Source organism: Bos taurus, chromosome 3 (assembly GCF_002263795.3).
Source record: "Bos taurus isolate L1 Dominette 01449 registration number 42190680 breed Hereford chromosome 3, ARS-UCD2.0, whole genome shotgun sequence".
Classification (NCBI taxonomy): domain Eukaryota; kingdom Metazoa; phylum Chordata; class Mammalia; order Artiodactyla; family Bovidae; genus Bos; species Bos taurus.
In genome coordinates this window covers 8,954,674-9,026,762 of record NC_037330.1, presented here as the reverse complement: position 1 = coordinate 9,026,762, position 72,089 = coordinate 8,954,674, and the positions used below count along the sequence as shown (strand labels likewise).

Sequence of the window (72,089 nt, the reverse complement as noted above, 5' to 3'; positions counted from 1 at the left end):
ATCTGGGAAGATCCCACATGCCATGGAGCAACTAAGTCCATGCACCACAACTACCGAGCCTGTGATTTAGAGCCTGAGAGCTGAAACTACTGAATCTATGTGCCACAACTATTGAAGCTTGTGCACCCTAAAGTCCGGGCTCTGAAACAAGAGAAACCCCTGCAGTGAGAAGCCTGCAAACTGCAACTAGAGTGTGGGCCCCACTCTCTGAAACTAGAAAAAAGCCTGCACAGCAACACTCAGTGCAGCCAAAAATAAAAATAAATAAATAAAAATTATTTTTTAAAAAGAGTGTTCTATGTTTTCCTTTAAGAATTTTGTAGTATCTAGCCTTACATTTAAGCCCTTAATCCATTTTGAATTTAGGGCGTGTTCTAATTTCATTCTTTTACTTGTAGCTGTCCAGTTTTCCCAGCACCACTTATTAAAGAGACTGTCTTTCCTCCATTATATTTTCTTACCTCTTTTGTCATAGGTTAGGTGACCATAGATGCTTGGGTTTATCTCTGTGCTTTCTAACCTGTTCCATTGAACTCAATCAACAGAGGAATAGATAAAGAAGATATGGTACATATATACAATGGAATATTCAGTTCAGTTCAGTCACTCAGTCGTGTCCAACTCTTTGCGACCCCATGAATTGCAGCACGCCAGGCCTCCCTGTCCATCACCAACTCCCAGAGTTCACTCAAACTTACGTCCATTGAGTCGGTGATGCTATCCAGCCATCTCATCCTCTGTCGTCCCCTTCTCCTCCTGCCCTCAATCCCTCCCAGCATCAGAGTCTTTTCCAATGAGTCAACTCTTCGCATGAGGTGGCCAAAGTACTGGAGCTTCAGCTTTAGCATCAGTCCTTCCAAAGAACACCCAGGACTGATCTCCTTCAGAATGGACTGGTTGGATCTCCTTGCAGTCCAAGGGACTCTCAAGAGTCTTCTTCAACACCACAGTTCAAAACATCAATTCTTCGGCGCCCAGCTTTCTTCACAGTCCAACTCTCACATCCATACATGACTACTGGAAAAATAGCCTTGACTAGATGGACCTTTGTTGGCAAAGTAATGTCTCTGCTTTTCAATATGCTATCTAGGTTGGTCATAACTTTCCTTCTCAGTCGTAAAAAGAACAAAATAATACCATTTGCAGCAATGTGGTTGGACCTAGAGATTGTTAAACTGAGTGAAGTAAGTCAGACACAGAAAGACAAATATCAGATAGTATCACTTATATGTGGATTGAAAAAAAAAAAAAAAGAGTACAAATGAACTTATCTACAAAACAGAAGTGATATAGTTGTAGATAGTAAACTTATGGTTACCAGGAGATTAGGAGAAGGGAGTGATAAATTGGAAGATTGTGACTGATATAACCACACTACTCTATATAAAATGCATAACTAATAAGAACCTACTGAATAGCACAGGAAACTACTCAATACTCTGTAATGGGGGGGGGGGGAGTCCTAAGATGGCAGAGGACTAGGACAGGGAGACCACTTTCTACCCTACAAATTCATTGAAAGAGTATTTGAACGCTGAGCAAACTCCACAAAACAACTTCTGAACACTGGCAGGGGACATGAGGCACCCAGAAAAGCAGCCCATCATCTTCGAAAGGAGGTAGAACAAAATGTAAAAGATAAAAAGAGAGACAAAGAGTTAGGGATGGAGATCCGTCCACGCACGCCGTGAGCGGGGGCAAACCCAGTCTGGCTGAGACACTGCGAGCACTCCCCACACACGCCAGTGATATTTTTTTGCAGTGTTCCTCCCTCCCCACAGCACGACTGAACAAGTGAGCCTAAACAAGAGACCACCTCCGCCCCCTTGTGTCAGGGCGGAAATTAGACACTGAAGACTCCTGCAAACAGAAGACGCTGAATAAACAGAGGGAACCGCTTTGGAAGTGACAGGTGCAACAGATTAAAACCCTGTAGTTAACACCGACTACATCGGAAGGGGCCTATAGATCTTGAGAAGTATAAGCTGAAACAAGAACTATCTGAAACTGAACTGACCCCACACTGCCTGCAATAGCACCAGAGCAATTCCTAGATATATTTTTACTATTATCATTTTTTTTAATTTTTAATTTTTTTTCTTTTTTTAAGCCCTCAATTACTCCTTTAATTTTCATTTTTATAACCTACTGCTAAGTTGCTTCAGTCGTGTTTGACTCTGTGCGAACACATAGATGGCAGCCCACCGGGCTCCCCCATCCCTGGGAGTCTCCAGGCAAGAACAGTGGAGTGGGTTGCCATTTCCTTCCCCAATGCATGAAAGTGAAAAGTGAAAGGGAAGGCGCTCAGTCATATCTGACTCTTAGCGACCCCATGGACTGCAGCTGACCAGGCTCCTCCATCCATGGGATTTTCCAGGCAAGAGTACTGGAGTGGGGTGCCATTGCCTTCTTCGTATAACTATTACCTTGCAAAAAAAATAAGACCTTATTTTTAAAGCAAACTTCATATATATTTCTTATACTTTTTGTGATTTTTTTTAATATTGTATTTTTGAGAGTCTAACTTCTGCTCTAGATTTTTAATCTTTGCTTTATAGTATTTGTTATCAGTTTTGTATATTTAAGAATCCAATCTTCAGTACCCATTTTTACTTAGGAGTGTGATTACTGGCTGATTACTCTCTCCCCCTTTTGACTCTCCTTTTTCTCCCCCAGGTTACCTCTGTCTCCTCCCTCCCCCTTCTCTTCTCAACCCAACTCTGTGAATCTCTGCGGGTGTTCTGGGCTGCAGAGAACACTTAGGGAACAGAGCACTGACTAGATCTATCTCTCTCCTTTTGATTCTTCCTTTGCTCCTCCTCCTCACCTCTATCTCCTTCTTCCCTCTTCTCTTCTTTATGTAACTCCGTGAACCTCTCTGAGGGTTCCAGACTGTGGAGAGCACATAGGGAATTGTTTACTGGCTAGATTGCTCTCCCCCTTTTTGATTCCCCCTCTTCTCCTCCTGGTCACCTCTATCACCCATGTCCCTCTCCTCTTCTTCATGTAACTCTGTGAACCTCTCTGGGTGTCCCTCACTGTGGAGAATCTTTTCACCCTTAACATAGAAGTTTGATTATCAGGGCTATATGAATGGAGAAGTCTTGAGGCTACTCTAAGAATAAGACTGAAAACCAGAGGTAGGAGGCTTAAGCCCCAAACCTGAGAACACCAGAGAACTCCTGACTCCAGGGACCATTAATCAACAAGAGCTCATCCAAAAGCCTCCATACCTACACTGAAACCAAGCACCACCCAAGAGCCAATAAGTTCCAGAGCAAGACATACCATGTAAATCCTCCAGCAATGCAGGAACATAGCCCTGAGCTTCAATATACAGGCTGCCCAAAGTCACACCAAACCTATAAACATCTCAAAACTCACTACTGGACACTTTATTTCACTCCAGAGAGAAGAAATCCAGCTCCACCCAGCAGAACACCGATGCAAGCTCCGCTAACCAGGAAACCTTGACAAGCCACTCGTCCAACCCCACCCACAGGGAGGAGCCTCCACAATAAAGAGGAACCACAAACTACCATAATACAGAAAGGCCACGCCAAACACAGCAATCTAAATAAGATGAAAAGGCAGAGAAATACTCAGCAGGTAAAGGAACATGATAAATGCCCACCAAACCAAACAAAAGAGGAGGAGATAGGGAGTCTACCTGAAAAAGAATTCAGAATAATGATAATAAAAATGATCCCAAACCTTGAAAACAAAATGGAGTTACAGATAAATAGCCTGGAGAAAAGGATTGAGAAGATGCAAGAAATGTTTAACAAGAACCTACAAGAAATAAAAAAGAGTCAATCAATAATGAATAATGCAATAAATGAGATTAAAAAAAACACTCTGGAGGGAACCAACAGTAGAATAATGGAGGCAGAAGATAGGATAAGTGAGGTAGAAGATAGAATGGTGGAAATAAATGAAGCAGAGAGGAAAAAAGAAAAAAGAATTGAAAGAAATGAGGACAACCTCAGGGACCTCTGGGACAATGTTAAACGCCCCAACATTTGAATCACAGGAGTCCCAGAAGAAGAAGACAAAAAGAAAGACCATGAGAAAATACTCGAGGAGATAATAGTTGAAAACTTTCCTAAAATGGGGAAGGAAATAGTCACACAAGTGCAAGAAACCCAGAGAGTCCAAAACAGGAGAAACCCAAGGTGAAACACCCGAAGACACATATTAATCAAATTAACAAAGATCAAACACAAAGAACAAATATTAAAAGCATCAAGGAAAAAACAACAAATAACACACAAAGGGATTCCCATAAGGATGACAGCTGATCTTTCAATAGAAACGCTTCAGGCCAGAAGGGAATGGCAAGACATATTTAAAGTTATGAAAGAGAAAAACCTACAACCCAGATTACTGTACCTAGCAAGGATCTCATTCAGATATGAAGGAAAATTCAAAAGCTTCACAGACAAGCAAAAGCTTAGAGACCTCAGCACCACCAAACCAGCTCTTCAACAAATGCTAAAGGATCTTCTCTAGACAGGAAACACAGAAAGGGTGTATTAACTTGAACTCAAAACAACAAAGTAGGTGGCAACAGGACCATACTTATCAATAATTACCTTAAATGTAAATGGGTTGAATGCCCCAACCAAAAGACAAAGACTAGCTGAATGGATACAAAAACAAGACCCCAATATATGCTGTCTACAAGAGACCCACCTCAAAACAGGGGACACATACAGACTGAAAGTGAAGGGCTGCAAAAAGATATTTCATGCAAATGGAAACCAAAAAAAAGCAGGAGTAGCAATACTCATATCAGATAAAATAGACTTTAAAACAAAGGCTGTGAAAAGAGACAAAGAAAGACACTAGATAATAATCAAAGGATCAATCCAAGAAGAAGATATAACAATTATAAATATATATGCACCCAACATAGGAGCACTGCAATATGTAAGGCAAATGCTAACAAGCATGAAAGGGAAAATTAACAATAATACAATAATAGTGGGAGACTTTAATACCCCGCTCACACCTATGGATAGATCAACTAAACATAAAATCAACAGGGAAACAAAAACTGTAAATGACACAATGGACCAGCTAGGCCTAATTGGTATCTATAGGACACTTCACCCCAAAACAATTTTCTTTTCCTGAAGAATTTCACCTTTTTCTGAAGTGCACATGGAACCTTCTCCAGGATATATCACATCCTGGGCCATAAATCTAGCTTTGGTAAATTAAAAAAAAATTGAAATTATTCCAATCAACTTTTCTGACCACAATGCAGTAAGATTAGATCTCAATTACAGGAAAAAAAACTGTTAAAAATTCCAACATATGGAGGCTAAACAACATGCTTCTGAAAAACCAACAAATCATAGAAGAAATCAAAAAAGAAATCAAAATATGCACAGAAATGAATGAAAATGAAAACACAATGACTCCAAACTTACGGAACACTGTAAAAGCAGTGCTAAGGGGAGGGTTCATAATAATACAGGCTTACCTCAAGAAACAAGAAAAAAGTCAAATAAATAACCTAACTCTACACATAAAACAAATAGAAAAGGGAGAAATGAAGAACCCCAGGGTTAGTAGAAGGAAAGAAATCTTAAAAATTAGGGCAGAGATAAATCCAAAAGAAACAAAAGAGACCATAGCGAAAATCAACAACGCTAAAAGCTTGTTCTTTGAGAAGATAAAGAAAATTGATAAACCATTAGCCAGACTCATCAAGAAACAAAGGGATTTATTTATTTAATAAAAATTTTAAAAAAAATTAAAAAAAGAAACAAAGGGAGAAGAATCAAATCAACAAAATTAGAAATGAAAATGGAGAAATCACAAATCACAACAGATAACACAGAAATACAAAAGATCATAAGAGACTACTATCAGCAATTATATGCCAATAAAATAGACAACTTGGAAGAAATGGACAAATTCTTAGAAAAGTACAAGTTTCCAAAACTGGACCAGGAATAAATAGAAAATCTTAACAGATCTATCACAAGCATGGAAATTGAAACTGTAATCAAAAATCTTCCAGCAAACAAAAGCCCAGGACCATACGGCTTCACAGCTGAATTCTAGCAACAATTTAGAGAAGAGCTAACACCTATCCTACTCAAACTCTTCCAGAAAATTTCAGAGGAAGGTAAACTTCCAAACTCATTCTATGAGGCCACCATCACCCTAATACCAAAACCAGACAATGATGCCACAAAAAAAAAAAGAAAACTACAGGCCAATATCACTGATGAACATAGATGCAAAAACCCTTAATAAAATTCTAGCAAACAGAATATAACGATATGTTTAAAGATCATACATCATGACCAAGTGGGCTTTATCCCAGGGATGCAAGCATTCTTCAATAGCTGCAAATCAATCAACATAATACACCACACTAAAAATTGAAAGATAAAAAACCATTTTATTATCTCAATAGATTCAGAGAAAGCCTTTGACAAAATTCAACATCCATTTATGATTTTTAAAAACCCTCCAGAAAGCAGGAATAGAAGGAACATACTTCAACATAATAAAAGCTATATATGACAAACACACAACAAACATTATCCTCAATGGTGAAAAATGGAAAGCATTTTCCCTAAAGTCAGGAACAAGATAAGGGTGCCAATTCTCACCACTACTATTCAACATAGTTTTGGAAGTTTTGGCCACAGCAATCAGAGCAGAAAAGGAAATGAAAGAAATCCAGATTGGAAAAGAAGAAGTAAAACTCTCACTGTTTGCAGATGACATGATCCTCTACATAGAAAACCCTAAAGACTCCACCAGAAAATTACTAGAGCTAATCAATGAATATAGTAAAGTTGCAGGATATACAATTAACACACAGAAATCCCCTGCATTCCTATACACTAACAGTGAGGAAACATAAAGAGAAATTAAGAAAACAATTCCATTCACTATTACAATGAAAAGAATAAAATACTTAGGAATATATCTACCTAAAGAAACAAAAGACCTATATATAGAAAACTATAAAACAATGGTGAAAGAAATCAAAGATGACACTAATAGATGGAGAAATATACCTTGTTCATGGGTTGGAAGAATCAATATAGTGAAAATGAGTATACTACCCAAAGCAATCTATAGATTCAATGCAATCCCTATCAAGCTACCAACAGTATTTTTCAGAGAACTAAAACAAATAATTTCACAATTTGTATGGAAATACAAAAAACCTTGAATAGCCAAAGCTATCTTGAGAAAGAAGAATGGAACTGGAGGAATCAACCTGTGTGACTTCAGGCTCTACTACAAAGCCACAGTTATCAAGACAGTATGGTACCAGCACAAAGACAGAAATATAGATCAGTGGAACAAAACAGAAAGCCCAGAGATAAATCCATGCACCTATGGACACCTTATCTTTGACAAAGAAGGCAAGAATATACAATGGAGAAAAGACAATCTCTTTAACAAGTGGTGCTGGGAAAACCAGTCAACCACTTGTAAAAGAATGAAACCAGAACACTTTCTAACACCATACACAAAAATAAACTCAAAATGGATTAAAGATCTAAATATAAGACCAGAAACTATAAAATTCCTAGAGGAAAACATAGGCAAAACACTCTCTGACATAAATCACAGCAGGATCCTCTATGACCCACCTCCCAGAATATTGGGAATAAAAGCAAAAATAAACAAATGGGACCTAATTAAAATTAAAAGCTTTTGCACAACAAAGGAAACTATAAGCAAGGTGAAAAGACAGCCTTCAGAATGGGAGAAAATAATAGCAAACGAAGCAACTGACAGAGAATTAATCTCAAGAATATACAAGCAACTCCTGTAGCTCAATTCCAGAAAAATAAATGATCCAATCAAAAAATGGGCCAAAGAACTAAACAGACAGTTCTCCAAAGAAGACATACAGATGGTTATCAAACACATGAAAAGATGCTCAACATCACTCATTATCAGAGAAATTCAATTCAAAACCACAATGAGGTACCATTTCATGCCTATCAGAATGGCTGCTATCCAAAAATCTACAAAGAATAAAGGCTGCAAAGGGTATGGAGAAAAGGGAACCCTCTTACACTGTTGATGGGGATGCAAACTAGTACAGCCAATATGGAGAACAGTGTGGAGATTCCTTAAAAAACTGGAAATAGAACTGCCATATGACCCAGCAATCCCATTGCTGGGCATACACACTGAGGAAACCAGAAGGGAAAGAGACACATGTACCCCAATGTTCATCACAGCACTGTTTATAATAGCCAGGACATGGAAACAACCTAGATGTCCATCAGCAGATGAATGGATAAGAAAGCTGTGGTACATACACACAATGGAATATTACTCAGCCATTAAAAACAATACATTTGAATCAGCTCTAATGAGATGGATGAAACTGGAGCCTATTATACGGAGTGAAGTAAGCCAGAAAGAAAAACACCAATTCAGTATACTAACACATATATATGGAATTTAGAAAGAATGTAATGATAATCCTATATTCAAGACAGCAAAAGAGACACAGATATATAGAATAGTCTTTTGGACTCTGTGGAAGAAGGCAAGGGTGGGATGATCTGAGAGAATGGCATTGAAACATGTATATTATCATATGTGAAACAGATCGCCAGTCCCGGTTCAATGCATGAGACAGGGTGCTCAGGGCTGGTGCACTGGGATGACCCTGAAGGATGGGATGGGGAGGGAGGTGGGAAGGGGGGTTCAGGATGGGAACACATGTACACCCACAGCTGATTCATGTCAGTGTATGGCAAAAACCACCACAATATTGTAAAGTAATTAGCCTCCAACTAAAATAACAAATTTTTTTAGAAAAGAAAAAAAATGTAATGGCCTATATGGGGAGAGAATCTAAAAAAGAGTGGATATATGTGTATGTTTAACGGCTTCACTTTGTTATATATCTGACACTAACACCACATTGTAAATCAACTATAATCAAAAAGTGAAAATGTATAAATACATCAAAATTGTTTTACACTTTGTGAAAGACACTATTCACAGTGTTAAAAGACAGGTGCATGTATGTAACCAGCTGAGACTGAATATCCTGAATAAATAGGAATAACCTGAATATTATCAAGAACAGAATATCTCATGGGAAAATGAGTCAATAATATGCATATGAAATTCATTAAAGTGAAAACTAGAAAAGCAAGCAAACATATGGAGAGAAGCAGAATCCTTTAATAGGAATCAGAGGAGTGAACCTTAAAACAACTATGTTAGATCCCATACTTGACTGGCCAAAAACAAAACAAAATCCAGATACTATCAAGTACTGTTGAGGAAGTGGGGAAGGAGAAACTTTGTATACCCTCAGTATGAAAAGGCAAATGATAGGATACTTAAAGAGGAACTCTCCAGGTCAGTAGGTGCCCAATATGCTACTAGAGATCAGTGGAGAAATAACTCCAGAAAGAATGAAGGGATGAAGCCAAAGCAAAAACAATACCCAGCTGTGCATGTGACTGGTGATAGAAGCAAGGTCCAATGCTGTAAAGAGCAATATTGCATAGGAACCTGGAATGTCAGGTCCATGAATCAAGGCAAGTTGGAAGTGGTCAAACAGGAGATGGCAAGAGTGAACATCGACATTCTAGGAATCAGCGAACTAAAATGGACTGGAATGGGTGAATTTAACTCAGATGACCATTATATCTACTACTGTGGGCAAAAATCCCTTAGAAGAGATGGAGTAGCCATCATGGTCAACAAAAGAGTCTGAAATGCAGTACTTGGATGCAATCTCAAAAACAACAGAATGATCTCTGTTCATTTCCAAGGCAAACCATTCAGTATTACAGTAATCCAAGTCTATGCCCCAACCAGTAATGCTGAAGAAGCTGAAGTTGAACAGTTCTATGAATACCTACAAGACCTTCTAGAACTAACACCCAAAAAGATGTCCATTTCATTATAGGGGACTGGAATGCGAAAGTAGGAAGTCAAGAAACACCTGGGGTAACAGGAAAATTTGGCCTTGGAGTATGGAATTAAGGAGGGCAAAGGCTAACAGAGTTTTGCAAAGAGGGGTTTAGCAAACACCCTCTTCCAACAACACAAGAGAAGACTCTACACATGGACATCACCAGATGGTCAACACCAAAATCAGACTGATTATATTCTTTGCAGCCAAAAATGGAGAAGCTCTATACAGTCAGCAGAAACAAGACCAGGAGCTGACTGTGGCTCAGATCATGAACTCCTTATTGTCAAATTCAGACTTAAATGGAAGAAAGTAGGGAAAACCAGTAGACCATTCAGCTATGACCTAAATCAAATTCCTTATGATTATAACGTAGAAGTGAGAAATAGATTTAAGGGACTAGATCTGATAGATAGAGTACCTGATGAACTATGGATGGAGGTTCGTGACATTGTACAGAAGACAGGGATCAAGACCATCCCCATGGAAAATAAATGCAAAAAAGAAAAATGGCTGTCTGAGGAGGCCTTACAAATAGCTGTGAAAGGAAGAGAAGTGAAAAGCAAAGGAGAAAAGGAAAGATATAAGCATCTGAATGCAGAGTTCCAAAGAATAGCAAGAAGAGATAAGAAAGCCTTCCTCAGCAATCAATGCAAAGAAATAGAGGAAAACAACAGAAGGGGAAAGACTAGAGATCTCTTCAAGAAAATTAGAAATACCAAGGGAACATTTCATGCAAAGATGGGCTCGATAAAGAACAGAAATGGTAGGGACCTAACAGAAGCAGAAGATATTAAGAAGAGGTGGCAAGAATACACAGAAGAACTGTACAAAAAAGATCTTCATGGCCCAGATAATCATGATGGTGTGATCACTCACCTAGAGGCAGACATCCTGGAATGTGAAGTCAAGTGGGCCTTGGAAAACATCACTACAAACAAAGCTAGTGGAGGTGATGGAATTCTAGTTGAGCTATTTCAAATCCTGGAAGATGATGCTGTGAAAGTGCTGCACTCAATATGCCAGAAAATTTGGAAAACTCAGCAGTGGCCACAGGACTGGAAAAGGGCAGTTTTCATTCCAAAGAACCGCAACGCCAAAGAATGTTCAAACTGCCACACAATTGCACTCGTCTCACATGGTAGTAACGTAATGCTCAAAATTCGTCAAGCCAGGCTTCAGCAATACATGAACCGTGAACTTCCAGATGTTCAAGCTGGTTTTAGAAAAAGCAGAGGAACCAGAGATCAAATTGCCAACATCCGCTGGATCATGGAAAAAGCAAGAGAGTTCCAGAAAAACACCTATTTCTGCTTTATTGACTATGCCAAAGGCTTTGACTGTGTGGATCACAATAAACTGTGGAAAATTCTGAAAGAGATGGGAATACCAGACCACCTGACCTGCCTCTTGAGAAACCTGTATGCAGGTCAGGAAGCAACAGTTCGAACTGGACATGGAACAACAGACTGGTTCCAAATAGGAAAAGGAGTCCATCAAGGCTGTATATTGTCACCCTGCTTATTTAACTTATATGCAGTGTATATCATGAGAAACGCTGGGCTGGAAGAAGCACAAGCTGAAATCTAGATTGCCCAGAGAAATATCAATAACCTCAGATATGTAGATGACACCACCCTTATGGCATAAAGTGAAGAGGAACTAAAAAGCCTCTTGATGAAAGTGAGAGGAGAGTGGAAAAGTTGGCTTAAAGCTCAACATTCAGAAAATGAAGATCATGGCATGTGGTCCCATCACTTCATGGGAAATAGATGGGGAAACAGTGGAAACAGTGTCAGATTTTATTTTGGGGGGCTCCAAAATCACTGCAGATGGTGATTGCTGCCATGAAATTAAAAGACGCTTACTCCTTGGAAGGAAAGTTGTGACCAACCTAGATAGCATATTCAAAAGCAGAGACATTACTTTGCCAACAAAGGTTCGTCTAGTCAAGGCTATGTTTGTCCAGTGGTCATGTATGGATGTGAGAGTTGGACTGTGAAGAAAACTGGGCACCGAAGAATTAATGCTTTTGAACTGTGGTGTTGGAAGACTCTTGAGAGTCCCTTGGACTGCAAGGAGATCCAACCAGTCCATTCTAAAAGAGATCAGTCCTGGGTGTTCTTTGGAAGGACTGATGCTAAAGCTGAAACTCCAGTACTTTGGCCACTTTATGCAAAGAGTTGACTCATTGGAAAAAGACCCTTATGCTGGGAGGGATTGAGGGCAGGAGGAGAAGAGGACGACAGAGGATGAGATGGCTGTATGGCATCACTGACTCTATGCACATGAGTTTGTGTGAACTCTGGGAGTTGGTGATGGACAGGGAGGCCTGGCGTGCTGCAATTCTTGGGGTTGCAAAGAGTCGGATATGACTGAACGACTGAACTGAACTGAACTGAACTGAGAACAATTGCATATATCTAGAGAGGTGAATACTCTTGCCTGGAAAATCCCATGGATGGAGGAGCCTGGTAGGCTGCAGTCCATGGGGTCACTAAGAGTCGGACATGACTGAGCGACTTCACTTTGACTTTTAACTTTCATGCATTGGAGAAGGCAATGGAAACCCACTCCAGTATTCTTGCCTGGAGAATCCCAGGGATGGGGGAGCCTGGTGGGCTGTCATCTTTGGCGTCGCACAGAGTTGGACACGACCGAAGCGACTTAGCAGCAGCAGCAGCAGCAGCAGCAGCAGCAGAGAGGTAAGTATTTACATAATTTATTACCCAGAAATTGCACTCCTTGTACTACCCAGAGAATCACTTACATGAGTGACAAGAGATATAAAAGAATGGGAATAAGGTTGTTTATCATGGCATTATTTATAATAACAGAGAGTTAGAAAAACTTCAATGTCTATCAAAAGGGAATTAGACAGATGAAATGTAGCATGTCTGAAGGATGTAACACTAGACATTATTCAAAAAGATGGAACTAAATCTTCCTGTTTCAGCCTAAAAGGATCTAAAAATCACAACATTGAGTGAGAAAATGAAAATGGAGCTGAGAAACAGAATGAGATGTCTGTATTTATGTAACTCAAAAACAATTCTAGATATCCACATACGATTGCAAACACACACATAAATATATAGAAAATGGTCTAAGAGGGCCCATATTAGATAGATTCTATTCAGGGGCATGAAGGCGGGAAAGAGAACAGGGTCATGGTATGAAGGGGGAAAATAAGAAAAAAATTAAAACAAGATATAAGAGATGCAGTACCTGGACCACTGATGATTATCCACCATGAACTGAGGAATATGCTTGATCATATTCATCCATTTCTGTAGACTTGCATCTAACTTAAAAGCCAAAATGATTGTATATTGCTCCTATCACGGAAGATAACAATTCTTAGTCTACACTGGTATATTTACATCTGAAACAGAGTTCAATTTTGAGCAGCAAATTTTGAGAGCATTGACAAATCAGACTGTGTTCAGGAGACCAGTCAGAACAATGGGAAGGGCATGTCAAAGGCTTGTGTCATGTAACAGGTAATCGAAGAGACAGAGACTTAGATAATAGACTTTTAGGACAAGGAGACCTTTATTTTCATTGTTACTTAAAACTTTTAAACTAAAAGAAGTTTACTCTCCTCACTCCTGAAGTCTGAGATTTGGGCATCTCCTCTGTACTCACTGTACATTCCTTACCCTCTCTGTCATTAGGGTGACTCCAGATTCTAATTTGCCTAGCCATTGCCACAGTATAATTATTAATAGCACTTCCTTTAACTTTCAAGTGGTCCCAGTAGATCAGGCGGTTGTCTACCTATGGCAGTATTTTATTCACTTATTTTAATTTTATTGGAGTATAGTTGGTTTGCATTGTTGGTTTCAGGTGTACAGTGAAGTGATTCAGATATACATATATTTATTCTTTTTTAGATTATTTTCTCATATAGGTTATCACAGAATATTGAGTAGAGTTCCCTGTGCTATACTGTAGGTCCTTGTTGATTATCAATCTTATAAGGTAGTAGTCATACCAAGCTTCCAATTTATCCCTCCTCCTTACAATGTTTCCCTTTTGGTAATCATTAAGTTTGTTTTCAATATTTGTAAGTCTATTTCTATTTTGTAAATAAATTCATTTGCATCTTTTTAAAATATTCAATTCCACTTATGAGTGATATCATATGACATTTGTCTTTCTCTGTCTGACTTACTTAGTATGAAAACCTCTAGGTCCACATTGCGACAAATGGCATTATTTCATTCTTTTTTTATGGCTGAGTAATATTCCACTGTATATATGTACCACAGAGGCTTCCCCAGTGGCTCAGAGGTAAAGAATCCACCTGCAATGCAGGAGATGCGGGTTCAACCCCTGGGTCAGGAAGATCCTCTGGAGAAGGAAATGACAATTCCCTCTAGTATTCTTGCCTGGAAAATCTTGTGGTCAGAGGAACTTGGTGGGCAGCAGTCCATAGCGTTGCAAAGAGTCGGAGTGACTGAGCACACACCCACTGGATGACAATCCCTAACACTTAGTAGAAACTTAATAGCTATTTTTTGTGTGTGTGTTTTTATTAACTTATTTTTGGCTGTGCTGGGTCTTTGTTGCTGCACAGGCTTTCTGTCTAGCTGCGGTGAGCAGGCTCAACTCTCTAGTTGTAGTACATGGGTTTCTCACTGTGGTGGCTTCTCCTGTTGCAGAGCACAGGCTCCAGAGCATGCAGGCTTCAGCAGTCGCAGCACTTGGCTTAGTGGTTGTGGCTCCCAGGCTCTAGAACACAGGTTCAGAAGTTGTGGGATCTTCCCAGACCAGGGATGGAACCATGTCTCCAGAATTGGCAGGCAGGTAGATTCTTTGCCACTGAGCCACCAGGGAAGCCCAAAAACTATTTGTTGAATGAGTATGCCACTGAGTAGAATTAGGAGTTCTGTGAAATAAAGTTTTGCAGTCAACTTTGATTAAAGTCTGTTACAAACCCACATTGGACCTCATTAGCTCTAAGGGAAGGGATCAACTCTCCCTCCAGCATGTAAATGCTGTGAACTGGTGAGAATTTAGCCACAATTTCAGCCAGTCCATGATCACGTCCTTCAAATACTGGCAAAGTGGTGCTGAGGATGCTGGTGTAGGGTGGACTGAATTGCTATATCGCCCTCTAGTGGTTGCTATGTGGAACTCTTCACAGAGTCCTGTCTGGCTACAATCATAGCCTCTAAGTTGCTGTTTCTATAGATCTTCACCCAGACATCGTTCAGATTTGAGGTAGGGTTTGGGCAAAGAGCTCGAATATAGATAACCTTCATAATATTGGTAGATGCGGGCCATTCTTAAGTGACTAGGTGGCCACTCTCAAAATATGATTTTTTTACATTTTATTTTCTTATTGAAGGATAATTGCTTTATAGAGTTTTGCTGTTTTCTGTCAAACCTCAACATGAATCAGCCATAGGTATACATATATCCCCTCCCTTATGAACCTCCCTCCTGTCTCCCGCCCCATCGCACCCCTCTAGGTTGATACAGAACCCCTGTCTGAGTTTCCTGAGCCACACAGCCTTCTTTGCCTTTCCTACTGCTCTTTTCCCCTTGTAGTTAATCTTTAATGTATATAGAAAATACGATTTTTGATAGATCCACTTCTTGGTATATTCATGTATATTTAGTCTATGCAAAGATGACTAGGTGGCCAGTATGTTTCTAGATCAGTTTGGGGGTTCTCAATTTGGGGGTTCTCAGTCAGTAGGAAGATTTTGCCCTGCAAAAATATCTGGTAATGTCAGGAAGCATCTTTGATTGTCATGACCAGGGACAGGGGATGTGCTACTGGCATCTAATGGGCAGAGGCCAGGGATGCTGCTAAACATCATATGATATATAGAACAGCCCACCATGTCAAGCAGTTATCTGGACCAAAATATCAATACTGCTGCTGCAGTTGAGAAACACAGTCTAGATTTGCTCCACAGGGGGAAGCTGAAGAAATTCAGGGAAGGCAATAACTTTGGCAGTGACAAAAATTAATCCTTTAAAAATTGTTGCTTCTCGGTGTGGAGTGTGACTCCTGACCTTTCCCCTAGGAAAAGGACAACCTCGCAGTTCATCAAATCAAATCAGCCACCTTCAGGGCTTTACGACTAGCTATAGAGACACAAGGTCACGAAACCTGTTTTGCCACACTGCTATATCACGTATTCTCTGGGTAACAAAGACAAAAGTACAATTTCTTGGGTGGGCTGTCTGTATTTTACTCTTTCCAGAAGGTAGAAACAAAATCTCGAGGAAGAGAAGTAACTTACTGTAGTCAATGGTTTCACAGTCAGCGGTTTCACAGTCAGCATACGGACTCTTTATCAATCAGATCCTGGTTGTGTGACTAGAGTAAGTGACCTAAGGAAGCTTAAGGTTACGCCCAGTTTATTTCAGAACCCCAGCCCCTTAAAACTGAGAATGGGTCTGTTCCTCCTGAGTTCTCCAGAATTCAGATATGCTCAGTCAAAAGAAAACAGCAGAGAAACTTGGGGAAACCAGATTCTAAAATATCAGTTTAATTTTTTTTTTTTTTTTTTAAGACTGAGGAAAAAGAAAGCTCCAGCTCACCCACAATGTCTTAGGGGAAAACTGGGAAGCAGTAAAAGGGTGATCTGAAGGGTTCTCTGATTTTCGACTTGAATCTGGGACCTGGTGATGTAAAACGTACACTGAATGTTATTTCAAGGGTAGCCAAAAAGATTCCAAGATGCAGCCATTCTCCCAGTGAGTTCACGAGCCTTGGTAAGGGAATTTTGAAGGGATAGCCTTTTCTTTCCCTCATTTGTTTCTGCCCTTCCATCCGGTAGAATTCAGCCACAGGAAAAACCCAACTGCTGGGAACTGAGCTGCTAAAAAGTCTGAGTTATAGTAAACAAGTGATTGCTCATCGCCCTGGGGTTTGCAAATCCTGGTTTTTTGAGTATAGGCAACTGATGAGCTTAAGACTACACAAAAGTGGTATAGTGGGAAGTGTGTGTGTGTCTGTCTGTCTGTGTGCGTGCGTGCGTGTGTGCATGCCCAGCATGGAATCCCAGTCGTTGTGTTTGTGGAAGACCCAGCCACCACTATGAAAGTGGAAAATGCCAGAAGTTCAATTCCCAACCTCCCTTGGAAGTAGAACATGGACGTATGACCTGGGATTGGTCGCTTGATCTTAGCTTCTGATTTAGAAACTAGAGAAGAAAAGATGAAGAATGGACCCTGGAGAAGTCACTTTGGTACAGAAGGTACAACAGCAATTTGGGGTCCAGGTCTAGCTGAGGCAGGGAGGGAGTGGTGGAGTCTGAGTCTAGTGCTGGGAGGACAACAGGAATACAACTGGTAGCCAGTGTTGTCGTCCCTGGGCTGTACTCCTAGCCGCAGCCAAAGTTTCCCCTCTTCTTGCTCATTTTCAAACCATCATCTTACAGAACCTCCCAGTAGTTATTGGGACTAACCAGCATCTTTTTAGGAGATTCCTTTTCTACATAAACAATTCAGTGTCCGTTTCTGTTCATCACAAATTGGAATACACCTGGAATTGGTTCTAAGAAATGAGATGCACTGAACAACAGAACTAAAATGTGAATTGATTGACTAGAGAGGGTAAAGTATAAGGCTATGAGGACCTCAGAGTTTTGAGCTGGGAAGTTAGTGACTCTTGTTATATGGTTGTAAGACTGTTGGCAGTTTCCTTAAGTGTTTGCTGAGGTCATACAAGACCCTATCAGAAAGAAGAAGTGCTGAAATTCAAGAAGGCCTGTCTGAAAGCAGAGAATAGACGGGAAATAGGACTTCACTGGAAGAGGCTCTTTCTGTCTGCAGCCTATAATTTAAACTATGAAGTATTCAATTAGTTGAAACTGTTGGGCCAAAATATGTTAATTTTCTACTTCAGGATAGATTTAGTGGTGAGGAGAGGTATGCAAAGATTAAGACATGTTTGATAGAGACCCTGAAGACATGAGGCCATGGATGTAAAATGGTCTCACAATCAGTTTGCAGTCTTAGTTGAGGCTCCAGGTTCGTTGCTCAATGGAGTAAATAGAGAACTAGGATTTAAAAATCATTTTGGGAAGTGAAAGTCAAGTTCCTTTGTAATAACAAACACTGGCCAATTTTCTTTAAATCTGACTGCCATTTCCACAGAACAGTACTCTTAAGAATCTTAGGTTTTTTTCATTCCGTTATTCAGAGCTCAGAGACCTCAAAATCATGTTTTCAGTTTATTGACTCTTTAGCTTCCAGGTTTTACAAATAAAATACTTTATTAGCTTCTTTGATAGAATAATGTCAGAGTGTTTTACATACAATGAGGAGTTCGTCCTTCACTGTCTATTCAGAGAGAGAAACTGAGGCACAGAGCCTTGATCAAGTCTACTTGGTGATCGGGAGCAGCTCCCAGACTGCGTACAGGCAGCCAAGGTGTAAGCGGTTCCAGACTCCATGGTCAGCTGTCTGAGATAGGTCCTAGATGTCCTGTGCTGGCTTTCTGCCTTTAGCTTTCATCATCAAGTTGCGGCAAGACTTGATGGTTGCCTGAAGGTCCAGACTCACTGGACCAGCATTATCCATTTCATCGGCTACACTCCGGAGATGTAAAGCTGTATCAACTAGCTCTCTGCTCTGAGCCTGGGCCATGTGCAGAGCAGGCTAAGTGCTTGGGAAGCCTCACTTCCGTATCCATTTCACAGGTATATGTGGAAGCAACGTCACCAGGGAGCCGAACCGAGAAGAATGCAGATGTGCAGATGTCACGAAATGCTTGGGATCCGGGACCAAGTTCAGTGTTTATTTTGGCTCTTCTATATTCCTTCGGAAAGTCCTTTCACTAAGTCTGTGATGTCAGCTCTCTGGAAGCGTCACACTGGCATAGACCGTGAAGGAACCTGATTCCTGGGGGAAAAACAGAACAAGTCTGTGAGGGGAGGGACCAGCACTAGGTTTACAGGCTATAAATGGAAAGTGTGATGCTTAGGAAAAGGAAAGGTTCTCAAGAATCAGGAAGCATTGCAACTTGCTCAGCGTCTGTCACAGCTGGGTTTGTCAAGATTGTTTTGCTGTGAATCATTTTTAAAGTCTCTGTTGAGTTTGTTACAATATTGCTTCTGTTATATGTTTTGGTTTTGGGGCCATGAGGCATGTGGGATCTTAGCTCCCCAACCAGGGATCAAATCCACATCCCCTGCATTGGAAGGCAAAGTGCTAACCACAAGACCTCTGAAACTGTAGAGCTAGAGGCAGCACTCAGGTCCGCAGACTGTCTGCCTGCCCACAGATGGGCTACAGTCTCCTTCAAGCATATGCAAGCCATCAGGGAGACTAGGACAACTGACCCAGTCATCTGAGGACAAGCACTCAATTTAGAGCAGCCAAGAAAGTTCTAAATTACCAAGTTTAAAAAAAGGGAAGATCAGTGAGACCTAAAGGGACAAGGAAGAAGCAGTTCAGGTGGGAGAGGGATGGGGAGGAGATGAAGACTGAGAAGAGAATTCTCATAAGGAGAGGAGATTCAAGAGTCAGAGACACAAAGAGACAAGAGTGGGGGAATTCAGGTGGTTTTGCTGCAAAATGTGAATATATGCCAAGTGCTGTGTTTCTTCCCCAAGAAAGCATCATTAAAAATCTACATGATTTTTTAAACCTTTTAAAGTCAGATTTATGTTTTTACTTCCCTTTGGATAGGAGTGTTCTGTAACTAAACCTCAAAATGAAGACAAGGCATCCTTCCAGGCATTGCTGGGTATGTGTACAGTAGGCTTGAGGAAAATAGGTAAAAGTAGGTATTTCTGTGGTCTTTTGATCCTCCATTATCTCCTAAAATGCTTTATTTTATAAAGCCCAACTGGAGCCAAGACTTCAGCACAGAATTTACTTCTGTTCATTTAGTAAAAGGAAGATTTTTTTTCAAGTAAACTTACTCCATTCTGATCTTGCAATGGGATAAAACAGGTGGGCTAGGCGACATATTCTTTACACGTTTGCAGAGCTCTACTCCTAAATATTCTGATAAATAGGGCTGAATGGAAACTAGGCATGGATATTTTTACAAAGCTCCCCTGGCTATATGCAGCTGGACTTGAGAAGTCCTGGACTCAAGATGCAATTCCTGAACTTAAGCATGCATCAGGATCACTTGGAAGGTGTTTTTTAATGTGCAGATGCCTGGTGACCTGTTATAGACATTCTGATTGAGCAGATCTTAGAGAGAAGTTCCCAGAATCTTTATTTTTAAGAAATATCCCAGCTGATTCTGCTGTGGTCCTTAGACAGCTCTCAGAGAAACACCAGTGAAGAGAAAGCGAGCAGGTGAGAAGCCATGAGGGTTTTCCCAGAAGCCCTGCAATCGAGGCTGCAGATGCTCCTTGCTGCCTGCTTGCCAGGACCTGCGTTCTCCATTTCAGCTCCACACAGGTTCCACCCTTTCCCGGCCTCCACCGATTCCCTCTCTACAGAGAGGAAGCACAGAGTGACACCTCACCTGGATGGGCTCTGGGACAGGCTCTGTGGCAGCGACGTAAATGGTGGTGCAGGGGTCCTGTGCTGGCAGGGGGTCAGGTTTCTTCTGAACAGACTACAAGGGAAACAAAGTAAATAAGCCATTAGTTGAGCAGCAAGTTATTTCCCATCTAATTCTCCTCATGGAGAAGCGCAGAGTCAAGACGTTAGGAGCTGAAAAGTTCTTTGGAGTCATTTGGTCCTTTTCAGGTGAAAGTTTTCCCCCAGATCCCCTGGAACTCAACTCCCTGGGCTTTGCTTAAGACTCCTCGAGTGACATCTTAGAGCTTACAGCCTTGTGAGGCAGCCTGACTTACCATTACCACTTCCTAGCTGTGTTAAAAGTCTTCCTCATAGTGAACTGAAATTGGTGTGGCTCTTACATGGATAGTTGATGAGAATGAGACTTACATAGTATTTTAGTCTCACTCATATCACCTACATAGGGCTTCTCTGACACTCAGACTGTAAAGAATCTGCCCCCAATGTAAGAGACCCAAGTTTGACCCCTGGGTTGGGAAGATCCCCTGGAGAAGGGAATGGCAACACACTCCAGTATTCTTGCCTGGGAAATCCCATGAACAGAGGAGCCTGGTGGGCTATAGTCCATGTGGTTGCAAAGAGTCGGACACGACTGAGTGACACACACATAACACACACACACACACACACACACACACACACACATCACTCACAACATGCAGAGGTCCTGCTATTCCTCACTATCATGGCTTCTCATCAGTTCTCTTTCCTATCTAAATATCGAAGTTAATAATAACCATACATATGCAAGTGTTTTAAGTGTACAAAGTTCTTCACATATATCTTCCCATTTGTCTCACAACCACTCTATATGTTAAATACTATTGTTACTCACATTTCATAGATGAAGATGCTAAAGTCCAGAAAGATTTAGTGCTTTCTTTATGGCACATACAAGAAGTATCAAAGCCAGGATTTTAACGTAAAGCACATGTACTTTCCATCATGCTATTCTTCTTTGGTTACCCCAACTTATAATGACCTCTCCTTTACTTAAATTCCTTAGGTACTTAAAGTCTAATTCTCACATTATGGCACTGTATACAAGACACTCTGATATATTTATACATTGCTTCTCCAAACAAACCATCATTTCCTTGACAAATAGCCTATATATATATATATATATATATATTTTTTTTTTTTTTTTGCATTCCCTACAAAGCAGTGCTGGGCCCACAAGAACCTTCAGTCGATGTTTGTTAATGTTACTAAGAATGAATTAAAATCCATGATACCAGGACAAAATCAGTGTAGGTGTCAACTGAGACCACATCTCTCTAAGATGGAGATGACATATCTGATGCCTAGAAAGTCATCCTTTCAACATACATAGCGGCCCTGATGTAGAATAATATTATACTCTCCCTTTCCTGAACATAGAGAAAGACTTAACGATGAAGCCCATGGGTTTTAATGGGAGAACACTTGGAATCTTGTCATCTGATAGAAGAGATAAGAAATTGGAAAAGTTTACTAGAGGAAAGAAGATTCAAGGTGTGACATGATCTTTCTTTTCATATGTCTGATGAATTGCCACGTAGAAGAGGAATTACATTTGTTCTATAAAATACTTTAGCTTTAAACCAAGGTTGGAAGCTTTAGGGTAAGATTTTGGTTCAGTATAATGAAGATCTTTCTAATAGCAAAAGAAAAGAAAGAAAATGTTTGTCCTTCAGTTATGTCCGACTCTCTGCAACCCCGTGCACTGTAGCCCTCCAAGCTTCTCTGTCCATGATATTCTCCAGGCAAGAGTACTGGAGTGGGTTTCCATTCCCTTCTCCAGAGGAGCTTCCTGACCCAGGGATTGAACCCAGGTCTCTTGCATTGCAGGCAGATTCTACCATCTGAGCCACCAGGGAAGTAAGAGGTGCTCAAATGTGGGATGAATTGTCTTGCTGCTGCGGCTAAGTCACTTCAGTCGTGTCCAACTCTGTGCAACCCCATAGACGAGAGCCCACTAGGCTCCCCCATCCCTGGGATTCTCAAGGCAAGAACACTGGAGTGGGTTGCCATTTCCTTCTCCAATGCATGAAAGTGAAACGTGAAAGTGAAGTCACTTAGTCGTGTCCGACTCTTAGCGACCCCATGGACTGTAGCCCTCCAGGCTCCTCCATCCATGTGATTTTCCAGGCAAGAGTACTGGAGAGAGGCAGTGAATTACCCACTACTGGAAGTGGTTGGGGTACGGCAGGAATTCTCACACTTTAATGTGCATAAGAATTTCCTAAGGATCTTGTTAGAAGTTTGGTTCTATTTCAGAAGATCTGAGGTGGGAACTTTCTGCATTTCTAATTAGGTCCCAGGTAATGCTTTTAGTAAAAGATTGTTTTAGTAAAAATGAGCTAGCCAGCACTTTGGAAGTAATGTTGTAGAAGATAATTCAAGCAGTAACTGGGTGAAATTAAAGAAGATCTAAATAAAGGAAAGGACATAACATTTTGTGAATTTAAAATTCAGTATTAAAACATACATGATCTTCTCAAGTCGATCACTGCAGTTCTAATTAAAATTCCAGCAAAATTTTAAGGGTCTTGAAAATTGAATCTAAAATATATAGATGAAAATTCAAAGGACTAACATGAGTTTGAGTGAACTTCGGGAGATGGTGATGGACAGGGAGGCCTGGCGTGCTGCGATTCATGGGGTCGCAAAGAGTCGGACACGACTGACCGACTGAACTGAACTGAACTGAAAAATGGCCAAGAACTTGAAGGAGAACAAGTGAAAAGAAAGAAAGTGTTAGTCACTCAGTCGTGTCTGACTCTGCAACCTCACAAACTGTAGCTCGCCAGGCTCTTCTGTCCATAGGATTCTCTGGGCAAGAATACTGGAGTGGGTTGCCATTCCCTTCTCCAGGGGATCTTCTTGACCCAGGGATGGAACCTGGCTCTCCTGCATTGCAGGTAGGTTCTTTACCATGTGAACCACAGATTTATAATGAATCTGTAAGCACAGGTTTGTAAAGACAGTATGGTACTGGTACAAGTGTAAATAACTAGAACAGTGGAGCAGAATAGAGAACTTCAAAATAGATCCACACATATACGGACCCTTGATTTATAATGATGTGGCACTGCAGTGGGTCAAGAACAGTCTTTTAAATATAGTCAATAAGATATACATATGGAAAAATATAAAACAACCCATCTCATACCATACTCAGAAAATCATTTTCAGATACATAACAGACATAACTTTAAAAGATAAACCACACTGTTTGTAGAAGACTGTAGAAGAATATCTTCTAATATTCTTAACTGGAATATCTTCAAAATTTCTTAACCAGAATACAAAAAGTTTTATCTACAAAGGAAGAGATTACTAAATTGTTCTATGGAAAAATTGAGAATATTCCTTTATCAAAATGTATCTGAGAAATTTCAGAGGCAAACCATAAGATGGGTGAAGGTATCTGCTAACATACAACTGCCAAAAAGCCAAAAATATTTAAGTATCTTATGATAATCCCACCCCGAATAGACTGAGACTCAAAGGAAAAATGGGTAAGGGATTTAACAGCCACTTTAAGAAAGAGGATATTAATACGGCAATAAACAATATGAAAAATTGTTCAATTGCTTAATAATTAGTGGAATGCAAAATAAAACTATAAAAAGGTATCCAGCAGAATGACTAAAATTTAAAAGGCTAATAAATAAGAAAGACTTCTTAAGTGAACAATGCAAAGAAATAGAGGAAAGCAATAGAATGGGAAAGACTAGAAGTCTCTTTAAGGAAACTGGAGATATCAAGGAAACATTTCATGAAAGGATGGGCACAAGAGAGGGCAGAAATGCCAAGGACTTAACAGAGACTAAGAAGAGGTGGCAAGAATACACAGAATTATACAAAAGAAGTCTTAATGACTTGGATAATTATGATGGTGTGGTCACTCACCCAGAGCCAGGCATCCTGGAGTGTGAAGTCAAGTGGGCCTTAGGAAACACTACTATGAACAGAGTTAGTGGAGGTGATGGAATTCCAGGTGAGCTCTTTCAAATCCTAAAAAGTGATGCTGTTAAACTGCTGCACTCAATACATCAGCAAATTTGGAAAACTCAGCAGTGGTCACAGAACTGGAAAAGGTCAGTTTTCATTCCAATCCCAAAGAAAGGCAATGCCAAAGAATGTTCAAATTACCACACAGTTGCACTCATTTCATATGCTAGCAAGGTGAAACCTGCTAGAGAATGTCCAGATGTACAAGCTGGGTTTAGAAAGGCAGAAGAACTAGAGATCAAATTGCCAACACTAGAGAAAGCAAGGGGATTCCAGAAAAGCATCTACTTCTGCTTCACTGATGATGTTAGAGCCTTTGACAATGTGAATCACAACAAACTGTGGAAAATTCTTAAAGAGATGGGAATACCAGACTACCTTATCTGTCTGCTGAGAAACCTGTATGCAGATCAAGAAGCAACAGTTAGAACTGGACATGGAACAATGGACTGGCTCCAAATTGGGAAAGGAGTACATCAAAGCTATATATTGTCACCCTACTTATTTAACTTATATGCAGAGTACATCATGAGAAATGCTGAGCTAGATGAATCACAAGCTGGAATCAAGATTGCTAGGAGAAATATGAACAACCTCAGATATGCAGATAGCAACACTCTAATGGCAGAAAGAGAAGAGGAACTAAAGAGCCTCTTGATGAAGGTGAAAGAGAAGAGTGAAAAAAGCTGGCTTAAAACTCAACATTCAAAAAGCTAAGATCATGGCATCCAGGCCCATCACTTCATGGCAAATAGTAGGGAAAAGTGGAAACAGTGACAGATTTTATTTTCTTAGGCTCCAAAATCACTGCAGATGGTGACTGCAGCCATGAAATTAAAAGACACTCGCTCCGTGGAAGGAAAGCTATGACAAACCTAGACAATGTATTAAAAAGCAGAGACATCACTTTGCCAACAAAGGTCCATATAGTCAAAGCTATGGTTTTTCCATGTATGGATGAGAGAGTTGGACTATAAAGAAGGCTGAGCACTAAAGAATTCATGCTTTTAAATTGTGGTGCCAGAGAAGACTCTTGAGAGTTTCTTGGGCTGCAAAGAATCAAACCAGTCAATCCTAAAGGAAATCAATCCTGAATATTCATTGGAAGGACTGATGCTGAAGCTGAAGCTCCAATACTTTGGCCAACTAATGCAAAGAGCCAACTCATTGGAAAAGACCCTGATGCTGGGAAAAACTGAAGGCAAAAGGAGAAGGGGGTGCAGAGGATAAGATGGTTAGATAGCATCACTGACTCAGTGGACATGAATTTCAACAAACACCAGGATATAGCAAAGGACAAGGAAGCCTGGCATGCTATAGTCCATGGTATTGCAAAGTGTCAGACACAGCTTAGTGACTGAACAACACCGCCATCAAGTTTTGATTAGAATGTATAACAGCTGAAACTCTGGTATACAGGTGCAAAAAAGTAAATTGATATGCATATTTTGAAATACAGCTTGGCCTTGTCTAGTCAATTTGAAGACATGTATACTGTATGACTTAGCAATTCTACGTCTAGACACATCCCCCCCAAAATATGTACACATATCTACCAAGAAGCACACATACGAATACGAATAGCTGTAGTTTTCATAATCCCTCAGACTAGAAATAAAGTAAATGTCCATCAATAGTTCATTGGAAAAATAAACTCTAGTATATGCATATATCGATATACCATAAAGCAATGACTATGAATGCATTGTATCTAAGCTCAAAGACATGGATGCATCTTATTAAGGTAATATTAAGCAAAAGCAACCAGACATAGGAGGAAAAATACTGTAGGATTCCATTTTTATAAAGTCAAAAAAAAGAGTAAACTTTATTTCTAGGAAGTAAGGATAAGGAATCTTTGAGGAGGAGAGAGAAGAGAGTGATTAGGAGACATACAAGAGGGTCTTCTAGGGGTCCGGATGATGTTCTGTTCCTTGATCTAGGGGTTAGTTTTATGGTCCTAAAAGACTCAACACTGAGAGATATAATTTCTCCTCAAATATAATAGATGTGCCGATTCAGTGCAATCCTAATAGGACTTTTCCTCTTTTTGTGATGCTTGAGAAGCTGATTCTAAAATACATATGAAAGTAGAAAGGGACAAGGATAGTCAAAACTCTTGAAGGAAAACAAGATGAGAAGGCTTTATTGGATATGAAGATAGGATACCTCATTGAGGTGACATTTACAGATTGTGCACTGTCTAGTATGCATGTTATGCTGTTAATCACTCAGTTGTGTCTGACTCTTTGCGACCCCATGGACTGTAACCTGCCAGGCTCATCTGTCCATGAAATTCTCCAGGCAAGAATGCTGGAGTGGGTTGACATTTCCCCCTCCCAGAGATCTTCTGAACCCGGGGATTGAACCCAGGTCTCCTGCATTGCAGGCAGATTCTTTACCATCTGAGCCACCAGGGAGTAAAAAGAGATGCTAACAACATGGGATCGAATAGATAGGGAAGGCACTGTGGTAAACTTGAACCTGATTACCTAAAAGTATAAATGCAAAAGAGGTTCTCTTGGGACTCATATATTTAAATGGAGTTTGGTTCTCAATGGTAGTCATGGCCTGTGAAACAAATCCTCCAGGCCTCTAGGGGACAGCAGAAAGAAGATTTTTGTCCAAGAGTTAATCTCTGGCTTACAGAAATGCATTTACTGTCATCTGATGCAATTTCCCAAGGTGTTAATCAAAACTGTATTTACCTTCACATCTTTTACTCAAGAATTTGCCTTCCCCTATAGCCTAAAGGTCAGATTCTGGCCTATACATCACTTAGAATTGCTTTCAGTTCTGAAAAACTATAATATCTTCATCAGTTCAGTTCAGCCACTCAGTTGTGTCCTTCTTTTTGCAACCCCATGCCCTGCATCACGTGAGGCTTCCCTGTCCCTCACCAACTCCCAGAGATGTACTATCTTCATATTTAACCATTATCCTTTAGCCACCCTCTTACTTCTAACATATCTGCTCCTCAACTTTATCTTGACTCTTTTTTAAAATCCAGCTCTTCCATTTCAATCCAACCATCACTCCATCACAGTTCTGCTTTCATCTCCTGCCTACATACCCTCTTCCATCTCACCAACCACTCTCTAGGCAGAATCCTCAAGATCCTCCTTCTTTATCTCTTTGATGTTTGCAAACTCTTAAACTTGGATCAAACCAACATGGCACACAATAGCCTTTCTCAACCATTCCCTCTCTCTTTAAGCTGCATCCTTTTCCTTAGAGAAGGAAAGAGTTTGATAACATGGAACTGTAAACTCCTAAAATGCCAGAGAGGGAAGGAGCCATACATTACATGTTTCTAGTGTCCTCATTTTTTTCCTATGAAGAAACAGATGGCTAGAAAAGTACCCAGTGTTTCCCACATTTCAAATAATAAATCATCCCATCTGACACTGAAGTTTAATGCCCTTTTAGAGAGCTCTTGTTCTTGCCTTCTGCTTTCCAAATTTCTTCTGCCTCATAACTCATGTACAACAACAAATGTCAGGCATGCAAAGTGAACTGACTGGCCAGGGAGTCCATGGGAAACATGACAGGTCCACCCCAGACAAAGAAAGTATAGAACTTACACCTGATGTCTGGACTTGGGCATAGATAGTAAGGCTTTTTGCTTCCGTTGTTGGCTGGTAATTGTCTGTTTTACCTGGGGAAAAGAAACCATAATTGTTATGTCTCTCTCTCTGGTTTCCAGCATGAACTCTGCTCAGACTTCTCTGGTCTTTGCACCTTGATGCATACCACCTACCCCAGGAGTACCATAGAGAAAAGCATCGAGTCCCAAATCCCGTGCACATTTGTCCTATGGCATTAGGTTAGTCACTTGATCTCTCTGGGCCTAATGTCCTTATCTGTAAAATGAAATGGAAATACCTGCCTCTCAGGGCTGTTGTGATGATTACATGACATATTACCTGTAAAGTGTATAGGACGGTGCCTGGCACATAGTGTTACATGTAATTGTTAAGTGTAATTGATATGCCATTTGATTAATTTGATCTCTCTATTGTTTGATGTGCATATCTAGTCTCCTATTAGAATTTCAAGTTTTTTAAGGGTATGGAAAGTTATTTATACCTCTTTTGTATTCTTCAGTTCATAGAGGTTCATTCACAGCTTTCTCAACTCCTAGTTTCTGGGGAACAGGTAGATGTGTAGTGGGAGGGGTGTAAGAGGGATGATCGGCCAGGGACTATTTGGAATAAAGCCGCCATGTCATTCTAATGCCTACCATCTTTTTTTTTCCCCCCCTCAAAGTCCAGGGTCTCTGAAAATTAATATGCTGCAGAACATTTAAATTTTTAAATAGTTTTAAACTTTTTTCTTTTTAAATCTATAGAAATAATTCATTGCTACAAAAACTTAAATAGTAGAGAGCAAAAAGTACTTCCTCCTTCCTCCTTCCTCCTTCACTCAGTAACCAGTATGATTTCATTCTCAGAAGTAATAGTTTTCAACAGTTTGATGTATCTCTTCCAGATGAACTCTGTACAATAGAACTTCATCTTTGATGATGGAAATATTCCCTGTCAGCAATTTAAGTAGCCGCAAGTCTCACGTGACTACTGAGCACTTGAGCTGAGGCTAATGCAACTGAGGAATTGAACCTTCAGTTCAACTCAGTTCAATTTTAAATTGCTTTCAGTACTATTAAAAAGAATATACATAAATGCATAATTTAATCACTGTGCTGTGCAGCAGAAATTAACACAACATTATAAATCAACTATACTTCAAATTTTTTTTTAAAACAATTGCATTTAATTCTAATTAATTTAAATTTAAATAGCCACATGTGGCTGGTGACCACCAGTGTGGTTCTGGACACTTGTATAGACTTTTTTAATGCAAATATGGTCATTCCATACACACTTCTCTGTAACACGACCTTCTCCCTTACCATATATTGAGGACATTTTCCTTGCTAAGGCAGTAGATCAATCTCATTCTTTCTGATGTTTCATGGTATTCCTTGCATGCATCATGTAGCAGTGAGAATGATGGAGGGAAAAAACAGAAGCAAGGATGCCTGTTTTGGGGACTATTGCAAAGTCCAAGCAAAAGCAATGGGGCTTAACACAGAGGAAATCACAGTCTTCAGGGTAGACTTATTTTAACACCAGTTAATTTATTCTCTTAAAAAACTAGACATGTCTCTGAGGAAATAGCACTTAGGAGAGGTATATTTTTATTTGGAAGGAAAAGGCCTTGTGTGTATGTTCGCGATAAAGGTGGTGGAACGTGCTGCTTGAGGGTGTGACCCTTGGGGAGGAAATGATGGGCAGCCCCAGGAGAAGCTCAGAGAATTCAAAGAAACCAAAATATGGTTTTCCTGTGTGGGTGTGGGCATGGAGTGCTTACCTTCCTGGTGGTTGCAACTTCTCTTTTTTGGTCTGAGTGGATAATTGGCTGAGGAGTGTGCATATATTTGGATACGGGAATGGAGAATAGAGGTTGGAGTGATCAGAGGAGATAACAGAAGGATTGCAAGTTAGTTCTGTGAAATACATCCTTTCAGTTCAAATCTGGAGTGTCTGCACAGTTATAACCCTCACTCAGCACTATCCTTGGTGTTGTAGGGGAGCAGAGACGGTACAGAATAAATTCTGGCCCTTAAGGACTTGCAGTCTTTCAGGTCAGCTCAAGCTGAAAATTACAATAGAGGGGACAGTCTTAAACGGTCAGAGGATGCAAAAGGCTGTATGTTGCTTCTCAAAAAGACTGCTGGATCAAGATAATTCAGTCTCATGCATTTTTCCCTCAATGCAGGGACAAGTTTTCATGAGCCAGCTCAACTCTAGTCACTGAGACCTTAAGATCTAATGAAAAAGTTCTTGGCCTTAGAATTGGGGCATCTACCTTCTAGTCCTCAGTGGTTGTGTGGCATTAGATAACGCATGTCATCTCAATGGATCTCTTCTACCATCACTGTAAAATAAAGCAGTGGACTGTCTACTATTCTTTTTCTTTTTTTAATTTCATTTTATTTTTAAACTTTACAATATTGTATTGGTTTTGCCAAACATCGAAATGAATCCACCACAGGTATACTTGTGTTCCCCATCCTGAACCCTCCTCCCTCCTCCCTCCCCATACCATCCCTCTGGGTCGTCCCAGTGCACCAGCCCCAAGCATCCAGTATCGTGCATCGAACCTGGACTGGCGTTAAGTTGTCTCATGCTACCCTAACCTCAAGTATTGATACTTTAAATCCGCTCTCTGTGCCCGTCCCAGAGCCTTCCAGTGCTGCCCTCTGCTGGCAACAGGATTTAAATAGTAATGCCTGGAGAATCCCAGGGACAGCGGAGCCTGGTGGGCTGCAGTCTTTGGGGTCGCACAGAGTTGGACACGACTGAAGCGACTTAGCAGCAGCAGCAGCCTGCGTTAAACACTGTTTATTTGTGTATGTTATGTATCGATGCATCTATTTATCCATCATCCATCACTTATCAGTGCTTTCTGGTATTGACTCTTGAATCCCCACAAAAACGCCATGAAGTATGTATTATTATCCCCATTTTGCAGAGGAGAAGTTAGATTATCTGTTTGATCACAGAACTCATAAGTGGCAAAGTTTGCATTTGAAGGCTAAAATCTCTGTTCTTACCCAATGTACCTCCCGAGCCCGGAATTTCCAGAGAGTCCATTTGAAAAGCTTCACATGGACTGCATTCTGGAAATGACGCTGGTAGAAGTTGCCAATAAAATCTCTTGAACAAAGTCTTATGGGGTTACGATAATTGAGCATAGGTTTTAACCACAGATTTAAAGCAAGATTTTTGCGTGTTCCTGGCTTACAAAGAACACACAGTGATCAGAAACAAGGATGGGTATGTGTGTTGGGAAAAGTGATAGAGAATTATTGCGGGGTGGGGAGTACTAGTCCCTTCAGAGGCAACCACGTGATAGCAGCATGTAGCGGAGGAAAGAGTGTGGGTTAGGATCCCAGAGCCTTCGCCAGCAGGGTTAATGCAGATACGTTAATCTCAGTTTTCTCGTTGCTAGTATTTCAGTGCTGCTTCATCGTCTTAGCCAACAGTGGCTACCCTGCCTCATCCCCATAAGCTTTCATCGTGATGTCTGTCTGAATCGCCCCACCCCCTCCCAGTTCCTCCCCAGCTACCTCTTAGATGGAGGAAATGAGACAATGTAGGTGGCCTGCTATGACCTAGATTATTTAATATAAGCAAAACCAACATCAGAGTGCTGAGGTAGGGCTTTTCCAAGAAGGTTGTATGTGGAGAACATTAATCTGCTTGAGAATGAGATTGGCCATCAGATCTGTGGTGTGAAGATCAAGTTCCATCTTCCCCGTGGGCGGACCAACTCGGGGACCTGTCCCGATTGTGGAGCAGGAGCTTCTGCTGCTAGCGTGGGTGGGTGGTGGGTAGTGTGGCCAAGGAGAGCACATGGCCTTGAGATATTGAATCAGAGGACAGCGAGGAGGCCAGGAGATACTAGCTTGGCATTGAAACCTCAAGGGAATCATTGGACCTTAATTGTTTCAGTCCACCCTGGGTGACTTTCCATAACTATTTAGTTTGGCTTTAAGTGACCTCATGGATTGCACGCTTGACCAAGGTGAGTCAGAACATGTGCTAAATCGTAGTAAACTGTGTTCCCTCTGCTGTGTTCTGATGACCTGTGGGCCTTCCCAGAGGAACATACTCTGGGAGTTGGAACACATGTTTGCAGTTCTGATTCCCTCACCAACCAGCTGGGTGACCTTGCAGGAGTCACTTAGCCTCTCTGTGCCTTGGTTACCCCACTGCAACTTACTATAAGGTTCTTTTTATCAGTCAGTAGATATAGCTTCCCTTGAACAAGATCCAAGACTCCTCTGAATTCTGCTCCTAGTTTAAGCCTCTTATCTGGCCCCTTTCAGCATCCTATACACACTTCAGATGCAGTGCTAGTTATACTGAATTTAAATTATCTGTGTAATGTCTCCTGTGTTAGATATCTGTGGTTCATCTTTCCTTTCATCCCTATAGACTAGCGTGGTGGGGGGGGCGGGGGTGGATCAAGCAAGACATGTTGAATGAGACTGAATTAAACAAAGTCTCAGGATATGTTTATTTAGTGTTTTTGCAAAGGTGCTTGCTCCCTGCAGAAAGCCAAAGTGGTGAGAGCAAGTGCTCATGGGGAGAGGTCCCTTGCTTACCACGGGGAGTCTGATAAGAATCTCTTTGTTGTCAGGCACCTACCTCTTCTTCTCAACAGTAGTATCACCACTTGGAGAATCATGATAATGCCAACGATGCCCCCTAAGAAGAGCCCAGCATATAGTCCCCATTGTCTTGATTCTGGAAAAAAAAAAAGTTAAAGGGCAAACTCAAAAGTGCTGTGAGTTTAAAAACATCCCACGCAGAAGTGGGGAGACCTAGCCTCATGTTTTCTGCCTATGTTTTTTCTCAAGGGAGACATTAATTCTCATAGCTTTAGAGATCAAATTTAGCCCACTGAAGAGTTCCAGATCTGTTTCCTTATCCTGATTTCCGTCGCTATACTTGACTTCCATACACCTAGTTTCTGTAAAGACTCTTCTACTCAGATGTTTTATTTTTCACTTCACTTGAGACATTTTACCACATGACTAAAGCTAAACTTATCTTTGTTTTTTCCTAAGTCCATCTCTCTGCTAGGTTTCTCTGTTTGTAAATTTCTAATGTGTCCTGTATCCATTTTGGTAAAAAGAACACAATGGCTCCACATGCTGCCCCCACACTCCCACACAGTTCTCATGAGACACCACGAGGAAGGAGGATCTACTTTACTTTTAAAATAAACACAGTAGTGCTATTATTGTCCTTCCATGCAAATAATTGTATTGAACTAACTAGACCTGAACTGAAAGAAAAGCATGTAGTTTTCCTCTGAATCATTCCCGCATTTAATATTAGCACTAGACCACCAGTCACTAAGTTAAAAATCAGAGAGCCAGTTTTCATTGTTTTCTCTCCTCTCCCTCCTTTACCAAATCCTTCTGAACCAGGAGCAGCATTTTAATAAATAAGACATTTAGCTCAAAAAGATAATAATAGATAATTACTGAGCATTTACAATGGACCAAGCATTTTTTAGTGCATTGTCTATTAATGCATTTAATCCTCAAAGCAATCCTATGAGGTAGATACTCATTACTCCCATTTTGTGGATAAGGAAGAGGGCACAGAGATCCTTGAGAACTATAGGTTGGTCTAAGAGTAGAAACATGGCTGAATATTGAAGACAGACTTCTTGGAGACTCAGGGAGATGTATGGGCTTGGGGTTAAGTTACATCAGGGTAATGAACAGTGGCTGACAACCCAAAGCACTAGGTTTCTAAGTGAAGTAATAGCATTCACATTCTAAATAGAAAGACATCAGGAGGTACTGTTACATTAATGAGTAAGGGTAACTTGTAAAGATGATTGTGAAATCAGGCTGATTGTTGTTAAACCTGTGATAGATTTGTTGGGAAGTAACTGAAAGAAAGGAATAAGTAGAGGACAGAAGGGCAGGGTACTTACAGACACAATTCAGACATTTACAGAGTTGGCCAGAGATATAGCCTGAAGTTGCAACAAACTGATAAAATGCATCCTGCCAAGATCCAACTGCGCCTGATAGATGAGCAGAAGTTGCCTCCAGGATTTGAAAAGATTTTTTTCTTTCTAGGTCTTTAACACATCAAGTCATCCCAGGGAGTCCCACCGAACTGGGGTTTTGTAAGCATCTTGATTATAGAGTTTCTTCCCAGAACTTAACATATTTTAACTCAGCCAGATAACAATTTTAGCAGTCTCATGACCCCCAGTCAAAAAGCAAGGGTGCAGAGTTGTAAGAAGGCTACTAAATTTACATAAAGCCTGAAATGTGAGTACAGAGTCACTGCGGAAGCTGGAGTTGCCCTATGAACAGCTCTAGCCTGAATGGCTGAGGGCTGCTGAGAGCCCACTTCACGTGTGTGTATGTGTGTGTGTGTGTATCTGAGGAACAGTGACAGATTGATTATTTAGTGCTTATGTTGCCAACACCAGAAAACTCATAGAGAAACCTTTCAAATCCTAAGATAAAGAAGCAGGGCCCGCAGCCTAAGTACCGCCAGGTTTCTTCAACCCATGGGATGGACCCAGTAAACGGTTATAGTAGCATGTAGTATTTCAAGACTATTTACTCTTTTTCTTCCCTCGTGTATTTTGAGATCTTCTAAAACAACAGGACAAGCACTGCAACTACATAAGTGAATTTAAAAAATAGCATTTCTTTCAAATTTCTTTTATATAAAAATAAAACCAATAAGGTGGTGTACCTAAAACTAGAAAATAGCAAGATAGCTAAATAAATTAAAGTAAAACTAGAAAATAGAAGATGACATAAGTGCATTAGTCACAGCTGCCAAATGAGAGTTTCTTGTGTTGTGACAGCCCAGCCACCTACCTACTCACATAAACTAAAAATAACTGGGGCATATTATGGCCCAGAGGACATAATAGCAAGTGCTCTCTCTTTCTTTTCAGGGTCTCAGGAAGATGAAAGCCATCTGATCCTCTTGTCCTATGACATACATGACCCACTTCTGCCAGGTCTGCCACATCGGAAAGGCAACCTGGTCACAGTCCTGAAAGACATTTCATAAGCCCTAATTTCCCCCTTAATCTTTGGATACAAATTAATATGAATCTATTGGAGGATGTAAGTTATAGGACCACAGACTTTTTTTTTTTAACTTTAAAGGAATTACAGAGCTTATCGGGCTCAGCTCACTGGTTTGATGTTGAGAAAACAGAGACCCAGGCAAGCATACCTAGAGTCACAGAAGAAGGCAGTGGCCAAAACGGGTGAGAAGAGACCTGAAGGCTTCACAGTTTGTTTTAGCCTATGGAGGTGAGGCCTCTTACAATGAGAGCAGCAGAAGGGTAGGACGCCTGGCAGATGTTCTGAGTCAAAAGCTCTCTGAGGTCCCAGCTCACCCCTCACCAACCTTCATCCCACATCTGCAGGTGTCTCTCCTCTGCTTCCTCCCACTGCACCTTCACCAGTCCCATCGCCTGCCTAGCCCTGGCCCCAGGCCAAGCTTAACTCCTCTGTGTAACTCTTCCCTCCACTCCAGCTCCCATTCTTCCATCTCCTTTGGACTCTGAAGCCCCTTGATTTATGTCCTACATCTGAAAATTATCTTTGCTGTGGAGACTGTCTTCAGGGAGGGCACCTGGAGCCAGACAGATGGACTCAAATTCTGGGTCTACCACTTGATAGCTCTGTGACCTCCAGAGGCCTCATACCCTCTGGGGTCCCTGTTTCCTCAATGTCAGAACAAACATAAAAATATTCAGTTCGCAGAGTTGTTCTGATGAACCAATGAAATAACATATGGAAAGTGCTTAGAGTAATGCCTAGAATCTAGCATGTGGTGCGTGCATGATAAATCACTTCCGATTTATCACAACAGAGAGTTGTGTCCGACTCTTTGTGGCCCTAAGAACTGTAGCCCACCAGGCTCCTCTGTCCATGAGATTCTCCATCCCATGGATATTCTCCAGGTAAGAATACTGGAGTAGGTCACCATGCCCTCATTCCAAGGGATCTTCCTGACCCAGGGATCAAACCTGCATCTCCTGCATTGGCAGACGGGTTCTTTACCATTAGTACCACCTGGGACTCCCAAGGCAAGTGGAATTGATGTTTATTCACCACACGCTTCCCAGGTGTAGCTTCTACACTTGGTGTTCACCTTTTTGGTGCTCTTATTCAATTATGATATGCATATGGAAACTAAATGTCACGGACTGCCTTTGGCAATTTAAATAAATATGGACAACAAAAAGCTACTTCTACAGCTTGTGGGGGTCAGGATGCCCACAATCTCTTTAATTTCTCTCCTGCAGCCCTCTAGTCTGAGCTGTCCTGAGTGCAAGGTTCAGTGCCTTCACCCATTTCCACACACACAAAAAATAAAACCAAAAAACCTATACTAAGAATTTTGTTGGGGGACTTCCCTGGTGATCCAGTGGTTAAGACTCTATGCTTCCACTTCAAGGGGCATGAGCTCAGTAGCTGGTCTGGGAATTCAGATCCTGCATGCTGTGTGGTGTAGCAAAAACAAACAAAGAGACTGTCATGGGTTCGAATCCTCTACTGCAGATTTGAAAGTTCACAAGGAGCAGATTCCATCGTGAAAAGGGAAGCTTTCTAACACATGAGAGGCTCAGACCCTATCTTTCTCTTTCTATACCTACACAAGCAACACCTTCCCCCATTATAACACAGAAGTATTTAACCTACAGCTGGATTCTTTGGGGGAGGGAGGTCTTATCTTCTGCTCTCCATAAAGAGCAGCTTACACTCTTCATAAAGCATTTATGAAGCTCTTTATCCTAAAGAAGCTCTGTTCCCTCCCAAAGAGGAATTCTAATAGTGGTTTCTTTAATATGATCATGTTTTTCTAACCCAGTAAGGTGTAGGAGTCCTATCTAGATGGTAAACTCCTTGAAGGTAGACCCTGTACCTTATACTTCACATGCCTTTCCCTTTCCACATGACACAGTATAGGGCAGGGGGCACTCAATATGCACATGATGGACAAGTGATTTAAGTTAAATTAAATTAGGAGCCATAGAATGAAGTTTGGAGAAGACTATCATATACCCTTTGGCTAAGAATTATCAGAACTCTAAGTTCAGTGGTAAAGAATCCACCTTCCAGTGCAGGAGACACAGCAGATACAGGTTTGATCCCTGAGTCGGGAAGATCCCCTGAGGGAGGAAATGACAACCCACTCTAGTATTGTTGCTGGGAAATTCCATGGACAGAGGAGCCTGGAGGGCCACAGTCTGTGGGGTTGCAAAGAGTCAGACATGACTGAGCATACATGCATATACACAAAAGTATAAGAAGGTCTCAGAAGGAATGCAGGGTCACCTTCTGAATGGCTCAAGGCAGGAGTAGATGGGAACAATCAATGACCTACTTGGCAGTGCTTTATTATAGCCAAATGGAACCAGGAAGAAGGTGTGCATCTGTGCTCTCAGCACCATCTGTGTTCCCATTTTCAAACCACCACTTCCTGTAGCAGAGACTCTGGCTCTTTTTGCTCTCCCTCTTTTCGCTCAGTCATATAGTGAGGCCCCTCAGGATGACGATGCTCAGAAATCAGACCAACATTTTTCTGGGGTCCACAGGTCCCATTCTTCGTCCAAAAAGAATCCTTATCTGAACAGTCTTCTTTTTAAAAAAATTAAAAAATCATTAAAAAAACTATTGAATTTGTTACAACATTGTTTCTGTTCTTTGTTTTGGTTTTTTGGCCAAAGGCACATGGGATCTTAGCTCTCCAACCAAGGATCAAACCCACACTCCGTGTATTGGAAGGCAAAGTCTTAACCACTGCCAGGGAAGTCCCTGAACATTCTTAAAGAGGAGACTTAGGACTTTCCCCCTCCGTGGAACCTCTTAGAGACAGCTGAGCAGGCTGGTTGAGAACTCCAGTGCCATTTATGAAGAGTTCTTTGCATGAGTTTCCATCCTTTGGTCTTCTATTTGATTGGCTGTGGTTTAAACCTGATAACTTGGCAGGTAGCCACACTTCTAAGGAAAAGGCTGAAGGGCCTTTTTCATGTATCTCTGAAAGTCTGCTGCCACAGAAACACAAAAGTCTCTCTCAAGTCCCCAGACTCTAATTGTTTAGGGAGATAAAGAAGAAAATAAAAAGAATCTGAGAAACAAATGTAGCTCACCCGAGGAGATACCGAGATGCTAATATAACGGTCTGAGAGTGCCATATCTCTTTCCTGCCTTTCATGTGGTTCTGTCAGTAAGGCCTTCTGCCTGAAGCACATCAACTTGAAGAAGTCAATCGTCTTCAAGAGACACTTTTTGTTGGTGGCAGTTTCCTCTCAGAATTGGGAGTGGGGGAAGGGTGGTCCCAAACCATACACTAATTTAAGATATGGCACCACCCAAGTAAAGATTATTACACAGAGTTCTCAGCTTCCAGAAAAATCCCTCACACTTGCCTATACCACCCAGCATCATGTTGCAGGGACTACTGGGTGTAACCCATTTTCATCCTTCCCCGACAAAGCAAGTCTTGTCCAGTCACATGACTGCACAGCTAAGGACTACATTTCTCAGCTTCCTCTGTAGCAGGTGTGGCCACGTGACAGGGCTCTGGTCCGTGAGAGGGGACAGGTTTCATCCTTCCAGGATTGTTGCCACACTTCCTGGGTTGGGAGTACCAGGGAGAGGGACTTGCCTATACACAGAACAGCTAGATGACGCAGTAACAGTGGGAGCTCCCTTTTGATGAGATGGCCTTGTTAGAAAGGGGGAGCCCCCGGAGCTCACTGGCAGGCGTCAGATTTTCCTTCCACGGAGCTAACCTAGACTTGCTGAGCCAACCTTTTGCTAATCTACTGAAAGGGGTCCTCTTTTCAAAATGAGCTCCCAGGGGCATTCCCTCTGAGTTCAACTGTTTAAGGTTCAGTATTACTCATTACTGCACAGACAGAACTGTTTCAGATCACGGTCATGAAGGATGGCAGCAAGTCACTGACAGCCCAGAACTGGCCCACATTGACATGACCTAGGAGAAGGCTTGGTAGCACCCCTGGATTTGTTTTTGTTGTTGTTGTTTAGTTGCTAAATCATGTCCAGCTCTTTGGGACCCTGTATACTGTAGCCTGCCAGGCTTTTCTGTCCATGGATTTCCCAGGCAAGAATACTGGAATGGGTTGCCATTTTCTTCTCCTGGGAACCTTCTTGACACAGAGATTGAACCTGCATCTCCTGTATTGGCAGGTGGATTTTTTTTTTTTTCACCACTGAGCCACTAAGAAAGTACTTTGTAGTAAAGAGGCTTCATAACAATAGATATGAAGGTATTTCTTGCTGTAAAACAGTGAGATAACAATTGGAATAAAGATGAATATATGATGGAGAGCCTGGACAATTGTTAGGAAAAAAGATCTTGAGAAACAAATATGTTCTTGTGTGGTTTAGTCTGAGTCCTGATGGGAACCAGTGCTGACATCATAACACATTTGCTTTCATCACATCATTACCATTTGAATTTTTCATTAACGAAAGTGAAATATGTCTCAAGATCACTGTCCTTATTATAGATGACAAACAGACCTCTAGTAAATCCTCATACCCCACCACATCATCCCAAGACTGGGATTTCCCTCCCTTGAATGGGATCTTTGTTAAAGGAACAGCCAGTGCTCTGGCTCAGGACTCATCATCTCTTGATGGGTGACTGCAATAATGGGCCCTCCCCACAGCTAGTTTCTTTTCCTTCTGCTTCTTCCCCACCACAGTCTACTGTCCACACCACTGAAAATTCTCTCTGAAATGCAAAACTAATCACATTACTCCTCTATCTAAAACTATCTATTAGTTCCCATCAGAATACCATAGGACAATACAGAACAAGGCCCAGTTATATCTGCTGTTCTCTCTGCCTTGAGTGTCTTTCTCTTATCTGCTTGGGTAATTTCTATTTATTCTTAAAAACCTAGTTTGTGTCACATTCTCCGTGATGCTGTTTCTGATTCCCTGAAACAGTGTCAATCATTCCGTCCTCTGGGTTCACTTGCACATATTTCTGTTTTGCCCCTATCGTACTACTTAACCTGGAATAATAGTTACTTATAGAGCTATTCCCTTTCTTAAGAGCAAAGAGTGTGTCTTTTTTTTGTCTTTGTGTTCTCAGCACCTAGCACACCTTTGGAACATAGCAGAATCTCAGTAATATTTTGTTTGTTGAACCAAGCATGGTATTTTAAAAATTAGTGATATTCCTTTGCAAACCCAAATCAACGAAATAATAAAATTCTGTTTTCCATATTTAGGCAATCTGGTGTACTGAAAATGGCATGCCACAGTCTAGCTGTGTGATTTGGTTCTCGAATGCTGTGGTTCCCCATCCCTGGAGGCAGGGCAGGGGATCTCTATTTGTGTTATGGGTTGACTGTGTTTCCCCAAAAATTCATATGTTGAAGTCCTTAGAATGTGACCTTATTTGGAGACTGGGTCTTTACAGAGGTAATCAAGTTAACATGAGGTCATTAGGGTGAATCTGAATCTAATCTTACTAATGTCCTTGTAAGAGGAAATCTGGACATACAAAGAGTCACTGGGGATGAGCATGCAGAGACCACATGAAGATACAGCAAGAAGACAGCCATCTACTGCCAAGGAGAGAGGCCTCAGAGAAAAAATCAACCCTTCCAACACTTTGATCTTGGACTTCTAGCCTCCTTTCTCCTGTGAAAAAGTAAATTTCTGTTATTTAAGCCACCTCACCTGTGGTGTTTTTGTTACGGCAACCCTAGCAAAGTAATTACTGCTGCTGCTGCTGCTAAGTCACTTCAGTTGTGTCCGACTCTGTGCAACCCCATAGACGGCAGCCTACCAGGCTCCCCCGTCCCTGGGATTCTCCAGGCAAGAACACTGGAGTGGGTTGCCATTTCCTTCTCCAATGCATGAAAGTGAAAAGTGAAAGGGAAGTCGCTCAGTCGTGTCCAACTCCCAGCGACCCCATGGACTGCAGCCCACCAGGCTTCTCCATCCATGGGATTTTCCAGGCAAGAGTACTGGAGTGGGGTGCCGTCGCCTTCTCTGAAAGTAATTACAGGTGGGTCCTAATCCAACATGACTGGTGTCATTTTAATAAGGGGAAATTAGGACAGATATACGCAGAGAGGGAAGACAATGTGAAGAGACAAAAGGAGAAGACAGCTATCTCCAAGCCAAGGAGAGAAGCATGGAACGGCTCCTTCCCTCATGGCCTTCAGAAGAAACTTAACACTACTGACACTTTGATTTTGAACTTCTAGCCTCCAGAACTGTGAAACAATAGATTTTGGTTATGTAAGTCACTCAGTTTACAGCACCTTTTTACAACACCCCTAGCAAATATATACCTTGGTAATCCTTCATTAGCATTTCTTATCAATGTACATACAAATGGACTTATAGACTATTTACTCTGGAAAGAACTTCAGGAGTTCACCCTTTTCAGTTTACATATAATGAAACAGAGGTCCAAGAAAGTGTAATGGCTGCTGAGTAGTTGCCTTAATGCCTGAGTTGAGGTCCTGACAGGGTTTTCCCATGGTTCCATGTTTCTGCTGCTTCTTGACCTCCCCCATCTCATGAAGGCCTGCTCCATATCCAGTAAATCTGGTCACACTAGTGCATACTCAGTCCTCAAAGTGGTTTAGATGGACCACTCAAGCATCTTTACATGTTTCTTTTTTCTTTCCTTTTTAAAAATTTTATATTCAATTTTTATTTTATTTTTTGTCCATGTCATGTGCCATGTGTGATCTTAGTTCCCTAGAAAGAAAGAAAGTGATGTCGCTCGGTCATGTCCGACTGTTTGCAACCCCATGGACTATAGCCTACCAGGCTTATCTGTCCATGGGATTGTCTAGGCAAGAGTACTGCAGTGGGTTTCCATTTCCTTCTCCAGGGCATCTTCCTGACCCAGGGATCAAACCCGGGTCTCCTGCATTGTAGGCAGATGCTTTATCCTCTGAGCTACATGTCTTCTGCAGTGGAAGTGCAGTCTTAACTACTGGACCACCAGGGAAGTCCCTTTATATTTTTTTTTAAGAATGTCCTGAGCTAAGTGCTTCTAGCAGAAGCTTTATGGCCAAGACTTTGAGATACTTTAAGTAAATTCTTGTTAAAGCATACTGAGGAACATGAAGAGAATTATTCTTCTTTTCTGAGATGGGTCAGGGTAAAACATTTGGTGCCCTAAGAGGGTTGCTATGACCAGAGAAGGCTGTGCTGAGGTGAGGGCTACCACTTTCTCAGCCACAAAGGAAAAACACACATATTTATTATGATTTATAAGGCATTTTAAAAGTGTATCATCTATTCTGATATTACCCATGAGGATTTCAGGATCAGACAACTCAACTCTGGCACTTGCTCAGTGTGTGACTTTTGCATATCTTTGTTTCCTCATCTGTAAGGTGGGGATATTAATACTATTTGGTTGCTGTGAGGATTAAATGAGAGTCCACATAATTGATACATAGTCAAGAAAAATTTTCAGGCATTATTTTAGATGAAGAATCTGAGTCTTAGGATAAGCAGCTTATCTTTGTAAGTAACAAGGGTAACACCGGATCTAGAGTTTACATTCTGTGTCTTTTTGTTGGAGCATTTAATCCATTTACATTTAAAGTAGTTATTGACATATATGTTCCTATTGCTATTTTCTTAATTGTGGTTGATTTGTAGATCTTTTTCCTTCCCTTGTATTTCTTGACTATATAAGTCCCTTTAACATTTGTTGTAAAGCTGGTTTGGTGGTACTGAATTCTCTTAACTTTTGCTTGTCTGAAAAGCTTTTTATTTCTCCATCAATTTTGAATAAGATCCTTGCCAGGTACAGTAAACTTGGTTGTAGATTTTTCCCTTTCAGTACTTTAAATATATCCTGCCATTCCCTTCTGGCCTGCAGAGTTTCTGTTGAAAGATCAGCTGTTAAGTGTATGGGGTTTCCCTTGTATGTTACCTGTTGCTTCTCCCTCATTGCTTTTAATATTCTTTCTTTGTGTTTAGTCTTTGTTAGTTTGATTAGTATGTGTCTTGGCATGTTTCTCCTTGGGTTTATCCTGTATGGGACTCTTTGTGCCTCTTGAACTTGATTGACTATTTTCTTTTCCATGTTGGGGAAATTTCAACTATAATCTCTTCAAAAATTTTCTCATACCCTTTCTTTTTCTCTTCCTCTTCTGGGACCCGTATAATTTAAATGTTGGTGTGTTTGATATTGTCCCAGAGGTCTCTGAGACTGTCCTCAGTTCTTTTCATTCTTTTTACTTTATTCTGCTCTTCAGAAGTTATTTCTACCATTTTATCTTCCAGCTCACTGATTCATTCTTCTGCTTCAGATATTCTGCTACTGATTCCTTCCAGAGTATTTTTAATTTCAGTAACTGTGTTGTTTGTCTTTGTAGGTTTATTCCTTAATTCTTCTAGGTCTTTGTGAATTGATTCTTGCATTTTCTCCATTTTGTTTTCAAGGTTTTTAATCAACTTTACTATCATTATTCTGAATTCTTTTTCAGGTAGTTTGTCTATTTCCTCTTCATTTATTTGGACTTCTGTGTTTCTAGTTTGTTGCTTCATTTGTGTAGTATTTCTCTGCCTTTTCATTATTTTCTTTTAACTTACTGTGTTTGAGGTTTTCTTTTCCCAGGCTTCAAGTAAAGTTGAATTCTTTCCTTGAAGAAGGTTGAATTCTTTCTTCCTTTTGATTTCTGCCCTCATAAGCTTGGTCCAGTGGTTTGTGTAAGCTTCACATAGGGTGAGATTTGTGCTGAGTTTTTGTTTGTTTTTCCTCTGATGGGCAAGGCTGAGTGAGGCAGTAATCTTGTTTTCTGATGATTGGGTTTGTATTTTTGTTTTGTTTGTTCTTTAGATGAGGTGTCCTGCACAGGGTGCTACTGGTGGCTGGGTGATGCTGGGTCTTGTATTCAAGTGGTTTCCTTTTGTGAGTTCTCACTATTTGATACTCCCTAGGGTTAGTTCTCTGGCCTAGGGTCTTAGAGAATATGCTCCCACTCCAAAGGCTCAGGATTTGATCTCTGCTATATATCGGGCTTGGTCTGTGACATCTGAGATCCAGTAGTAATCCAAACAGAAAACAATGCTCCTCATGGTACTGTTTTCAAGGGTTAGTTCTGACCGCTGGTAGAGAACCGACTGCAGGGGCCCAAGGGTGGCAGCAGGGAGACCAGGAAGAAGGCTATTGTAGAAAGCCAGGCGAAAGAGGACAGTAGCTGGAGTCAGGGTGGTAGCTCTGTGATGGCACACTTTGGTATCCCCCTCAGCGTGGGCGCAGTGTCTGTGGGGACTCTGAGTGGAGTCGCAGGGTGCAGGCACCTGAGATCAGGGTCAGGCAGGGATGAAGGGTCTGTGATCCCCTAGAGTTTACATTCTGTAAACTCTACACTCATGAAAGACTGCTGTCTTGATCCCACCAGCACGTTCTGAATAGCTGTGGGCAGGGAGAGAGGTCTGAACCGGGGGAGAACCTCTGAATGTGGTTCATGCGCAAGGTAGGCAAGCAGCCAGACACCTCATGTGAGTGGACAGGTGGCCAACTCTGCCATGAGTGGCTGGGGGAGGTAACATGCAGTGGGCGAGGCTCACCAAGGAGCTCTTAGATGCAGAAGGCAGGTGGATTTCCCCAGCAGTCCATCTGGAATACCTCAGGGGAGTTGCTGACTGGATATGCTATGCTGAAGGGCATGACCTGGCTGGATTCCCCTGTCCCTAGATCCTTAGTTATCTGGAAAAGCCTTCCAAATATACATCAAGGCTACTGTGGGCAAGAGTCTGCTTGGAATGATTCCTGTTTACCCTCAGTGGATGCAGAAGGAAGAATATCAGGGCACAGGTAATGACTGGCAGGGCCAGCACACTGGTTCTTCTGCCCCTGAACCTACCTGAGGCACGGATGCAAGATCTTAGTGAAAAGGCTCAGTGGTCTGTTTCCAGTCTCAAGTGGTGAGATGGGCTTACTTAATCAGCCCTTCCTTCCTTTTGATAACAGAATAATAATGCTTTATCTTTCCAGAAAAAGATTAGTCAGAAGATCTAGGTTTAGGTTCTGACTACCATTTATAAGCTGAAAAAACTTGAGAAGGGTTCTTACAGGCTATGAGCTTCAAGTTCCTAATCTGTAATAAAATGAGGATGATGACAACAGCTATCTGATAAGGCCATTGTGAGGAACAAGAGAGATCATACAATTGAAATGCTGTCTCAACAATAAAGTGCTCTATGACTTACCACTTTCCTAAGCTTCACAGTCCAGGTCTTAGTCAGAGATCTGACTCCCCTGACCCTCTGACCTGCTGCGGGAGTCACAGTCCATTTCATAAAATGTTTCCCTTTGTTACATCTTGCTTTTCAGTATTGAGCACATGTTTCATGTATTATCTGGACAGCAGAGGTTGTATGTCATGTCTGTTCCAAATTTCCTACAGCACAGGTGACTGATAAATACTTATTGATGGTCTAGAACCATCCCACTGTTAGTGGAGCATGAATTGGGAGTCAGGACCTGCCACCCACACTCCCTTACCCCGCCAGCCTTGTAGGTTGGCACCAAGGCAGGAGGGGAGGGCAGGGTTCACCCAGGGCTCTGGGTCTAGTTCCATCATTTCTCACCAGTTTTCTCAACTATGAATGGAGCATAACGACACCTTGCTCATTATGAAGAGTAGCCACTCACTGAATGCACATAGGAGGCTTTTACAAACCATAGAGAAAATATAAAGTGTTGTTCCTAAGGTGAAGCCATGGCTATGGAAGCAGAGCATTGGTCCAGGTGGGGACTGAGTCCATATCATTAATGTGGCCTAACAGCTGCCTCTCAGACACTTACCTGGGGCACTGGAGCTGCAACTGGGCCAAGGGATGAAGGTCTGAGAGCTGTTGCTGATGGGGTTGCTCACAGTGCAGATGTACACGTTGTTAGCATGCTGAGGGCCAAGAGTGAGATACAAGAGGTGGGAGCTATTGGTGGGACTCAGCAGGGGGACTCCTGCTTCCTCACTCCAGTTGTAAGTCACGTGGTCCCCTTTCTCCACCATGCAGGCCAGCATGAGACTGCAGTTCCCATCTTCCTGGGTGGTGTTCAACACCTTAATTTGTGGAGTGGAGACCTGCTCTGTCAAAAGGGGGAGGAAGAGAGCCATCACTGAAATGAATCCTCTGGAATGGTGATTTAACCTTTTTGTTAGAAAAAATGCAACCTAATAGCATCTTTCCCTCCCTATAGATCTGTGGTGTAATATATTTCTAATAGGAACCTACTATTTCGCACCTTCCCTCCCCCTACTACCCCTCTATACTCCTTTCCAGGACCAGGGATAAAACAAAGAAGAGAAATATTGTCTTTTAGTTCCCTCCCACCAAGACTGTTAGGGCTCCCCTTGCATTCCTCTTGTTTCTAATTTAGGTTGCTCTCCTGTATTCCATCTGGGGAGTTTGCTCTCAGCTTATTCCCCCATGGGTTTGAATGTCCATGGCTAAAGTATTACCTTCTATATCTAAAAGAATGACTTTTCAGTGGTGGGATTTCATCTGTACTCTGTGTGTGTGTGTGTGTGTGTGTGTGTGTGTGTGTGTGTTGTGTGTGTGTGTATAGCAAGTGCTTTAGGATGTCTGAACTTGGGATAGCCACAGGCCTTACCAAACTTTTTCACTCTAAGGATGTAAAATTGGCAAGGTAAAAGGGAAAGTCCTTTTTATTTAGTAACTACTATAGGACAGGCAGAATACTAGAATTTCACACTCATCATGTTCTTTAATCTTTTCAACAACTTTCTCAACAACTATTATCCTAGTTCTAATTATTCTCATTTTATAGATGAGGAAACTGAGTCCCAGAGAGGTAGAGTGTCTTACATAATTCCACTCAACTTTTAACAGCCAAGCTGAGATCTGAAATTATGTCTGTCTGATTCCAAAATCCAGCCTCTTTCTTTGACTTGAGAGAATACCATGGTTGCAGAGAACATATTTTCTAAGGTGAGAATTTGATCATAAAATATGATAAGATGTGACAAAGACAGTGAATCATTCTAGAAAACCTATGTGTAACCTTTGTGCTTACAGCAGCCTTGCCCTGGGGACACTACTGGAGTGATCAGAACACCCTGATACCTGGTTAAGGGCTGTGGGAATTCTGCAGACATTTAAAGGGAAGATACCAAGGGAAGGCGGGGGAGGGACGTGCCATCTTGTGGTACCTGAGAATTTTAAAGAAATGTTGTGTGGGGGGAGCTTCCTGACCCACCTAGAAGCAGGACACCACACATAGCTGCCAGGATCCCTGGGAATTCAAAAGAGCTTTGGGACTGAAGAGACAAACTCTGGGTGCACTCAAGAGGGTCTGGCAGTTAAAGAGGCTCAAAAAAAAAAAAAAAAACAAAAAAACACCACTGGCCTTGGATTCAGATGGACCTAGGTTTTAGTTTAAGTTCTGCAACTAGGCGATTTTTTTTTTCACAACCAGGGCCTTTGTTTAAGTGAGAAAACTATGCTTCTTCCACCAGGTAGATGCAATCCTCTGCCAGGATGCAGGGCTTGGTGAGTGGTGTGTGGGTTGAGTTTCAGCTCTCCTTCTCCCAGGACCCCTAGTGGAGTGAACCACCTACACAGATGTGAGTAGGCACGTGCAAACCACTTATCTCTTGATTTCAGTGTCCTCGCCTATGAAAGAGAGGTTTTGCTTGATCAGTGGTATTCAAACTTTTAAAAATCAGAAGAAAAACCCACTATTTTCAAACAAAATCTTATTTGTAAATTGAGACTCTTGGGGCTCCGGGCCCTCTAGCATACAGGCAGCCGGGCTCCTTTCCTTTAGAAAATGGGAATAAAGGTAACTAGTGCTAATCAGCTATTACTAATGTGCAATTTGGACCAATTTAGTGAACCTCTAAAACTTTTCCCTGAAACCCTGTTTAACCCTAGACTGAGATATCTTTCAAGTTGCTTCCAATTCTGAACACCCTTTGCTTCTGAGAGAAGCTTGAATTCTTAGGCAAGGCACTATGGCATTCCTTGTGGGCCAAGGAAGCCACCGTCATTACCATAGAGCTTCAGCTGCAGGCTAAAGTGCTGGACTGAAACATTTTCCTCCAGGCTTATAAAGTACCAGCCTTCATCCTCCTTCCTGCTCTTCAGGATCCTCAGGCTCAGGTTTTCCAGATGAAACTCATAGCCGTCATTCAGACGTGGAGAGTCACCTTTCCGCAGATCTAGGGACACTATTTTCTTCTTGACAGTGTCTTTGGGTGATTCTGCCATTGTGACAAGGATGTGGATGCTCTTATTCATGCTCCTACTTATCTCCTCAGATGCCAGGGGCAACAGCACGCTGCTTCCCAGCTGCCCGAGAATCGTCTTCGTGGAACTGGTCAAGCCCTCACCTGTGGAAAGAAGGAGAGGGAAGTATCTTATCATAGAAGCTTTGAGACTTACGTCCGTGCATCAGGAAAAACAGACTGGAGCGTCTCTCTCTTCCTCTTGGCCAATCTCTGGGGTTGCCAGATCCTTAGTAGTTTATAAGGACTGTCATGAGGATCTCACTGCATTCTCAGTATTTAAAAAATCCCAGTGGAAGTCTTGTGATAGGGCTGTATAGACTAACTACAATACTTGGTCTCTATGATCTAGGAGGGAATTCTATCAACTCAGATTTATAGTTAAGGCACCTAAGGCATAGAGAAGTTAAATGACATGCCTAAAGTTGTATAACTAGTAACCAGATTAATTCCTCAGCCAGACTTCTCACCACCACTGGATACAGTAAGTCCCCTACATATGAACATTCAAGTTGCAAACTTTCAAAGATGTGAATGTGCCCTTATATGCCAACTGTTCACTGTATTGTGCTATTGTACTTTTCAAGGTACTATACTGTAAGATTAAAAATGTTTTCTTTTAATTTTTTTTTTAATTTTTAGCACTCAAAATGTTTGTATTGGGGTATAGCCAGTTAACAATGTTGTCATAGCATTGAACAGTGAAGGGACTCAGCCACCCATATACACGTACTCATTCTCCCTCAAACCCCCCTCCCACCCAGACTGGCACATAACATCAAGCAGAGTTCCATGTGCTATACAATAGGTACTTTTTGGTTATCCATTTTAAACATAGCAGTGTATACATGATCTTCTCAAAATGCTTTTTATGTGCTTGTTTTTAAAGTATTATTTGTGTGAAAAATATCATCACCTAGTACAGTCCAGTACTATATAGCCAATTGTATTAGTTGAGTACCTAGCCTAACTAGGTACAACGAAGAGGATTTATGAGCAAATTGGACTTACGAGCTCCCTCTCGGAATGTAACTCACATATAGGGGATTTAACCCGTTCATACATAGGGGACTTACTCATAAATAGTGTGAAGGAAAGAGGGTAACTGAAACTAATTCTGAGCTTGTGAGGCCAAGAGACCAAGATTACAGAAGCATCATTTCAAATGAGAAGGAAAAGGAAAAGTCTAAGGGATGTGGAGTCAAGGAGGAGGCAAGCCTGTGGAATCATATCTCTCCAAAAAGTTATTGAGATATATAATAATGTTGAGGGAGAGAAATTATTTTATTTCTCTTTTTCAAAAGTGTCAAGCCAAAAAAAAAAAAAAACACACCCAAATCTTTCAAACCACTGTAAGTGATCCTACTGCTGACTTTTTAACACCTCCTCTCTCCTCAAACCCACAACCTCAGTTGATGAACCTGCCTCTCATTTCACTGAAAAAGGAAAAGAAACGAAAAGAGAGCTTCCATTTGTTCCCACTATCAAGTCAACCCACATACTTGGATGGATGGTCTCTGCTCTTGGGTAAGGGTGGCCTCTTCCTTCCTGGAACACTCACCCACTTCAAGGCTTTGCTCCTGAAACTTCTGCCACCCCTTGCATCATCAATTTTGTTATTGTTATGGTACACTGTGGGTTATTTCTATTAACACCCGACATACCAACATGTAATTTCCCTTATCTTAAAAACCCTGATCCCAGGTCCATCCCCAGCCAATTTCCCATTTCTCTGTTTTTCTTTATCCTAAAGTTCTTTAATGTGTATTTATCCTTTCTGTTCCCATCTCCTGACATTTTTTCCTTGTACTCACTCCAAATAAGCCTCGTTCTTTACTCCTCACTGGAATCACTCTTGTCAAGGTCACTGTATACCCCATGATACTAAGTCAATTCTCCATCTTCATCTTGCTTTCTCAAGAGTGCTGAGAAAGTTCACATCTCCCCGTTGAAACGCTGTCTTCATTTGGCCCAGAGAACAATACACTCTTTCGGTTTTCTTCCTATTTCATTGGCTGCCCTTTCTCAGTCTCCTTGACCAAAATCTTCTGCTCTTAAAGACCTCTAAAATTGGAGCATTCCAGGGATCAGTACTCAGACTTCTTCTCTTTCCCAGCCACACTTATCTATTAATAGTCGCATAGTTTGACAGGTTTCTGGAATGCTTCCAGAGATGTATCTCCCATCCAAATCTTTCACTGTATTCCAAACTGCCTACACCAATTGGTATTAGTGTTTGGAGGTCTAAAGGGCATCTTAGACTTAGCAAATGGACTCTTGATTCTGTAGCCTCTTCTGCAAACATTACAATTCCCAGGCCAAAACACTGGAATCACCCATGACTCCTTTCTTCCTTTCATATTCCATATTCAATCTATCAGCAAATCCCATTGGCTCTGCCTTCACAATATATCCGGCATCTGAGAACTTCCAACCCTCTTCATTTCTACCACCATCATCACAGGCCTGGCTCTTCTTTTGTCTTCCAACAAATCTTCCTGCATCTATACAATGGACAGAGAAGCCTTTTAAAACTATGTCAGATTTTGTCTCTCTTCAAAGAGAAACAAAATCCATAGTCCTTGTTATGGCTTCACAGATTCTGAATAACCCAGTCCCTTGGACCTCCCTGACTCCATCTCTTGTCCACTCTTCACTCACTACACTATGACCACACCAGCTCCAGCTGGTCCCTAACTCATCCAGAGCATTCTCATCTCATAGCTTTTGCATTTATTGTTCTTTCTCTTTCTGGAAATCTCTTCCTTTATGTATCTAAAGAGCTCATACTCTCATTTTCTTTTAGATTTCTGCTCAAAAAAAAAAAAAAATCGTCTTTTCTGAAAGACCTGCTCTGATGATCCTATCTATATCCTATCCTTTCTTGCTGCACTTATCACTGTCTGATGTTATACTGTATATTTGGTCATTTTTATTTTTGTCTCCCCCTGTACTAGAATGCCAGCTTCTCAAGAGGAAGAAGTTCATGTTGTTCATTGTTTTTTCCTTAGGACCTACAGCAGTGTTTGGCATGTAATAGGTTTTAAATAAATATCTGTTCAATTTATGAATGCTAAAAGCCATGCTATCTGATTAAAATCCCTCTTATTTAGCTTTGACCCATATGTGGCTAAACTTCATAACTGAAATTAATCACAAGCTAATGTTCATAAGAGAAGGAGCCCATGACTCAGAGAGAGCACAGATTGTTCTAGTTGATAAGAAAGTCAAAAGAGTACAATAAAACTGCTTAAATAATGCAGACACCTAGAGAAGGCACAATTAACTTGTGGTTAAGATGGGTTGTTGGAAATTTGGGCAAACAGATTCAGATGTTCTTGATAGCAAAATGCTTTGATATCCTGCGAAGGGCCCTGCTGATATCAGACTAGAGATTTAAAGGTTGGGAAAAAGAAAAATTCGGATTTGAATGGTTGGCTCTTGCTTTTTTTGCTACACTATGTGACTTGTGGGATCTTAGTTCCCCAACCAGGAATTAAACCCCGGCCCCCAGCAGTGAAAGCACTGAGTCGTAACCACTGGACTGCTAGGGAATTCATGGCACATAACTATTAAGGAATGGTGAAAAGACAATTAGCATTTGTTCTTTTGCATATCGCTATTAAATCAACTCTTGAAACAGAGTGCCTAATTAAACAGTTGCTTAATTTATTAGACAAGGAATGCTATTCTTGGTGCTGGTATTTTATTTTTACAAAGATATGTAAAAGAACGTGTTGAAATTCCTTCTAGTCGCACTTATGGATGCCTGGCTGTCCAGATAATGTGGTACATATAATACCCAAGAATCCTGAACCTAAACTTCTACCAATAAAGGGATGACAGAAAACTAGAACCATCCATGCAAGTAGAAATATCACATGGTATACAGGCCCCCTAAATTGAATATAGAAATCATATAGGTAAGCATATGTACATTTTTTTCTGGGAGCATAGCCATGAATGTTACTTCTCAAAGGAATCTGGGCTTCAAATCAAGGTTGAGAATTACCATCACACTGTTGATTTTTTTAGATCAATTTTGATATGGAGAAGAAGAAAATGCAAAATGATACCCATTTATAGACCATAAGCCTCCACCCTCCCTTGTGTCGTGTGAGTGCTTTCCACCCACCTAATCCAACAGACTCTTTACACCATGGTTGTTTTTGGAATTTAGAAATGGAAGGGAGTCAGGAGAAGAGGAGACAGAGGATGGGCCTAGAAGTAGCTAAAAAAAGAAAAAAAAATTTTTAATTTTTTTATAGAAAAGAAGAGGTTAAGAGGGAAGAAAAGAGAGGGCAGATGAGAATGACAGGATGAGTGGTTTAAGCAGACTTGGTCATGGGGAGTGGAATCAAAACCCCATTCAGAACAGACCCTCACATGCCACAGCCCACATAAAGAATGATGATGTAACAACTGAGTGTGTGAGTGGCCGGGTCTTTAGGGGGTGTGTGACCTCACTGACACCTGAGCAAGAGTGGAAAAACAAGTGGGGACTTTAAAGTGGTTCATAAAACCCTTCAAGTAGAGTACCAGCTCCTGAAACATCCTACTGCCTGATGAGTGTTTTCCAGTGGGTTTGTGATTCAGTCAGACCCTGTTTACTAAAAGAGTCTGGAGGAAACATTTGTAGCTGTTAACACCAACTCACTTTCCTTCCAGGGCAATTCTACTTAGAAAGTAGAGTGATTCACATGAGCCCATGGATATTTTCCTGAAATTAGTAGCATTTAGCCAACCCTTTCATAAGATGGGACTCTACCTAGTGATAACCTTTCTTGGTCGGGGGCAGCCCTGACACTGGGCGTCTTGCTACAGCATTTCTTTCAGGGAGGACTCAGAGCCCTCATAGTTCCTATGGGAAATTTGGGTTCACAAAGATAAGATAGTGTGTCTAAGTCTCCTTTTTAAATTGAAGTCCTACCAGGTGTCCTTCTAGTCCCATTCCTTGATGCTGCTGGGTCTTTCTATCTTAGAATATTTGCGCTTACCGTTCCCCAGCCTGAAAGTCAGTCACTGCCCTTTATTTGCCTGGCTAACTCCTCCTGTCCTTCAGGCCTCTACATTTGACCCTTGGCTGTGATAAGGCTTCTCTGCCATGCACTTCCAGTGCACTTTGGGTCACTCCTTTCACATCACCCATCACACTTTTAACTCTCCTTCAATGCTTTTTATCCTTATGCAATTACAAGCTTCTAAGAGTAGGGTCTGTGTCTGTTTTGTTCACCACTGTAACAGCGAGACAAATCTCTCTTCAATACCCTTTTATACTGTTGAAGTTTTATAGACCTACGTAGGATACTCCTCCAGAAACAAACTAGTTAACAAAAAATTAAAAAAAAAAAAAAAAAAACTACATGACGAAAGATGTTTCTATCTACTTTCCAAATCCCAGATCAAATACTTCCATATGCCTTCTACTTCCTTCTCTGATTTATCCAACTTCTCTCACCTTTTGTGAATTCCTATATTTAATTTCAATTCAATTAACATCAACTCATATGCTTCAATTATAGGCAGCACAATCTAATTTTTACCATGGGACCTGGATACAAATTTTAGGATTCTCCTCCCTAAACATAAGCTTATCCCGTTTCATTCCTTGAGGCCTCTGGAGTCAAGCTGTGTGATTAAGGAGAAATTACTAACTACTCTGCACCTCTTTGGAGAAGGCAATGGCACCCCACTCCAGTACACTTGCCTGGAAAATCCCATGGACAGAGGAGCTTGGTAGGCTGTAGTCTATTGGGTTGCTAAGAGTCAGACACGACTGAGCGACTTCACTTTGACTTTTCACTTTCATGCATTGGAGAAGGAAATGGCAACCCACTCCAGTATTCTTGCCTAGAAAATCCCAGGGACAGGGGAGCCTGGTGGGCTGCTGTCTATGGGGTCGCACAGAGTCGAACACAACTGAAGCGACTTAGCAGCAGCAGCAGAAGCTGTGCCTCTTTTTCCTCTTTTATAAAATCATAATGTAGCAATACCAACTCACAGAGTTGGTACAATTAAATGAATAATACACATAAAGCACTTACAACAGTGTTTGATATATAGCAAGAAAGTTCTGTACATACTATCATTAATCATTCAACAAACATTTGTAGAAGGACTCTCGTGTGCCAGATTCTGTGCCAAGTTCGGGGCAGAGGCTGTGGTGGTGCATTTTACCCCACACGTCACCTAGTGCCAGGCATACCATGTGTCCTAATAGATAGTTGCCGAATGGGATTGTCCGAAGTCAATCTATGGATAAAACCAAATAGCCCTGAAGTTCTGATTTTCAGTCTAACACCGGAGATAGTGAAGTCAGTGGAGTTATGTCACAGTATTAAAACTTTTGAGAAATAAAAGTGCCTAGATCTAAATATTGGGGTAGAATGGTTCAGTGAATACACAAGATTGGGCAAAGTCTAGAACCACCGCCCCCCCTCCCCGGCAACTTGCCCCTCACTTCTCTTCCTATGTGTGTGGAGGAAGTGGGGAGGACCTGAATGAAAGAATAAAAAATCCTACTGGGGTAGATTCATCAGTTGTAACAGATGCACCACTCTGGTGAGAGATATTGATGATCAGAGAGGCTATGTGTATGTGAGGGCCATGGGAAATCTCTGTACTTTTCAATTATTTTGCTGTGAACCCAAAACTGCTCTGAAAAAGAGAAGCCTATTAAAAAATGTATCACTGAGGGAAATGGAGAATTCAGTGTGGGCTTTTTTTGATTTTTACAGTTTTGACTGGGAATTGGAAGGTGAGCTGAGTAGAGATGGGAAGGGGAGTGGGTACTAATTTTACAAGAAGTGGGCTTCTTGGTTGGGTAAATCTGTCATGGTTGACCTGTCCCATTTGCAAAGCATTTCCGTCTGGGTTTTATTGGGGTTTCACAAGAGGGTGCATGTTTAAAAATAAAAACAGTATAAAATTTTTGTACATATTTCAGAGAAGACAATCGTAAGAAATATGAACACTGCTGATTGGATAGACACGCCTTTAAAGGGCTGGGCTGTTTCTTACTAACCAGTGACCTCCGAAGCTTTGCCTGCAGCAGCTGTCAGCAGAACCTGAGATGCCAGGGCCAGGCTGACCAGAAGGCAAGTCAGCACAGGGATAGAAAAGTTCAGTTCACTGTTCAAACCCGTCACTCCTGATAGTCACCAGAAAGTATTCCAAAAATGGTGGAGTCGTGAATGGGGTGCCCCCAGGAAGGTTTGACTCTTCCTGAAGTGAAGTGAAGTGAAGTGTTAGTTGCTCAGTCATGTCTAACTCTTTGCCAACCCGTGGACTGTAGTCCGCCAGGCTCCACTGTCCACAGAATTCTCCAGGCGGGAATACTAGAGTGTGTCACCATTTTCTTCTCCAGGAGATCTTCCTGACCCAGGGATTGAAGCTGGGTCTCCTGCACTGTAGGCAGGTTCTTTACCATCTGAGCCATCTCCTCGTTATGGCTTAAAGTAGTTCCATATGGCTTTCTGAACCCTGAGTTCAATTACTGCTCTCTGAGACCTTGGGCAGCGAGAGCCATCAGTCTGCCTGATTCTGAGGAAATGCAGGGCCAAGGAAGAGCTATTCATCTGGGAATCTGTCAAAAGATCAATCTCAAGTGCAGCCCCTCAGATAACCTCAGCACATCTCTGGGCTTCTCCTGGAAAAGTCCATAATGGATTTGCGGTCTTGAAATCCCCAAGAACAAAACATCCAGAGCCTCAGGATTTTCCCTCTTTCCCCAATGGCGCTTCCACTTTAGGCTGCCTCCCACAGTCTAAACAAAGTCTGAAGGCATCTAAGCAGAAAGAAGATGCTCATCCACTCCTTAGTGAGCCCAGTTTGCTCCTTGCTTGGCTTTTTCTTTTTCAAACACCTTTTCTCAAAGCTCTAAACAGAGTAGTTCGCAAAACTACTAAACAGAGAATGCCAGCAAACCAGAAAGATAGGAGCAGAGTCCAGTTCCAAACACTCTGGCTCTACACTGAAGCTACTCTGACTCTGAGCATTCTTGATTTGCATTTCTCACTAACTGTAACCAGCCCTGGGCTCCAAAAATCCTGGCCTCTTCCCCTCTTGCTGCCTTGGAATGCTACTTCTGGGAAAGTAGCCACCAGCACAACCACGCTGTGGCCACTATCTGTTCCCAATCATTGCCTGGGGTTTTCAGTTTTACCCTCTCTTCCCGCTACAGCCCTTTCTTGTAGGTGGACCATGTTTTTGGTTTGTCTGCTCGTGTGTGTGTGTGAAGATCCCCATCCAGGACAGGGTAGGAGTAATTTTCTCCCAGAGTTCCCTCTCTCTCCAGCTCATTCCCTTAGCCTGGGCCTTTGCCAAAAGGATACTCACACAAAACCAACCACTCAGCCAGGACTTTGACTGCAGCCTGTCACCCAGAGAGGCCAGTCTAGAATGTGACCAGTGTCTTTGACTGGAACTCCTGGTTTCCTTGGAAGCTAGGACTGGCGGGGCTAAGCCTCGGACCCAGGAGCCCAGTAACTCACAATCTTCCTTCCTCTTCGACAGAGGTAGGAGGAACTCAGTCTCTGAGGAAGAGGCAGCAGATCACAGCCCTCCGCCTACCCCCCTGCCCCCTACCCGCAGCCAAATGACAACCCCTGGCCGCTGAGTTCTCTCTCTGTCTAGGAAGCTATAGCTGATTCCTGGTAGGTAATCCTAGGACCCAAGCCCTCAAACAGATGAACACTTACCTGTTCTGCAGCTCAGCTCAATAATCAGAGAGAAAAGCAGCAGGACATTCGAGGAGAGCAGACCTTTGGGATCCATCAGCCAGTGAGGATAAGGAAGGGAGTCTGGTGAGAGCCCGGTAGCTGCTCTCAGACACCAGCCAGAGCAGAGAGAGCTCCCGCCAGCCAAGTGCTGCCTCTACTGTCTAGTTTATGCATCAGAAACCAGCAGGCTTCCTGTCTCACTGGGGCTTTTTCTGCCTGTGCCCCGAGGATTGGTCATCTCTTTCAAGCCTTAAGTCACTCTGCTCTTCCCAAGAAGTCAGAGTCAGGTGGTTACACTGCAAGAGCCGGGAAGAGATCTGTGTAATCACCTCGGTCAAACCCCCAGCCTTGGCAGAAATGTCCTCCCCTCTCTCCCTTTCTTAGCTGTCTCCGGGAAAGGGATGTCAAGCCTCTCTGGGTGGTTCTGATTGGTAACTCTTATTATAGTGCAAAGAAAAGATGTAGTTGTGTCAGGCTACCCCAAATTTGGATGGATTAGTCCAGATTGTACTTGGATGATTGACTTTTTACAAAATTAATTTATTTTTTATTGAAAGATAATTGCTTTACAGAATTTTGCTGTTTTCTGTCAAACCTCAAAATGAATCAGCCATAGGTATACAAATATCCGCTCCCTTTTGAAACTCCCTCATGTCTTCCTCCCCATCCCAGCCCTCTAGGTTGATACAGAGCCCCTGTTTGAATTTCCTGAGCCATACAGCAAATTCCCATTGGCTGTCTATTTTACATATGGTAATGTAAGTTTCCATGTTACTCTTTCCACACATCTCACCCTCTCCTCCCCTCTCCTCAAGTCCATAAGTCTATTCTGTATGTCTGTTTCTCCATTGTTCCCCTGTAAAAAAAATTGGAATGATACAGAGAAGATTAGCATGACCCCTGCGCAAGAATGATTGACTTTTAATAGCTGATGGACATTTTACTTCTGATTTGTTCCATAATTTCAGAGAACATCCCTCCATGCAGTCAGGTCCTGGTGCCAAAATCACAGATAGATGGAGGTGGGCAGGGTGGGTCAGCTGGCAGAAACCCAATCTCCCTGCTGGCTACATTGTGGTAGAATTTAGTGAGCCCTATGCTGTGTTTGGAGGGGCTGCCTTATTTTAGAACTTGCAACTAATCTTCCTGTTGAGGAGAAGGGACTAAAACTGGTGGAAGATCTTGTGCTTTTCCATATATGAAACACACTATTATTGGCTCACAAGGAAACTTTGAAATGCAATTGTAACGGGGTTTTTTTTTTTTTTTTTTTTTTTGGGGCTGTGCTGGGTCTTCATTGCTGGGCTCGGGCTTCCTCTAGCTGTGGTGAGCGGGGGCTTCTGAACCATGGTGTTCAGGCTTCTCACTGTGATGGCTTCTCTTTTCGCACAGCACCGGCTTCAGTAGTTGTGACTCTAGTGCTCTAGGAATTTGGGCTCAGTCATTGTGGTGCATGGGCTTAGTTGCCCCATGGCATGTGAGATCTTCCCATGCTCATGTCCCCTGCATTACAAGGCAGATTCTTAACCGCTGGACCACCAGGGAAGCCCCTGTAACAGGTATTTTACAGGTCCAAGTCCCTTTCCAATGGGCCTCCCTAAGAGGATAAGGGTAATAAGAGCTGGTGACATAGTGACAGTGCTCTTTATTCTCATCATTCCCCTTTCCACATACATAAACGCCTGACGCCCAACTGTCCTGCCCACAATACTACCCAGTGCTGTGCTGGAGTCAGCACATATCAACTCATGAGAGCCACTTGTTAAAGTTTCAGAAAGCTTGTGAGCTGGTCATTGATAAACATTATATTACTAAAAATGGAATTATATAAATTTACAGTTAAATAAATTGCATCCAAAACTGAGGGAATTGAAAACTCAAAATTCATTACTTCTTAATTATTTTACATTTTACTATTCTTTGTGCTCTTGAGAACATTACGTCTATTGTATCTCTGTTATGGGAACAAAATATCTGATCATGGTTGCTGCTACACGGCTTTCCCCAGCTTTGCATTCAATGCCATCATGCTGGTAGCTTGAAATCAGCCAGGGTGAGAGTATATATACCATGAAAAGAGGAAAATGATATATATCAGAGTTTTGATTCTTTAGGTTTTTAAAATATTCATTTATTTGTCTGCCTGAGGTCTTAGTTGCATCATGTGGGATCTTTCTTGTGGTGTATGGACTCACAGTAGTTGCGTTGCTCAGGATTAGTTGCTCTGTGGCATGCGGGATCTTAGCACTCTGACCAGAGATCCAGCCCACATCTCCTGAATTGCACGGTGCATTCTTAACCACTGGACCATGAGAGAAGTCCGTTGATTTATTGTTTTGTTACTTGTCTAGATGTAAGAAAGTGAGAAAAAGATTAAACTTAAAAGTGTGTCATGACTGTAGTTTTAATTGTGAAATGCATAAAAAATTGAGGAAATATTTTCTAGTATTTAAAAACTTTTATCTTATTCAGCATAAAGTCACTAGTGTCACAATATATGTCTCCACATTTCTTTAACTTAAAAAGAATTAACTGCAAGCAACAATTGAGAGTGGAATAAAATACTTAAAAGTGTTGAGGAAAAAACTTATAATTATATAAATATAATTATAATTATATAATTATAACCACCAACTTATAATTTTCTGTATCCTTTGAAATTATTCTTCAAAAGTGAAGGAGAAATAAAGATATTTTCAGACAAACAAAGATGGAGGGAATTTGTTGCCATAGTTCTGACTTGTAAGGAATGTTACAAGGATTTCTTTAGAGAGAAGGAAAATAATAAAGATCAGAAACTCAAATCTACTGAGGGAGAGCATCAGAGAAGGAATAAGTGAAGGTAAAAATAGAAGCTTTTATTTTTTTTATTCTTAATTGATCTAACAGATAACACATTGTTAAAAGTAATAATAGCAACAACATATAAACAATATATCTAATTATGTATGCTTATGCATATGCCTCGTGTATATATGCTTATATATAAGTGAAATGAATGACAGCAATGATACACAAATCACGGGAGGGAGGAATTGGGATTATTTTGCTACTATTAAGTACTCATACTACCCATAAAGCAGTATGAAGTGAAGTGAAGTGAAGTTGCTCAGTCGTGTCCGACTTTTTGCAATCTGATGGACTGTAGTCTACCAGGCTTCTCTGTCCATGGGATTTTCCAGGCAAGAATACTGGAGTGGGTTCCCATTTCCTTCTCCAGGGGATCTTCCTGACCCAGGGATCGAACCCAGGTCTTCTGCATTGCAGGCAGACTCTTTACCCTCTAAGCCACCAAGGAAGCAGTATAGTGTTATTTAAAACTGTGCTTGGATTAGTCATAAATGCATATTGCAAAATCTAGGGAAGTCACTAAACGAAGTTAAAAAAAGTATAACTGACATACTAAGAAAGGAGAAAAAAATGAAATCTTACAAAAGCTCAATCAAAACTATAAAAGTTAGAAAAAGAGGGAAAGACAAAAAGTGCAACAAAGAATGAGGTTACCAAATAGGAAATAGTAACACACATGGTAGATATTACCCCACAATATCAGTAAACACGTTGAATGTTAATTGTCTAAATGAACCAATTAAGAGGCAGAGATTGGCAGAGTGCATCCAAAAACAAGCCTTAACTATATGTCTTCAAGAAACCCACTTTAAATATAAACACATATAAAATTAAAAGTAAATGAATGGAAAAAGAAAACAAGTTAATATTAATCAAAAGTAAGCAGATGTGGCTATATTAATTTCTGACAGGCAAGCCATCAAAGTAAGGAAAGCTATAAGGAATAAAGAAGAGTATTACATAATGACAAAGAAGTCTCCACAAAGACATAACAATCCTTAACATGTATGCACCTAACAACAGAGCTCAAATAATAAGGTGAAAACTGTTAGAACTACAAGGAGGAAAAACAAAACAAAACAAAACATATACTTCCAACAAAATAGGATTTATTGCAGGTACTAGTTTAACATGTGAAAATCAGTTAATCCATCATATCAACAGGCTAAAGAAGAAGACTCACAAGATCACATTAATAGGTGAAGAGAAACATTTGACAAAATTGAACAGGTTTTCATGATAAAAACTCTCGACCAGCTAGAAATAGGGGAAGGGGAATTTCCCAATTTGATAAAGAATATCCACAAAATCCTATAGTTAAGCCATCAAGTTTGTGGCAATTTGTTATAGCTGCATTGTTACAGCTGTCACAGGAAACTATTTTAAACCTAAGGAGCAAGGTGACTAACCTGAGGTTTGCAGTTATTAACTTGGTATACCAAGCTGCTTCGTCAGCTATAAAGAACAGATTCTGACAGATCAACAACAAAAGATACACCGTTGATAGTGCTTTGTATTTACAGAGTCATATTCAAAAGCCTTCACATTACACTGGACAAGAATCCTAACCAATCTTCAAGCTTGTGTGGATCACTAGCCCATTATCCACAGAACATTCCATTTGGCACAGAGACAGGCATAGGCAACAGGAGCATCTGGATGAGTACAATTTCTGCCCTACACATTCATCACTTGTAACAAAGCACCACTTCCTTCCCTTTGCCTATGTGGAGCCCCTCCCTGAGAGCAAGGAGGACCATGTGTCTGTGAAAAAAAAAAAAAACAAACCCTCTGCAAACAATCTCAGGTGGGCTGCACAATGAGGTCATCTCCTGCTCTTAAACAGGAAAGTATAAATCCCCCTGAGACTTGCTACTCTCTCTTCTGCCACTTTAAGGTGAGAGATGGCAAAGTGACCTGCCTGAAGGTTCCTGGTTCTGGACTGCCCCTGAGCATTCCAGCTTCCCAGCCAATGACCATTCTCTGGTCTCATACCAGAGGTCCCTATAATATAAGCCACTCCACAGGGAAGGGTCACTGAGAAGCAGTCCAGACTACCTGGTTACTTGGAGTTCATTTATTGGATAAGTAAAAAAAAAAAAAAAAAAAAACCCACAAAAACAAAATGAAAGTATGAAATTCCCCCAAACTCTGAAACATCTCCTAGGAGACTTGATTGCAGAGTCTAAAACTGGCCTGGGGAAAGCACTGGGAAAAACACCCTGGGGTCTGCCCTGTGGGGTGAGATGAGGAAGCTCACTGGGGATAGGTGACTGATATGGAGGCTGAGCCGGCCAGGGTACCAAACAGCCCTGCCATGGCCTGGGGTTGTAAGGTTGAGGGGACACGGGGGCGAAAACGAGACTATGAGGTGGCTGTCACTCAGATCTAGACCCAGGTTTCATCCAGCATCTTTCCCCTGAGAACTCAGGAAGTTACCTTCCTGAGCAGATCGATGTGCCCAGGCTCAAGGAGGGGAGCTGGGTACGTAGCCCAGAACAGTCTGTGATGATGTCCACTGGCAGTGACTTCTGACCCTTACCTGATCTGTGCTACTCAGATTGCCCACTTCAAGGCTTTTTACCAGGTTTCCCACATCAGTGCCTGCTCTAATCCAGTTCAGAGCACTGGAATCTGGAGGTTGAGGAGAGAGATCTATGAGCATATGTAATCTGAGGATTTTCTCTCTGAAATCTTCTCACTTCCCTGATGCTTTTGCCATCGTTCCAGACCTCAGAGCCAATGTGTGGAGATCTCTCCCTTTCTGAGACCTTTTTGGAACTTGACCCTGAACTTCTCATGTCCCCGAAGTCTCCGCAGCTCTTTGAGAAGCATTCTTGGTAGGGTTGGGGGTACTCTTTAATGTCCCCCAAATTGCCCTACATGGCAGCCATGTAGTTTGCTAGCTTGCTTTCTACAGGCATAAGCCACTAGAAAGAGGGAAGTGCCCTTATCAGCCCACACCTTCTAGGAAGGAACAAGCCTCAGGAACCAGTAACAGTGGCTGTTGAGGCACCAACCTCAAGCTTTTTCTTGTGCACCAAAAACTGCCTCCCATAACTCTGATCCAACTTCTCTCTCTCTCTCTCTCTCTCTCTCTCTCTCTCTCTCTGGCTGCACTGGGTCTTCCTTGCGACACTCTGCGATTCATTGCAGCTCATGGGCTCTAGAGCACGCAGCTCAGTAGTTGTGGCATGCAGGTTTAGTTCCCCTGAGGCATGAGGGATCTTGACTCCCTGATCAGGGGTTGAACCCACATACCCTGCATTGGAAGATGAATTCTTAACCATTGGACCACCAGGGAAGTCCCTGATCTACCTTCTTAGACAAGATAGATATATATGACAATAATTTGTGAAGTACTCTAGAAACCCTGAATAAACACTGTCAGCCTTATTCTTCCCTCTATGCAAAGCTCAACCCAAAGCCTCATCTTCAGTCATTCTGGAAGGCTTTTTGGTACATCTACTGAGCACTTCTCCTGCAAAGGTTAGCAAGGAGCAAAATGCTCCTTTCTCTCTGAATAGATCCAGTCTCCAACCACCGTGGCTTCCCTGAGAGACAGAGCTGGGGAATGAGCACTGCACCTTCTATGAGATCATTCAATGATTGTCTGAGATGCTAATGGACCAGCCCAGAACAGGGATTCCTGTGTCATCATGCCAATGAAGTGGACTGACTTGAAGCGAGTCCAGGGAAAAGGGAGAAGTTAGACTACTAGCTGAATTCTGAGAAAGTGAGCCTATTTCCTCTTACATATGTAGCCCCTAGAACTACATATGTTGGCTGACCCACTTGTTTGTATTTATTTCCCAATAAAAGAAGGGCTCTTAAAGGCAGCAAACAAAACAAAAAACCAACAATGAGCTATAGATTAGAAAGCTTCAGTGAAGACTCTAGCTGGGGTCATTGGTGAGCACAATGAATTATGTGGACAGCCCCAAATGAAGGATGGTAGAGGAAGTTTAGTATCTTCCTCTGCTCTATCCACTTGCTTGCTCCAGCACTAACCCTGAGAAAACCATTCCACTTGGTTAAAATGTAATGACTCCAAATGTTCTTTTTTCATGTAATTGTATGAGGACTAACACATTTAATTATCAACCACTTGAATTATTTTATCAGATATCACTACTAGTTAAGAGCAGAATATTTAGGAAGTGTAGTTTTTTTATTTTTTAAAATATAAATTTATTTATTTTAATTGGAGTCTAATTACTTTACAATATTGTATTGGTTTTGCCATACATCAACATGAATCAGGATTCTGTCTCCTCTTTTAAGAATTGCAAATATAGCACAATATTGAAGAAAAATTTTAAAGAAAGAAAATAAAATCTTCCATAGTTTCCTAGCCTTGTCACGACTTTTCAACTTTGCAAATCTCCTCTAAATCTTGTTTATCAGGTGCTAGAGTGACTGGTTGAGAATTTTGACTCGGCATTTGCAGTAACATGGTTGTCATACTGAATGAAGTAAGTCAGAGAAGGAGAAATTTTGTATGATATCCCTTATATGTGGAATCTAAAAAGAAATGATACAAATGAGCTTGCTCATAAAACAGAAACAGACTCACAGACTTAGAGAATGAACTTAGGGTTGCCAAGGAGGTTGGGGGGAAGGAATAGCTAGGGAGTTCGGTTGTGCCTCAGCTGATAGAGAATCTGCCTGCAATGCGGGAGACCTGGGTTTGATCCCTGGGTTGGGAAGATCCCTTAGAGAAGGGAAAGGCTGCCCATTCCAATATCATGACCTAGAGAATTCCATGGACTATATAGTCCATGGGGTCGCAAAGAGTCTGACACAACTGAGCGACTTTCACTTTCACACTTCCACTTTGGGATGGACATGTACAGACTACTATATTTAAAATGGATAACCAGTGAGGACCTACTGTATAGCACATGCAACTCTGCTCAATGTTATTTGGCAACCTGGATGGGAGGGGAGTTTGGGGAAGAATGGATACGTGTATATGTATGGCTGAGTCCCTTTGCTAGTCACCGGAAACTATCACAACATTTGTAGACCAAACCCCAATACAAAATAAAAAGTTTTAGAAAGTTAAAAGAAAGATCTCAGCTCTGTAGTCAGACAGACCTGAGGTTAAGTCCCTAGTCTGTTATTTATAAATCGTGTGACTTTGGCAAGTTATTTAATCTCTCTAAGCCTTTCTTTCTTCATCAGTAGCAGAGTTAAGATGAACCACCATCTCATGGGGTTGTTGGGAGAACTAAAAGACATTAATTCAAGTAAGGTGTCCAGCTCAGTATTTGGTGGGCATTTTGCATTTGGTGTCTGTCATTTTCATTATTTCCTGAAAGTAGGTGTAAGTGATGAAATGATGAACCTCAAATAGCTGCAGCAGGTGAGGCACAGGGAGTACTACCTGTGGTCAAGACCAGGGACCATCCTCAGAGACCTGGAACAGAATGCTTCAGGCACTCTGGAAATTCCTGGGCTTCTTCATAACACTGGTGGTAAATTTCCAGCATAAATTAGAGACAAAGCACATGATGAACCATTAAGAACTTTTAGCAATTGAAGACAGAAAGATAAATCTTCTGCAATCAATATTTAAAGGCCCTGTTATAAAGCAATCAAAAATTCTCAGAACAGACTATCACATTTGATCAAGAAAAATATCAGTGTTTAAAAGAGAACAGGAACAATAAAATAAAATATGAATCAGAACTGAAAATTTGAAACGGAATGAAAATATGAACTGAGCCCTTAGTTACACCTGATACAGTTTTGCAAAACTCATGTGTGAGAGGATTTGAAGCCAATATCAAAATCACACAATATAATAACTGCATTTATTATTTACTTCAACTGTAACTGTATAAAATACCTATAGGGGTCTTATTCTCATCCAGTAGTGTGGGTTTGGTCACCTCAACTTATTCTTTTGCTGTGTTATGAAATTTCAATTAAAAATGCCTTTGGGTATCATCATAAGTAAACGTCTGGTAGTTGGGCTGTGTATATATGTGCTAAGTCACTTCAGTCGTGTCCAACACTTTGCAACCCTATGGGCTGTAGCCCTCCAGGCTCCTCTGTCCATGGGATTCTCTAGGCAAGAATACTGGACTGGGTTGCCATGCCCTCTTCCAGGGGATCTTTCAGACCCAGGGATCGATCCCACATCTCTTATGTATCCTGCATTGGTAGGTGGGTTCTTTACCACTAGCACCTCCTGGGAAGCTCTGATAGTTGGGCTACTTCCAAATAATTGCCATCCAGATGCAGGTGCACAGTGTGCAGATGGTGGAAGCAATACTCCTAACTGTGCAGTCGCTTAAGTGAAGTATTTTTTTGCTGCAGTGGGCTGCTCATTCTATAAGCACGTATGTAACTAAAATGACAGGTATGCATACACTTTTGCTTTTTTAAATTTAACATAATGAAATTAAAAGACGCTTACTCCTTGGAAGGAAGGTTATGACCAACCTAGATAGCATATTCAAAAGCAGAGACATTACTTTGCCAACAAAGGTCCGTCTAGTCAAGGCTATGGTTTCTCCAGTGGTCATGTATGGATGTGAGAGTTGGACTGTGAAGAAGGCTGAGCACTGAAGAATTGATGCTTTTGAACTGTGGTGTTGGAGAAGACTCTTGAGAGTCCCTTGGACTGCAAGGAGATCCAACCAGTCCATTCTGAAGGAGATCAGCCCTGGGATTTCTTTGGAGGGAATGATGCTAAAGCTGAAACTCCAGTACTTTGGCCACCTCATGTGAAGAGTTGACTCATTGGAAAAGACTCTGATGCTGGTAGGGATTGGGGGCAGGAGGAGAAGGGGACGACAGAGGATGAGATGGCTGGATGGCATCACTGATTCAATGGACGTGAGTTTGAGTGAACTCCGGGAGTTGGTGATGGACAGGGAGGCCTGGTGTGCTGTGATTCATGGCATCGCAAAGAGTCGGACACGACTGAGTGACTGAACTGAACTGAATACATACAAATGTATTGCTATATCTGTTGCTTAGTTTATGAACACAGACTTCTTTATTTCCTCTGTGTGAAGATAATGTATTCTTTTTTTTTAATAATTGGTGGATAATTGCTTAGCAAAGTTGTGCTGGTTTCTGCTATACAACAGTGAGAATCAGCTGTGTCTATATATCCTGTCCCTCATAAGCCTCCCTCCCATCCATTCCCATCCCACCCATCTATGTTGTCACAGAGCTCCGCTACAGGGAGCACGGATTCCATCCCTGGTCAGGGAACTGAGTTCCCACATGCATGGAAAAGATATATTAGGATGAAAAAAAAGAATATTATGTTAATTGTCTTGCCTTGAAAAGAGAGCAAAGGAAGATCATGAGACTGTTTAAATTGCTAAGTTTTAGAAGGTATTCTATGAGGTAAAAGAGTTATAGCCTGTAACCAGAGACAGAGATTTCCTTGTTTAGTTTTGCTGTTTCTAAACTTTGCGTTGTTTAGCAAGACAATAGAATTGAAACAGTAAGGAGCAGTTCCCATCATATGACATTTTCCAGGGCATAAATAAATCAATTGAGAGGAGGCCTCTAAAAAAAAGTGTGTTAAGTGACTTCAGTCATGTCCGCCTCTTTGTGATCCTATGGACTGTAGCCCACCAGGCTCCTCTGTTCATGGGAATCTCTAGGCAAGAATACTGGAGTGAGCTACCATTTCCTCCTTCAGGAAATCTTCCTGATCCAGGGATCAAACTTGCATCTCTTTCATCTCTTGCAAAGAGGAGGCCTCTATTTATGTTGTCTTATCTTTAAGAAGGATGCCTTATAGCTCCCAGTTCTAATGACAGAAGCAGGACATTAAATGCTGAATCTTGGTCTCATTGGGCCCCAAGTGGCTGGGATATTAAGTCCTACTTGCTCAGGCAACCTGAGCCCCGCTGTCCTCAAATCTCCCACCAGCTAGAGCCTCCAGCAAGGGTTTCTGCAGATGTTCCCCCTAAATCTCAGATTGTGCACTCTTCCTCCTGGGGGAGACTTCCACACGAGGACAGAAAGCTGGGAGAAAGGCAGGCACTCATGTTGCTTCCCGTGTTATTTACTAAACTCTCTAAAAGATAAGAATCTATCTTAAGAGCCTGGGTTCTAAATTTGGTTTGCCCACACAGGTGCGTTAGGTCATGGGTGTGGAAGAATATGAGAATTCTAAAATAGAAACAGCTTATTTCTCCCATGAGCTCTGCACCAGGCCTGCTGCTGCTGCTGCTGCTAAGTCGCTTCAGTTGTGTCCGACTCTGTGAGACCCCATAGACGGCAGCCCACCAGGCTTCCCCGTCCCTGGGATTCTCCAGGCAAGAACACTGGAGTAGGCTGCCTTACCCTCATCCAGCAGGGGTCTTCCCGACCCAGGGACTGAACCCTGCACCAGACCTAGACATGACAATTACCCCCGGTTTACACATGAGGAAATGAAGCTTAGAGAGTTAAATAACTTGCCCGAGGTCACACAGTAAAAAAGTAGCAAGCACAGCACTTGAATGATAAGTTCTCCCACCTCCTGCCCCACTGGCCTGGAATGCATGTTTCCTAGCAAAGCCATTATCAAAGCCCTTTAAAGTCCAGGGACAAGAAGCCATGTAATGAGATCAGGGGAGAACAGCTATGACCCCTGTGCCCTCATTCTATCGCATTCTTTCTGGGCTCTGTGCCCTATATTCTATATATATATATATCTGTAAGTGTCTGTGACTCTTGACTTCTTTAGTACTTCCTGTCCTCTTCTTCGGAACTGCCTCCTTTTTGACTCTGGGCTCCCTTCTTCCCCTCCCTCTGTCCCTCTCCTATTAGCACTCCGAGCTCTCTAGCTCTCAGAACGTTTCTGGCCACTGGTCCACGTCTGTGATCACTGCTTTGCTGGATTTTTCAGCTGCCAGTTTTCTACAGACTCATTCTGGTCCTGCCATAAGCATGATCCTGCTTGTCTTGTCCTCAGCTTCACATTGAGGCTCCACAGGTCCTGATTCTTACTCTGTCTTTCCTCAGTAATCTCTAGGACTTTCTTTCTTTTTTTTTGTCAGTTTAAATTTTACTTTATATTGGGTTATACAATAAGTCCCTCTACCTACAAACCTTCAAGTTGTAAACTTTCAAAGATGTGAACATGTCCCTGTATGCCAGCTGTTGTACTGTGTACTGCACTTTTCAAAGTATTTTACTGCAAGATTAAAAATGTTATTTTTGTGTGTGTTTTTTTTTAAATGTAGTATTTGCGTGGAAAGTGTTATAAACCTATTACAGAACAGTTCTATATAGCTGATTGTGTTAGTTAGATACCTAGGCTAACTTTGTTGGACTTAATAACAAGTTGAACTTATGAATACACTCTTGGGATGGAACTCTTTGGTATGTAGGGAACTTACTGTAGTTGAATTACAATGTTGTGTTAGTTTCAGGTGTGCAGAGAAGCAATTCAGTTACACATGTATATATATCTATTATTTTTCAGATTCTTTTCCATATAGGTTAGTGCAGAATATTGAGTAGAGTTCCCTGTGCTATACAATAGTACCTTGTTGATTTTCTATTTTATGTATACTAGCGTGTATATGGAGAAGGCAATGGCACCCCACTCCAGTACTCTTACCTGGGGAATCCCAGGGATGGGGGAGCCTGGTGTGCTGCTGTCTCTGGGGTCGCACAGAGTCGGACACGACTGAAGCGACTTAGCAGCAGCAGCAGCAGCAGTGTGTATGTAGCAGTCCTGAACTCCTAATTTATCCTGCCACCCCACGTTCCCCCTTTGGTAACCATACACTTGTTTTCAAAGTCTGTGAGTCTGTTTCTGCTTTGTGAATAAGTTCATTTGTATCATTTTTTTTAGATCCCACATATAAGTGATGTCAAAATATATTTGTATCTAAGACTTTCAATACCTGACCTCCCTATTTCTCTAATTTTTCCTCAAAGGATTAATACATGTGACAGCTTATACTGCCATTCAGGTATCTGATGGTTCAAGTTTGACTTTAATGAAAATTTTTTCCAAATTAGAAAAGTATAGGTAGTCAAAGGAGGATGGAATCAGAAAAATATGAATTTGAGCCACAGAAGCTTCACTTACAACTTGTATAACCTCTAGGATAAGTCACATTATTGGTGGGATGCAGATTTTCTACCTATAAAATAATGCACCACAAGTTACCCAGTGGATCCTGTGATATGCTGCTCGGATCTCCTCAGAACCAAAGCAATCATTCCCCAGTTGCTCGAAGCATTAGTGGTCGACAGCTCTCAGCTGAGTCCGTCTCTAGGCACTGCCTTCAGCAAGTTCCTTCCCTGAGGGCCACCCACACCTAACAACTGGTCAGTTGGTCAATGAGTATCGAAGTCCCATCTCTTTGCCTCAGTTTAGAGCAGCCCTTGAGGAGCATCCCAGCTCCAGAGCTCCTCGTAGAGTCAGCTAAGCCTTTATGCAAGAAGTGCATCCAGAGTTCAACTTTTCTGTCTGCTCAGTTCTGCATTCCTTGCTTTCCACAGGTGAGGATTCCACAAGTACTCCCCAGTAAATTCCTGCACACACATCTCCATCGCACTCTATGCTGGGAAGACCTGACCTAAGATACCTCATATATTTTTTGAATGTTGAGACAACATAGGGTATATAAAGCACAGTATCTGATATAGTATGGACATTCAATGTTTGCTATTTCTCTTCTTATTTTTCTGTTCTTTCACTTATTCCTAGTGATAGTTGGTCTAGTGAACCTAGGCTTTCCAACCTGATCAAAACTCCTTTTCACAGACAAATAGTTAAATACATGCTTGGGAAAGTCTTTCATCCTCTTGATGGGAGCCACCAAAAATTTTAAGTTGGTGAGTGACCAGGTCATATTACTGTTTAGAAAGATTACTTTGGCCATAGTGTAGGAGAAATCTAGGTAAAACTAGAGGCTGGGAGATGATTAGAAGAAATAATGGTCTCCACTAAGAAGTGGCAATGAGGTAGGGGAGAAGGAGGTCCCTTGGAGAATTATTTTAAAGCTGGATTTGGTAGGGTTTGGCAATTGATAGGATGTGGTGTATAAAGGAGAAGGGCCTCTAAAGTGGCCTTTAGACTTATGGTGCAGTTTCTAGGCATATAGAACAATGTCATTCTCTGAGATAGGACGTATGGGAGGTGGAAATAACTTTGGGGCAAAATGTGGATCAAGAGCATGAATTACTTTGTTTGCTCAGGATATGTTCAGTTGAAGTGGTTATGGTTCATCCAGATGGAGACTTCCAGCGGGTACATGAAGATTTAGAGCTGAATGTCAGAGGAGAGGTATAATCTGGAAAAGAAAACAGCAACAACAACAACAAAAAAAAACCCTTAGAAGCCACCTTTCCAATTCCCTTTTCTCACTCTCAGAAAGCTGAGGTTTAGAGGTTAACACCTTTGAGGGACTTGCCAGAGCCACATGGCTAGTTTCTGTCAAGCCATGACCAGAAATCAGGTCTCCAGGGTCAGTGCACCCATCCCTTAACTGAGTTTGCTCTATATTTATGTTTCCCCAATCGAACAACAGCTGCCATACAGTAGAATGAACATACTGATTACAACCATTCTCTGAGGAAGGGCTGGCCTCTCCTCTCCACATCATCTCTGAAATTATACCTCAGTGACATCCTGGAAATCATCAGACCCAGGGAGGTCCTATTTAGTCACCAAATTTGCATTTCCACAGGTGCCCCACAGACCCTCTTCACTTCCTTTGAGAGTCATATCTCTGTTGTGTAGGCCATACCCATGACAGCTTTCGTGTGGAGTCCACAGACGTGAATGAAAAATTCATAAAAGCAAGAATAGAAAGAAGGTGTTATGAGGGCACAGAAATCATGTAATCAATTCCTTCTTACTTTACATTTGGAGAAACTTAGGCTAAGATCTTGTTCTGGATAATTTATTGAGGTTGTCTTATTTAATCCCTGTAAAAAGATTATCTACATTTTTTAACACCAGGAAACTGAGACCAGAAAGTTTACCTTTCCTGAAGTTCTAAAACTGGTGGATTTGGAACTCAAACCTAGGACTGTCTGGTTCCAAAGGGTATGCTGTCTCCCTTATACCATGCAGTCTTCTAGAGGTTCCCATTGTGTGTGGTTCCAGGTCTTAAGTCTAAGCATGGATACCAAACATGTTTATTCCAGGGCTTTCCCTAAGAGCCAGTAAGATCTTCAATGTTGCCATCTTAGCAGACCCTGCAGAATTCAGTGATCTG

At 41.5% G+C, this 72,089-nt stretch overlaps 1 protein-coding gene and 1 pseudogene across 1 annotated transcript; one reads left to right on the top strand and one right to left on the bottom strand.

Moving 5' to 3' along the window:
* Nucleotides 1-18,125: 18,125 nt before the first annotated feature.
* On the bottom strand, nucleotides 18,126-57,172 carry SLAMF1 (signaling lymphocytic activation molecule family member 1). Its single transcript, NM_174184.4, has 7 exons — nucleotides 57,016-57,172; nucleotides 48,083-48,421; nucleotides 45,871-46,155; nucleotides 32,674-32,772; nucleotides 28,039-28,112; nucleotides 20,394-20,486; nucleotides 18,126-18,808 (listed from the first exon to the last, which is right to left on the bottom strand). Exons 1-7 carry the CDS (start codon nucleotides 57,089-57,091, stop codon nucleotides 18,758-18,760), a joined length of 1,017 nt encoding a protein of 338 aa, NP_776609.2. The 5' UTR covers nucleotides 57,092-57,172; the 3' UTR covers nucleotides 18,126-18,757.
* Nucleotides 57,173-57,882: 710 nt separating this feature from the next.
* Nucleotides 57,883-57,981, top strand: LOC112446082 (uncharacterized; annotated as a pseudogene).
* Nucleotides 57,982-72,089: the final 14,108 nt, after the last annotated feature.

Coding starts and splice junctions, on each gene's coding strand:
- SLAMF1 (NM_174184.4), bottom strand. CDS start 57,091: ATGGATCCCAAAGGTCTGCTCTCCTCGAATGTCCTGCTGCTTTTCTCT. Junction 48,422..57,015: donor TGAGCTGAGCTGCAGAACAG/GTAAGTGTTCAT, acceptor TTCTTTCCACAG/GTGAGGGCTTGACCAGTTCC. Junction 28,113..32,673: donor ACTACTGTTGAGAAGAAGAG/GTAGGTGCCTGA, acceptor TCTTTTCCCCAG/GTAAAACAGACAATTACCAG.